Genomic DNA, 70818 nt, shown 5'->3' on the forward strand with positions numbered 1-70818 from the left:
CAGAACAAGAAAGAGGTTGATAACTGGGAGCAAATTTGGACAAGGGCCTTACAATAGTTGGGGACCTGGAGCACTTGCTCTGTGAAGAAGCATTGGAATTTGTTGCCCAGAGAGGCTGTGCAGTGTCCTCCCTTGAAGGATTCCAAGAACAGATTGGATGAAGCTCAGAGCAACCTGCTCTGACCCCAGAGCTGACCCTGCTGGGAGCAAGCAGATTGGCCTAGAGACCTCCTGAGGTCCCTTCCACCCTGAAGGAGTCCGTGATTCTTCCCACTCTCAATCTTCTCTTGTTGATGTCAGGGAAAGCAGGCAGGTGTCCTGTGACAGTGAAAGCAGGCCAGCTTTCTTGTCCTCCTCCAGCCAGAATTATTCACATGCAGGGCTTCTTGGCAGGAAACCCCAAAACAGCCCTGATCAATCCTTTCCTTCACTTCTAATCCCCCCCCTTTTTTTTTCTTTGCCTTCCCCCCTTTTAAGTCTGTCTCTTTTAACATTCTGATCCCTTCCAATACCATCAGCCCACACCTGCTTACCCTTAACCCATTGGTGCCATTTTTCTTTTCTTTTCTTTTTGTTTTGTTTTGACACAGAGGAGCTTTGGTCCCGAAGGATCTTGAGAAACTCAGGTGATTCACACAACAGATGCCTATGAAGAGAAGTGTCAAGTCCTGTGCCTAGGTGGGAATAACCCCATCCACGAGGAGAGGTTCAGGGACATGGGCTTCTTTTTCCTGCTGAAGTGGAGGTGAAGGACAGTAAAGTAGGAGCCTGTGACTGCTTGAAGGGGGGTTTCAGAGATGATGGAGCTTCTCTTGGTAGTGGGAAAAAACATGAGAAGGAGAAAAAGCCACCAAGAGCAGCTTGTGGGGTTTAGCTGTGACATTAGGAAAAGCAAACGTCACTCGAAGGGTAGTGCTGTGGTGCTAGAGGTCACCCAGAGGGAGTCTGTGATCAGCCCCGGCTTGGTGTTTCAAGGAGAAGCAAGTGAGGACAGGAAGATATCAGGAGAGGTGGGGAGATCGTGGGGTGAGAGCAAGGTGGGGAAGCAGCTTGGGTGTGTACAGTCTGCAGGGAAACAGGCACAGGCGTGGGAAAGGACAGAACACCTGTGGTGGAGATGCCGAGGGTGCTGCCAAGGCTGAAAGCTCCCAACACAGCTAGGTCTTTGTCTTTTTGGCTATGACTGGTGCCTCTGCCACCAAGGCCTATGAGAAGACGTTGTGTCCATAAAGCACTGTGGCCTTGCTACCTCCTTGTCCCTTGGGAGCCCAAGAGGTGCCATATAATGGTCCTCCACTCGGCATTGTGCACCCCCACCCACACACTGCCCGCAGGAAGAGCCCTGAGCAACATGTGAGGGAAAGGATCACCCTTCCCAGGAGCTGGCTGTCAGTGCCTGGTCACTCTGCTTGATAGCACACATCAAGGTTGACTTGGCATCACAGCCACCTGCACATTGCCTTTGCCTACCTGCAATCAGGGCCTCCAACTTTCTGCTCTAATCAGCCACCAGGGAGCCTTTGTTGATAATGGTCCTCAGTGGGACCTGTTAACTCTCCAGGAACCTTGGGATTTTCTTCTAACTTTAACTTATTGAGAGGTTTGTTCAGTTCCTTCTCAGCATCTGAGGTTCATGGGTCAGCAGCAAAGACACCCAAGGGGTCATTAAGATGCAAAAGCCCCTAAGGAGTCATGCCTCTTCCTATAATTTTCTTCAGTTTGTCAATTCTTGTATGGCTAATTGCAAAGTTTGCAGGAGAGTATTGACATTAGGCAGATTTCAATGAACACCTGAAAAGAAAGATGTCTGCTTCTTAAGCTTTCTTGATTCTTCAGTTTTCAGAATAAGTGATACCCACTTTCTCCAATTCATACTGACCCACAGTGTCTCCTAATGAAGTCTGGACATGTCGGAAAAGCAGTATTTTTGATAGGAGACATGTATGGAGAACCTTCCTCCCCACCTCCACAGCCCTGACAGTTCCCTCATCAGCCACTGGGGACTTCGATCACTCTTGTTCAAATCAAACCTTTTTCCACTCAAGGCTGCAGCTGAATGTTGCAGCTCATGTGCACCAATTCCCACCTGCTTTCTTCTGAGAACTACCTGCAAAAAGGCACAGAAGATCTTGTCTTAATTGCAAACAATCAACAATAAAATTTGGAACAGCTGAATAAAAGATACAAGACACTCCTCAACTGTATGTCAAGTCCCAGGTGCCTCCAGTGAGGTCCACTGCCCACAAGACATAACCTTCCTTGAAATGTTTTCACAGATAGATAGGAAAGGATAGACAAGAAACAGAACAAAGGAGCTGGCTAAAGAGACAAGGAGACTGCTGGAAGACGAGGCAAGCTTCAGACTGCCAGCAGCTCAGAGCAGCAGCTGGAGAGCTGAGATGTACCTGAATGATAAAGAGTAAGGGGAGGAGGAAAACTGGGAAGCTATGGAAAGAGCAAAGGCCCATAGAGTCTGATGCAAAGATGACTTTAGAAATGATTAATTTAATCAGGACATGTGGAAATGCTTGAAAGGTTACTGAGATTGCATCCACAGCCTAATAGACAGAGCAGTGGAAACACAAGGTCAAGGGCAGATCGATATTTCTTCTCCTGAGATTAATACCCTTCCTGAAGGTGTCCACTCTTTCATCACAGCAAAACATTGACATAAAAATTATGCAGTCATTGGAGCTGATGAAAGTGTGCTCATATTTTTGAAATGTGGAAAACAGTTCTTCACCTTTCCAGGCAGAGCTCAGGTGTCCAACCACAAGCACCCAGAGGCACTTGGAGAGGTCCTGGTGCCTCTGAGGCACCTGCCTGGGCCTGGCAGCTCTCACAGGGGACCTGCGGGAGACCAGAGCCCCTCAGAGCTGCAAAGGGAGGCTGGGCAGAGGGGACCACAGCACCTGCAATGGCACCAGCCGTCCACGACCCTGTGACTTCATCCCACCGCAGTTCTGAAAATCTCTTTCCTTTTCACACAAAGATCCTCCCTCTTGCCCTTCTGGAAAATGGGTGCAATGTCTGCCTTTTCCCAGTCATCAGGAACCTCCCTGATTACCCTGACCTTTAAAAGACGATCAACCGCAGCGCTGCAATGACTCTGGCCACCTCTCCCTGCACCCTGGGGTGCTTCCCAACTGGTCCCATGGACTTGTGTATGCCCACTGGGCAAAAGTCCTCCCCGGCTGCATCTTCCTCTGCCATGGGTGAGGCTTTGCTAACACAGAAGCTGCCAAAGGTCTTGTGGGCCAGGGAGGCCTGGCAGTAGACACTACTAGTAAAAGACAAGGTAAAAGAGGCAATGAGCTCCTCAGCCTTTCCCCTGTCTTTGTCACTACGTCCGCTGCCCCACCGTGCAGGGAGACTACGCTTTCCTTGGCTGCCTGCCTTGTGCTGCCCATGTACTTACAGAAGCCCTTCTGGTTGCCCTCCCCATCCCTTCCTAACTCTAGCTCCAGCTCCAGCTCCAGCTGAGCTTTGGCTTGCCTAACTCCATCCCTTCCACCACAGGCAATGGCTGTGTCTTCTTCCTGCATGGCCCATTGCCCTTCAAACCCTCTGTGCACTTCCTTCTGCCTTTTCAAGTTCTAAATCACAAAGTCCCTGCTCATCCGTGTCAGCCCCAGGCCAGGCCTTGATGTACTTTCCTGCATACTAGCGTGTTCCTGTGCTTTGAGGACTTTGTCCCTGACAATCCAAGAGCATTCCATGGCTCCTCTGCCCTCCAGGGCAGTCACCTGTGGGATCCTGACAAGCAGATCCTGAACAAGATGAAATCCTCTCTGCTGCAGTCCAGGGTGTTGATTCTGTTATTCCTCCTACCTCTCCACCATCTCACGGTCACTGCAGTGACAGCCAACCTCCACATTCACATCCCCATCCAGCCTGAGCTTCAGGCAGGAAAGAAAGGGCAGCATGGCACCATCTACCTAGAGGTGCAACTACAGAGGTAGAGAACTCACCCTGCAGAAAAGCCTGCATTTCTCCCCTCTCCACTGAGGGGATCCAGGCAATGGACTTCTCTGTGGTTAAAGGTGGATGCAAAGAACTTCAGGGGTAATGTAGCTATGCCTGAGGCAGTGCCTCCCAGGCTGCCTTACAGTCAACAAGGAAGGTGGGGGAGGTGTTCATCTGCCTTCTTTTAGATGGTCACATGAAGCACAAATTGCTCCTGTCCCAGAAACATTTGCTTTGTGCTTGAAATGGGGCCTGAGGTTATGGACTTTTAGGAGAATTCAGGATGAAGGGACCACAGGAGGCCTGTAGTGCAACCTGCTGCCCAAAGCAGGGTCATATATAGGGTCAGAAAACAAATAATGCCCCTGCCAAAGGACTTCTAGGATGATAGAGCAGGAGAAGGTAGCATCAGGTTGACAATGTAGTATAAGTCCCATGGACAAAAGGCTTTCCTTTTCCCCATCTCCAGAGAATTAAAGCCTCGGCTCTCCAGAGGGAACAAGCTAGGACACTAACTTTGCCACTAACATGGAGGCGGAGAAGCTCCTGAGTCCCTTACAGACAGAGGCTGGTCCAAAGGCCACCACCCCAATGGCACCAGACCCCCCCAAGCATGCCTGCCTTGTTGGGCACCCTCCAGCCCCATGCAGGAGGTGTGCAGGGAACAGAGCAGGGTCTGCAGCCTGCAGGCCTGGCCACCCAGCAGGTGTGGTGGGACCCTGCTCCTCTAGATGAGACTGGGCTCTCCTGCATTTCCCCAGTGGGAAGCCTGCATCTCCTCTGGCTGGGAATACAGCACGGCAGGGAGGGCCAACATGGGAAACAGGATCTCTGTTCTGGGGTGTGAAGAGAGAGGGGAGGGCAGAGGGGGATCTGCTCATGCCCTGGGCACTGATTCCCTCCCTGCAGCCGCTACAGCCCTGCTGGTGCCCTGTGCCCCATGAACCCAGGAGATGGGACTCCAGTCTGCTCTGGCTCCAAAGATTTCTCAGTCCTTAAGACCCAGGATGCAAAGCACCAGTCGGGGGACACCTCAGCAGTCGAAGGGGCTGAATGCCTGGTGTGTTCCTGAGAACTTTTCTGCAGTCTCCCTGCACTGCTTTGACTCCTGTTGCCCATGGAGCAGAGATTCCTTTGGAGGATGAACTCACTCACTGTGTAACTCTGGAGGACAGGATTGACAGGTTTGACCAGGCAGTACAAATGCCAGCAAGGCCTCAACCCCACAACAGTGTCCCCTGCCCAGGACTCCACTTTCCAGCCCCTTCCTCCTAGAGGATTTGTGTTGGGAGGGACTACCAGAGGTCTCCAGGACCACGATCTGCTCTGAGAAGGGCTAACTCTACAGTTAGATCAGGTTGGTAAGTGCTTTCTCCAGGAAAGTTTTTAAAATCTCCTGGCCCCTGCCCCAGTGCTGCTCAGCTATCATGATTACTATTTTTTTTTTCTTAAACTCATTTGAAATTTCCCTTACTGCATCTTCTTCTTGTTGTCTCTTGTGCTTTCCTCCCCTTGGCCCCCACCCACACCATCCCATCTATGTTGACCGAGGACAATCACAGCCTCACCTCCAAGCACAGCCTTGCTGCGATCTCCTGGGACCATGCAGGTGGGCCGTGGTGGCCAGCTCTAAGCAGACATACACGCTAGAGGTCCCTACATGGTCTCAGAGGAGAGCGTATGGAGACATAGCATGACCCATGGCAGAGCCTGTGGGCTGACACCAAGGCAGAGCTGGAGTCAGCAGGGCTGAGAAGAGAAGCTCCAGCAGCTCCTTTCCACACCCAGGCAGGGAGTGACGCACCCAGCAGTGCTCCTGAGAGATGATGGTAACACAGGAGAGGTGGCACCACGAACTGTAATGCTGGGCACCAACCGACTGTCCTGGGTGTGCAGTTCTGGCAAGCAGTGCCAATGGCTGCAGCCCCTGAGAGACCCCCGACCCTGCTAGGAACAGTGAGGCCCCTCCATGACCGTCGAGAGCTTCCTGGACTGTCATGACTCCCATCTGTGCCCCATCTCTGCACTGGCCAAGCCCTGCTGCCCTGCACGTGGCCCCACGGCCCCACTGCCCCACTGTACAGACACTGCACAGGACAGGGTTTGTTCTGCGGTGGGGAAACCTTTCCCCAGCATGGTCCCCATGACAGACCTCAGTGCCTTGTCCTGCAAGGCCCTCCCGCCCAGCAGCCTACCACCAGTCCCCAGCCCCTGCCCAGCCCTGGTCCTGTCCCCCTGAGGTTAGCAGAAGGCCATGCTCTGGGGTCTGCTGGTGCCTGGGCCCCAGGAGAGAGGCCAGGCCAGATGGCCATCCTCCCATACAGGTGCTGAGCCCAGCAGGCAGATGGAGCTGGTCACATTCCAAGATCACCCCTCACCAGCACCATGGGGAATGGCCAGTGCTGGAAATGGCTGGTACGAGGGGCTGTGTCTGGGAGGAGTTTCCTGGGGCAGTTTCTCCTCTCTGTTCATGCAACAAGCTGGGCTGGATCTTTGTTCTGACAGACCATGTTTGAGGTCCCCCATGGGAAGAGGATGGTCCACAGGCCCAGTAGACAGCCCCAGGACCTCCTCTGCATGCTCCCTGCCTGCCCTGCACAGGACCCAGGAGAGGGCTTGTCCTGCCAGGGCTAACAGCTGGATGCCCAGTCCTCCAGCTGGGCCTGGAGCCTTGTCTGGGGGTGACTTCTGGGGTATGGACCAGCACACAGGGTGTCTGAAGACACACATTGTCTGAAGGAGAAGTGCTGGGGACAGGACCTGAGGGACAGCAGCAAACTCATATGGCTCCTGGGTGCTGCTTCCTTCAACACAAGCTCCCACAAGGGCTCCCAGCCTTCTTTTTGGTGCCACCCGTCAGGAGGGATGATGGCACAAGGAGCTGGGAGGGTGAGGAGCATTAATCCTTCTTCAGGCACTTCCCAGGCCATGTGAAGGGCCAGCAGAGCAAGGACTTCTGGCTCTGTACTGGGAGCTCACTTCAGTGTGCCCACACTCGGAACATTGCCTTGCATTAAACGTCAGCAATTTCAAGCCCAGTTCCACTTCCTTCTCATCTCTCCCAATCCCTCCTCTGATCTCATTGACCATTCCCACACCCCCTCCCCTGTTCTGCCACAGGGCCCCAAGCTGATGTGGCTGCTCTGCAGAGTGAGTGGGCTGTGAGGCCGCAGGGCCACCGGTGTCTCTGCACTGGCCATGCTGGTGCTAGTAAGAAGCAGACCCAACAAAATGGGAATCAGGGCCTCTAATCCCTCCAGGGGTCTGCAGATGTGGCAAGTGCTTGGAGGGACCATGGAGCATTTCCAAGGGTACTTGTTGTGACCAGGTGTGCATCTAGATCCTGACCCTGGTATTTCACAGAGGGTGACATAAATCGCTCTCCAGTCTCCCTTCCCCATGACAGATGGGTCCCTGCTGCCTCTGCTGGGATGGCAGAGTCCTGCTTTGCCCATGGATACCTGGGTTTAGCACTTTACCTTTAGGTGACTCCACCTTGGAGGACCTCTCCCTTTGTGAGGCTCCACTCATTGCCCACCCCAGGCACACACTGTCCCAGGAGATTCCTGGAGCTCTCCTGGCACCTCCGGCTTCCCCTCCAGAAGGACAGGCATCTGACACTGTGCTTTAACATGTGGAATGGCCCTGGGTGTGTACATCATCATTGACAATTCGTCATCTCCACCGCTACTGGACAGCGATGGGCAAGTCCTAAATATAGCCCTTGGTCTCTAAGATCATTACATGATTCTGAGCTTTTTGCTTCTAAACCCATGGACAACTCTGCCCAGCAGGCCCTTTTGACATGCAATTCCTTAGGCCTATTCTTGACACCCACTTGGGAAGAAAAGCCCAGCCTTCAGGCACTGCACTGGGTAGAACTTACTTTATTACAGAGATACTGAGAGGGAGTCAGCTCTGATGCAGCATTAGACACAATTTTCTTTGGGTACCAGGTGAGACAGAGCAGGATCAGGAAAAGTGGAATGAATCCAAGCATTTGCATAGCAACATGATAACAAATACTACAAATAATAGTAATAATAAAAATAAAGTGAACAAAGAAAGCTCAGTCCTGGTATGGGACACAAGGGGAATCACTTGTGGAGAGAAATGGCAATGTTACCACTGCTGAAAAATGTCCATGAAATCACTTTCCTCAGGGCATCTTTGAGCTCCTTGTTCCTCATGCTGTAGATGAGGGGGTTCACTGTTGGAGGCACCACCGCGTACAGAACAGTCACCACCAGATCCAGAGATGGGATGGAGAGGGAGGGGGGCTTCAGGTAGGCAAACAGGCCAGTGCTGATAAACAGGGAGACCACGGCCAGGTGAGGCAGGCACATGGAAAAGGCTTTGTGTCGTCCCTGCTCAGAGGGGATCCTCAGCACAGCACTGAAGATCTGCACATAGGACAGCACAATGAAAACGAAACACCCAAAGAATAAACAGGCAATAACTGCAATAAGCCCAACTTCCCTGAGGTAGGAGTCAGAGCAGGAGAGCTTGAGGATCTTGGGAACTTCACAGAAGAACTGGTCCACCACATTGCCTTGGCAGAGTGGTATTGAAAATGTGTTAGCAGTGTTCAGCATAGCACTGACAAAACCACTGGCCCAGGCAGCTGCTGCCATTCTGACACAAGCTCTACTGTCCATGATGGTCTCATAGTGCAGGGGTTTGCAGATGGCAACATAGCGGTCGTAGGCCATGACAGTGAGAAGAGAATACTCTCCTCCAAAGAAGAAGAAAGCCAGGAAGACCTGGGTAGCACATCCTGAATAGGAAATGGCCCTGGTGTCCCACAGGGAATTGGCCATGGATTTGGGGACCGTGGTAGAGATGGTGCCAAGGTCGAGGAGGAAGAGGTTGAGGAGGAAGAAGTACATGGGGGTGTGGAGGCGGTGGTCGCAGGCTACGGCTGTGATGATGAGGCCGTTGCCCAGGAGGGCAGCCAGGTAGATGCCCAGAAAGAGCGCAAAGTGCAAGAGCTGCAGCTCCCGTGTGTCTGCAAATGGCAGGAGGAGGAACTCATTGAGGGAGCTGCCATTGGACATCATGCTCCCCCTGGGCTTTGGGGACTGTCGAAAGGAGAAAAGAGATTGAGAAGTTAGGAGAGACTTTTCAAGCAATGAATCCCCCCCCTCCAAATGTTGCAGTTCTCATGGAACCCCCCACTTTGCCTCTCTCTTTATTGAGAGGATCTTTGTTCAGCTCCCTTGGTTGAGCTCCACTTTGTGCTCACTGAGTGTGCTGAGGGGCAGGGATATCTGCCCATGGGCTCCAGTGGAGTCTGTTCTGCTGTAGAGTAGTGGGCATGGGGCAACGGGGGTGACTAGCTCTGACATTCACAGTTTCTGTCAGGTGAAATCCACCTGTCATGTAGAAGGGCTTTTCAGTGACTTCACACCAAATTGTAAAGAATGAGGGTTGAGAAACAGTGTTTAGGCATTTTAAAATACTTTTTATTTTCTTTCATGTGTCCTTGTCACCCCTGGGGAGTATTCCTTGAAGGCAGAAATCCTTGGCAGGAAAAATGGATTCACTGTCCATTGGCGCAGAGTGAGGACAGCTAGTTTGTCTATTATTCTTGTTCCCAGCTGTCCTGTGCTTGCAACTCTTTGAGCTGGAGGACGATCACACTCATATGCAGCCTTAAAGAGAAACCAGCCCCTGCTGAGAGCAGACAAGTCCAGTTTCAAAGTACAGATCTCCAACCTTCTCTGCCTTTCCCAGGGCACCAGAGGGAAATCTTCACACTCCCCTTCTAGGCAAGGACACACAGGGCTCTTTTCAGATGCCCATTTACAGCCTCCCACCACCAGCTCCATACTCTCAGCATCTCTGAACCTTCTTCATTTGTCTCTCAGATATCACAGAGGTGCTATGAGACAACTGTGCCTTTCTAGAGGGCAGGTTGCAGCCCAGCAGGACACCACAGGGAAACAGTCAAAGGACCGTTAGGACTGAAGACAGTGTCTCCTTAAGGGAGAGTCAGCTCACTTCCCAACCCCAGAGCTCCATAGATCAGAAGGGCCTGGGGCAACCTCATTCCTATGTAGACCCCTCTGTTGTGCAATTTGCAGCATCAATGTCTGAAGCCCACCCCAGGGAGCCTGAGAGCAAGAACAGGAGCAGCGTGGACAGGAAGAGAAACAAGGAGCAACCCCATGATCCTGCTGCCAAGAGAGACAAGGAAAAGAGACACAGATGGGAACTCAGGAAAGCCTTACCCAGCTGGGCATGCCACCTCGCAGACGGTGACATCGCAGGGCAGTCACTCTCAGTTCCTTTGTCAGGCAGCATGAAATGGAACCGTGGCAAGAGAGAGGCCCCTCTCCTCTGCTGGAGGTCTGGCTGCAGAGGAGAGGGCTCATGCCCTGGACTCCATAACTTTCAGGGCAGAGGCTCTGCTGGGTGGGAGAGGAGACACAGGGGGCTTGCTCAGAGGAAGATGTTGGCATCAAAAGTACTGACCATGACTTGCCTAAATCCATTCTCCCATGATGTTTCTGTTCGCAGTTCCCTCTCATTCCCTGCCCATCCCTGCTGCCTGGAGCTGTCCCTGCTGGCAGCTCTTTCTTTGTCCAAACATCTTTTCCTGGTCAGTGCTCCCAGAATCCTTCTCACCCTCTGTGTGCTCAGTTCTACCCTGAGGAAACCTCCCAGGACAGGGCACTTGCCAGGGGCATCTCTGGGCATGCAAGTCCTAAGGAGCAGGTCACATAAACTCCTATGAGGCCAAAAAGGTGATGCTAATGCTGTCTGTAGGCTAAGGTGAGGATAAAGTGGCTTGATGAGGGTTCTCACAGACCTATTAATCTTTGAGAGTGAAGGTTTAGGAGTCCCACTTCCTTGCCAAAACAGAAAAGTGTTACTTTTTTTTCTCCCTGCCAAAATTAGGGAGAAAACTGAAAGCACAGACACCCAAAGTAAAGCTGCTTCCCTTTGAAGTAGCCCTTCTCTTGATATTCCTCATGGAAAGACTCCTCAGACATCTCCTGTGCATGAGCTAGAGCATCCATGACCTGGATGAAGGCACAGAGTGCACCCTCAGCAAGTTTGCTGACGATACAAAACTGGGAGGAGTGGCCGATACACCAGAGGGCTGTGCTGCCATTCAAAGAGACTTGGACAGGCTGGAGAGGTGGGCAGAGAGGAACGTCATGAAATTCAACAAAGGGAAGTGCAGGGTCCTGCACCTGGGGAGGAATAACCCCATGCAGCAGTACAGGTTGGGGGTTGACCTGCTGGAAAGCAGCTCTGCTGAGAAGGACCTGGGAGTGCTGGTGGACACCAAGTTAAGCATGAGGCAGCAATGTGCCCTTGTGGCCAAGAAGGCCAATGGTATCCTGGGGTGCATCAGAAAGAGTGTTGCCAGCAGGTCGAGGGAGGTGATTCTCCCCCTCTACTCAGCCCTGGTGAGGCCACATCTGGAGTACTGCGTCCAGTTCTGGGCTCCCCAGTACAAGAGGGATGTGGCACTACTGGAGCAAGTCCAGCGAAGGGCCACAAAGATGATTAGGGGACTGGAGCATCTCTCTTATGAGGAAAGGCTGAGAGAGCTGGGCCTGTTTAGCTTGGAGAAGAGAAGGCTGAGAGGAGATCTTATCAATGTGTACAAGTATCTGAAGGGAGGGTGTCGAGAGGATGGGGCCAGACTCTTTTCAGTGGTGACGAGCGACAGGACGCGAGGCAATGGGCACAAACTGAAACACAGACACTTCCATCTTAACATGAGGAAAAACTTTTTCACTGTGAGGGTGACAGAGCACTGGAACAGGTTGCCCCGAGAGGTGGTGGAGTCTCCTTCTCTGGAGATATTCAAAATGCGCCTGGATGCAATCCTGTGCAATGTGCTCTAGGTGACCCTGCTTGAGCAGGGGGGTTGGACTAGATGATCTCCAGAGGTCCCTTCCAACCTCAGTGATTCTGTGATTCTGTGATTCTGTGATTCTGTGATTCTGTGAGCAGCCCTGATCCATGCAGCACCGTCTCAATGGGAGAATGAACCTGCCTTGCTGGGGGTCGCTCCTCTCACCCTGAGCTTTGTCCTGCAGCACCGTAGGCAGTTCCCAAGGCAGGCTGTGTGCTGACCCTCACAGGTGGCAGAGTCATTGCTCTGAACTTCTCTGAATTGCAGCCCTGCACAGACCTGAGTGCACACCGAGGCTTCACCCCCGTGCAGCTGCCCCTGGGAGAAGGTAGCAGCATGCCCTGTCCCTGTGATGGTGTGATAGAGCAGGGAATCCCTGCCCTAAAGCATCTCCTCCTCCTATGCACTAGAAGAACGGGGAGAGCAATTCTTAAAAAGCGTATCAGTCATGGGATGGGCTGGGCTCAGAAGTCCCCTCCAGGCATCTTTGTAGCATTACCCTACAGCCAGAGACTTACTGTGTCAAGGGCTGTGAAGACTTCTCCCACAAGGAGCTCTCCTCTGTCATCCCACTCCACACTGCCTTTCACTTCTCTCTGTCTTGTCTCATCTCATGTCAGCAGCAGCAGGCAGTGCCCAGAGCCCTGCTGCTCTTTGCAGAAGAGCTGCTCCTGCACATAGTCTGTGGGCAGTGCTGCCAGGCGGTTGCCATGAGCTCCCTCTGCCCCAGGAGCCTGGACCCTCTCAGGAGCAGGGGCCCAGCTGAAGTCCTGACTTTCTCTGTGCCTTGAGCTCCCTCCTCCTGGGAAATGTCCCCTGAAGTAGACTGAAATAACCAGCTATTGTCCTTTTCTAAAGAGTGCAGAGAGACTGATTCCAACATTGCAGTTTATTTCATCAGAGGATGACTATCTATGAAAGGTGGAAATGTGCCACTCTGGAAGCCCCGATTCCCCCCTCTTGACTAGGTAGGACACCTAGGCAGGGACAAGAAGGGAGCTCATGGACACATGGTTCAGGTGTTGATTCAGATGAGTCAATCTGGGCATCTCATGCCCATTTAGAAGCCCCTGGCATGCAGTGGGATTCAGATCCCTTCCATGAACTCCACAAACACACAGGAGGCGGGATTCTCCTTCCCAAAACTGAAGTGAGCACAACATAGAGGTCTGCCTGTGAGCTCCTTTCCTGAGCTCCCATTGTAATCACTGGAGATGGAGGGTGTGAGTCAGTTGCTCACACACAAACACCTGGGGACAGTTGAATCACAGAATCACAGAATCACAGAATCACTGAGGTTGGAAGGGACCTCTGGAGATCATCTAGTCCAACCCCCCTGCTCAAGCAGAGACAGAGAAGAGACAGAGGTGGTCCCAGGCATGTGCCAGTGTCTGCTTGCTCTGATGGAGTGACTGTGAGACCTGCATCCTCCTAGAGCATGACATGGGGGCCAGGTGGGGAATTTCCTTGGCCATCTGAAAAGACACTAGATGCCCACTACAACTAGACGAAGCCCCTCACTCACTATGAAGCTGGGACAGCTGAAGATCCCGATGTTACAAACAGCTATAGCAATTCAGTGCAGACACTTGATTCAGTGACATAGAAATAGGCTGGCAGGACCATTTCAGGTGCCTGGGGTGTCCAGCACAACCACGTCTCTAGCAGATACAGCATGCCACCTACAGGAAAACCATGCCCCTTTGGAGTGGTTGCTGGGTAGATGCCCCAGGACATCTTGGGTTTCCTGCATGTGCCCAGACAAATGACAAACTGCCTTTAGGGAAAGTCCACCCCATCTACATCCATGTGTGCTGCATAAATGGGAGGCACATCACAAAAACAGCTCTGCTCTAGTCCCTGCACTCTCAAACCCTTCTCACTCTTCTCCTCCCGAACCTCTTCTCATCCCGCCAGATGATATGAACAGGGACCAGGCTAATGATGACATCAGGGTGGCTGGATCACAGGCTGCCCAGGCCAAGGGACTTCTTCACTGGCACCTTGTCCTGCCTGGAGATTGGTTCAAGAAATCTGTCACAGGCCCAATGGTGCTGCTGAGTTAACTCCGGCAGCCAACCCCTCTCCTGCCATTCCTGCTCAGCCCAGCTCTGTTTCTCCTTGGCCTTGGGCACTGCAGGCTTTGCTCTCTTAGTGGGAAACTCCCTTCATCATTACACGGCCACCTGCTATCCATGACAGACTGTCACCACTTGCAATCAAGGCCTTTGCAAACATAAGGTCCTTGGTAACAGGTTTTCCTGTGACAAATCTTTGGTTGATGCTACAGCTGAGGTGCTGAATCAAAAATGTATGCAAACATATGAAGCCTGGAGTGCAAGCAGGAGCAAATGAAGATGCACAAGTTGTCACAGGAGTGCCACATGGTTGGAATAACTGAGATGTGGTGGGACCACTCACATGACTGGGGTCCTTCAATGGCAGGGTGCAAGTTCTTCAGGAGAGACCATCAGGCAAGATGAGGAGGGGGATGCCCTATGTGTGAAGGGGTAGCTTGCATGTATGGAGCTCTTCCATGGCATGGACCAAGGGAGGCAGCTCTGAAGGGCAGAGGAGCTCAGGAAAGCCAGCAGGCCTTTAAGGACAGCACCCACCAAGCACAAGAATGCTCCATAATGAACAGTTTGTAAAATTAGTAGACATCTCTGGAGCCCAGCTTGGCTAAACAGGGAACTCCCATGTGAGCTCCGGGGCAATCAGGCAGCATACGGAAAGGGGAAGAAGGCAGAGGCTGCAAAGGAGGAATTTAGAAAATTGTCCAGCAAAGTCGGGATGGTGTTAAGGAAGCCAAAGCTCCCCTGGGCCAGAGACACTTGCAGGGGATGTGAAGGACAGGAAGAAGAGCTGCTACTGCTTCAGCGGCAGTAAAAGAATAAACAAGGAAATGTGGGCTCACTGCTGAATGGGGCAGGGATTCTAGCAAAAGTGGATGTAGCTAGGTCTGGGGAAGTCAAGTCCTTCCTGGCTTCCGTCTTCACCCACAAGGTCTCCTCAGCTGTTGTGCCTAGAGTCAGGACTCCTGAGGAGAAAACCAACCTGCAGTGCCCATGTCTCTAGAACTCAACCCATAGAAGTCTATGGGATTGGACTGCTGGCATCAGAGCTGGCTGCTCTGACAGCAAGGCTGCTGTTTGTCACCTTTGAAAGGTTGTGGAGATTAGGAGAGGTCCCAATGAGCAGAAGAAGGAATATGTTGTGCTAATCTTCAAAAAAGGCCACAAGGACAAACCAGGGAGCTGCAGGCTGTTCAGCCTCATGTTGCTGAGGAGTGTGTCATGAAGCCAGTCCTCTCAGATCACCTTTCTGGGCACATCCTGAAGCATGTGCCTGGGAACAGTCAGCATGGATTTACTGAAGATGAAGCATTCCTGACCCACCTGATTGCCTTCTGTGATAAAAGGCCTGCACTTGTGGAGGAGAGGAGAGTAGTGGATGTCCAGTAGACATCCAGATGGGCAAAAAGCTGGCTAGATGATTGAGCTGAGAGGGGTTTCATGAATGGGTCATGCTTTACCGAGAAGCCAGAGAAAGGTGGGGTATGCAGGGGTCTACCCCACATCCTGTCCTCTTTGAAAAGCTCTTCAACAGGGCAGAACAACACGTGCATCAGGACAGGCAGAGACCTGACTGGCAGAGGAGTGACACCGAGGAGAAGGCCCTTCCACTCAGCACTGGTGTGGCCACATGTCTGGAACAGTGTGTCCCAGTGTGGGCTGTCCAGTGCTGGAGGAATGGGGAGCAACTGGAGAGGGTCCAGAGGAGGTCTGCCAAAATGGCATTGGGGGCCTGAAGCACATGGCCTGTATGGAGAGGCTGAGGGACCTGGGCTGCTTTAGCCTGCTGAAGTGGAGGCTAAGGCCAATACAGTAGTCACCTGTGACTGCCTGTGAGAGGGTGGTTTCAGAGATGATGGAGCTTTTCTTGGTAGTGGAAAGCAGCATGAGAAGGGAAACAACCACAAAGTGCATCTTGAGAGGTTCAGACTGCACTTCAGGTAACAAGAATGTCACTCGTAGGGTAGTGCTGTGGTGCAACAGGACACCCAGAGGGACTCCGTGAATATCCCCTTGCCTTTTGTTTCAAGAAGCAGCCAGAAAGGACAGTGGGATGTCAGTAAAGGTGGGGAGATCCTTCAGTGAGAGCAAGGTGGGGAAGCAGGTTGGGTGTCTACAGGCTGCAGGGAAACAGGTGCAGCTTTGGGACAACTCCGGACAGCCTGTGGTGGAGATGACAGAGGGCAATGCCAAGGCTGAAAGCCTCCAAAAGAACTGAGGTCTTTGTCCTCTTGGCTATGGCTGGTGTCTCTGCTATCAAGGCGTATGAGAAGATGACGTTTCCTTTACAGCACTGTGGCCTTGCTGCCTCCTTGTACCCTGGGAGCCCAGGAGGTGCTGTATTATCCTGCACTAGGCATTGCACACAACCCCACCCTGACACTGCCCCCAGGAAGAGATCTGAGTAAAGTGTGAGGAGAGGATCTCCCAATGCAGGGACTGGCTGTGGGGCTTGGCCATTCTGCTTGATAACACACATCAAGGTTGACTTGGCATCACAGCCACCCTCACATTGCCTTTGCCTACCTGCAATCAGGGCCTCCAACTTTCTGCTCTAATCAGCCACTGGGGAGCCTTTCTGTGTAATGGCCCTCAGTGGGACCCATTAATGCTCCAAGAAACTTGGGGATTTGCTTCTGATGTAAACTTCTTGAGAGGTTTCTTCAGTCTCCTCTCAGCTTCAGAGGTTCAAGGGCTCAGCACCAAATACACCCGAGGGGTCATTAAAGTACAAAAACCCCTAAGGAGCCATGCCTGTTTCCATAATTTTCTTCAGCTCTTCAATTCTTGTGCTGTGGCTAATTGGAGAGGTTTCAGCAGTGTATTTACAAGAGGAAGATTTCAATGAGCATCAAAAAAAAAAAAAAAAGGATTTCTGCCTCCAAATTTTTCCTTATTTTTCCGCTTACAAACTAGAGTGATATCCACCTTCTCCAACTGATATTGATCCAGAGTGTCTCCTAATGAAGTCTGGACATGTAGGAAAAGCACCATCCTGGAGGTCAGACATCCATGCAAAATATTCCTCCCCAGTTCCCCAGCCCTGCCACTTCTCTCATCAGCCACTGGGGACTTCGATCACTCTTGTTCAAATCGAACCTTTTGCCACTCAAGGCTGCAGCTGAATGTTACAGCTCATGGGCACCAATTCCCACCTACTTTCCTTAGACAACTAGCTGCAAACAGGCACAGAAGGATTTGTCCTAATTGCCATCAAACACAAATAAACTTGATCCAGTGTCCTAAGAAATAAAAGACACTTCTCAACTGTATGTCAAGTCCAAGTTGCCTCCAGTGAGGTCCACGGTCTACACAAATAGATAGGAAAGGCTGGATAGACACATAGTGAAGGAGTTGGCTGAAGAGACAATTAGACTACTGAAAGACGAGGCAAGCTTCAGACTCCCTGAAGCTCAAAGTAGCAACTAGAGAGCTGAGAAATATCTAAATTGTAAAGGGTAAGGGGGACGAGGAGGACTGGAAAACTACGGAAAGTGCATATGTCCAGATTGTCTGATGCAAAATTCACTTTAGAAATGATCAGTTTAATCAGGGCATGTGGAAATATGTGAAAGATTAGTGAGGTTAAATCCACAGCATAAGAGACAGAGCAGTGGTAATGCAAGTTAAGGGCAGATCAACATTTCTTCTCCTGAGATTCATGCCCTTCCTCAAAATTTCCATTATGTCACCATGGGAAAACACTGACTATTTATTAACATTATTCAGTCATTTCAGCTGATGAAAGTGGGCTCATATATTTCTTTTTTTAACGTTGAAAACAGTTCTTCATCTTTCCAGGCAGAGCTCACGTGTCCAACCACAAGCACCCAGGGGCACTTGGAGAGGTCCCAGTGTCTCTGAGGCACCTGCCTGGGCCTGGCAGCTCGCACAGGGGACCTGCGGGAGACTGGAGCCCCTTTGAGCTGCAGAAGGAGGCTGGGCAGAGGGGACCAGGGCACCTGCAATGCCACCAGCCACCCATGACCTTGTGACTGCATCCCACCCCAGTTCTGAAAATCACTTTCCTTTTCTGATTAAAAGATAATGCAGAATCGCCCCAGAAGACTAGTGTACTGAAACAGAACAAATCAAGAAAGACACTAAAAACACACAAAAAAGCTGGAAAGCATAAGAAAACATTTCTTTGCTTTAAATATTTTTCTCAATTTCTGTTAGAGAATATCAGACTGAAGCTGTCTAGAATTAATCGCTTAGCATAACTTGCTTAGCATTAGTAGCTAAATTTGCTGAAACCTTAGGCCTCAAGCTGTGAATTTTTACTTAGATAAGTAAAATGGGGCGCCAGAGCCTGTTCAAGCTGAAGGGATAAAGAAGTTACACTGACAGCAGCCTGCCTAAAGACAATGAAGGGGCCCAGTGAAGAAGGGGAAGAACACAGACTTAACTATTACTATTGGTCCAAACTATCGCTTAAGGGGTGGGGAATTTAGATTGTAAGGGTATAATTGCCCAGGGATTTCTTTGTTCGGGGTCCCTCTTCAGAGGCACCCAGCTCGAGCTGTAATTACCGCACGTGTATCATTAAATTTTATTTTTCCTCAATCTGACCTCAAATTTCTGCCTCAGCAGGAAACTAGGGTCGGACCCTAATATGGAGGCCGGCGAGCCAGATTTTCCATAACACTGAGCCACCACTGACCTCACAACCACAAACAGCACCCAGGCACCTAGCACTGGCCTGGCAGGCACTGAGCCACAAGTGACCTCACAACCACAAACAGCAGCCATGGGCCTAGCACTGGCCTAGCAGGCACTGAGACACAAGTGACCTCACAACCACAAACAGCACCCAGGCACCTAGCACTGGCCTATCAGGCACTGAGGCACCACTGACCTCACAACCACAAACAGCAGCCACGCACCTAGCACTGGCCTAGCAGGCACTGAGCCACAACTGACCTCACAACCACAAACAGCACCCAGGCACCTAGCACTGGCCTAGCAGGCACTGAGACACAAGTGACCTCAGAATCGCAAACAGTGATATCGTGTTTCCTTTTTGCCTGTCATTTATATATTCAGAACTGGCCTAACAGTGTGTGTCAAAGGAAGTTGACTGCTGCTTTCCTATCCCATTCCGAGGATGTAGTCCCTTCACAGGCTTCAGCAAAGCCACATGCCGTCTGCTGGCCTATTATATAGGAAGGCAAGAATGATCTCACATGCGAAAACAGCAGCCAGGTTTCCACCACTCGCCTCTCAATACTGAAAAAAAAGTGACCTCACAGTCTGCATTGAAGCCATGTGCATGCTCCTCGCCTAGCACGGACTGAGGCACACCATCCCCAGAAGCACAAACAACACTAATCTCCATACTGCTGCTCTACCAGGTGCTCCTGCACCTGTACAAAAAGAAGCAGTGTGCCTGCTGGTGGCCTAGCAGATCCTGAGCCCGAATGACTTCACAAACACAAACATCAGCAATATGCATCGAGCTGGTCTGTCAGGTGCTGAGGCTGAAGTGAGAGGAGAGGAGAAGCTCACCTGGGCCACTTGCATGTCCCTTGATTACGCTGTTAACACTCCCTACAGAGCAGTCTTCTGCAAACACCTTTCATCTCCTGGCAAGACTCTCTCCAGGTCATGGCACAGCTCCACTCTGTCACCCTGCGCACAAATCACAAAAGGGAACGATTGGTCTTGCTTTTCCTTTAGTACCATCAAGTCCCAGCTGGGAGCCTTTGCACTGCAGCACCTACACAATGACAGCAGGATGCCACTTCCATTTCTAGTGCATTTCTAGGGACAGAGACCAGCTGAGGGAGCAGCTGCACTGCAAAGGGTTGCTGACACTGTCACATCAACTCAGCACTGCACCAGGCATCAACCTGACGCCAGACCTCTGCTCTGCCACCTAGTCTACAAACACACTGTCTCTGCCCCACAGAGCTGCCTCTTCTGCTCGATACAGCCAGGTGCCACCAAGAAGACATGGATGCAGGACACTCGCCACTTGCACACTCCCCAGCCACTGCTCTGCTCACTGCCTTCCCTTGGCTCCTCAACCCAGACACACAGCAAAGCTCTTGCAGTGACACCAGAAGCTGGCCAAGGCACTCTAGGCTCACAAGGCCTGTGCAAATGAGCAGCACAAGATCAGGCAGGGACAGAGCTTCCTCCTTGGGCGATGCTGCTCTTTTCAGAGGGAAGGATCTTGCTTTCTTTGGGCACAGCAGGCTGCTGCTTCCCACCCCCATCCCCTCAGGAACCTCCAGCTCGGGATGGGGGGGATGGGGATTCTGTTTAGTAAAACAAAGGTTACAGATACAATGGAGAAACACTTGAGAGTCCAGAAGGCCTCCTGAGCCCAAAGTAACCTTGGTTCCTTTCCTTTAGTTACTTAGTCAAGGAGTCCTGGGGAAGGGCAAAAGGGTGCAGAGGCTTTGACATGAGATGCAAATAATGAGACCTGAGGGCTGGGTGCCATGGGCACCTGGCCCTGGGCACCTTGTCACCCCTCACAGAGCCAGAAACCCAAGAGCTGTCAGACTTCCTCAGGTCAAGCTACAGAGGCTTTGCGGCACTCACACAAAGGCACTCAGGACATGCGGGCATTTATTATAAGGGTCTTGCACTCGTCCTATATGGCACCACAACCTTCTAGGAAAAGGAGGGGACACAACAGCATTTGCTGAGCGGGCTGGCAGTAACAGCAGTTGTGGGAGGAGGAATTTGCAGCACAGCAGAGGTACCAGGAGGTGAACCCACACCCCAAGTCACCCAGGGAAGCCAGGCGCATTTATGGAAGCCTTCGCATCCATACGTAGCCTCTTATTCACTTGCAGCTGCTTTCACAGAGGGCTCACGATGTTGGCAAAGATGTTGGCAGGCACAGGGACACACCCTGGCATCCTGCCTCCACCCTCAGGGGCTCTTGGTCTGCACTGGGAACCTCCATGAGTGGAGCAACCGAGAAAGCAAGAAAGAATCGGAGTGTTACTGTCAGTTCTGCTGGCCTTACAGAGTCGCAACAGGCAGGGGCAAATGTCTCCCCTCCATGCTGAGATGTATTGGTGAGAGCCTGATCAAGACTTCACTGGAAAAGGCCCCAAGATACCTCCTCTACTGGGACCTGCCTTGAGCAAAGCACTGGATCCCTACCTCCACATGCCTCCCTCATTGCAGCCTCAAGTAATCTGCTATTCTGAGACTCTTCCCAAAGGCACCAGCGGCTTTGGAGATGCCACCTCCAACGCTCACCAAGGACAGCTGTCTCAGAGCCACCCATCAGCCTGAGAGGCCTGACTTCTCAGGAGGTGGCATCTCCCCTGTCTGCAAGGGTCTGCGTAGACACAAAGTGGAGGAATGGCTCTGACTGCTTGGATTAACTACCCATCTCGCTGAGGGATCGGAATGGATTAGGGTCTGGGATGGGAAGATGCAACGAGGGTCCAGATGCAACAGAGAGCCTTTAAGGAGGGAGAAGATGACTTTCTCCAGCAGAGTCAGTAAAATCCCAAAGACTCATGGAAGCATCAAGACCTTCAGGAACTGCAAGCCTGAACCTCAGCTGACAGAAGCCACCAAACTGCGAGCAGCCCTGGCTCGCACCAGGATGCTCCAAGGAAGGAACACGGTCAGCAACAGTCCTCACCCAGCTCTCCCAAAAGGACACCGTGATGGCAGGCTGTGCTTGGGGACCAGAGCACTGCTCTCTCCAGACACCTCCTCCCACGCTGAGCAGCAAACGCTGGGGCCACCACCCGGCTCCACCACAGGGCACCCCGCACCGTGACACGCTGCTACCCCCACACCTCACAGAGGGTTGGCAGCCAACACGCACCTCTGCATCAGCGACAGGCCACAGCACCACACATGGCAGCACACAGGGCACCCCCAAGCGCCACACAACACACAAAGCCCAACTCTCCAGACCTTCCATTCCTTTCTAGGCCTCCAAGGCCTTGCAACAGCCACTGCCTCTGAACATCCACTCACAGCCTGGGACTAGCTCACTTCCCACCTCCAGGATGTAGAGAGCAAGTGCTCTCACAGGGGCTGGTCAGGCCAGCTCCTGCCTCTCTGTTGTGCCTCAACTTCTCTGAACAAGAAATCTCTTTGACAATGTGGCAGATACCTTTCTGGGGTGACATTCCTTCTGTCTCCTCCAACAGCCTTTGCACCCATTCTCCAATGACTGCATACGTGGACAGAAAATCAGAGACCTCTAACGTGTTACAGTTCCAAATGTGTCGTAAAAGCAGGTGGACACCTCAAAGACAGAGACAGCATTCAGACCTGGCAGGAAAATCTCACAAGCTCCCTGCTCTTTTGGCAGGGGCAATTTCTAAAGCACACACACCCTGGCAATAAGAGATTACTAACACCACTGCTCACACCACCACTAGATTCATTTAGCAGCCTCAAAAGTCTAGCTGGACTCCCTAGCTGACCGGCAGGAGGCTGCAAGCTTCTACTTAGCAACAAGTGGAAAGGCAAACTCCAGGTCCATGTTCACCACAGAACATCATCCACATTTGAAATGTGGCACTACTGACTCATGATGATGAGTGGAATAAAATGTGTGTCAGATGATGGGGAACATCTACTTCTGCTTGATTAATGAGTTGCGTTTCTGCATTGCTGTGGAGCTCTGCAGGGGTCAATCCCTCCTCTGAGCACATGCAACAAACCCAGAAGTGACCTCACCACCACCATCCAAGCCATGGGTCTTCTCCTGACCTGTCAGCTGCTCACACAGAGGTGACCTCACAAGTGCATACCCCCACCACATGCCTGCTGCTGGCCTATGGGCTTCAGAGACAGAAGTTTCCTCCAAATACCTTCCCCAGCCACAAACTACTGCTGGCCTAGCAGGTACTCTGACAAAAGAGACCTCACAAGCAACGTCCACGCCTAGCTGCCTGCTGCTGGCCTAGCAGGGACTCAGAAAGACATGACCTCACAGTCACCTTCACGGCCATGTCTCTGACACTGGCCTATAAACCTCGGAGACAGAAGTTATCTCACTAGAACTTCCCCTGCCATGCGCCAAATGCTGACCTATCAGCTGCTCAGGCAGAAGTGATCGCAAAAGCTCATATCCCAACCACGTACCTGCTGCTGCCCTACCAACTGCTCAGGTAGAAATGACCTCACAAGCACCTTTCCAGCCACATCTCTGCTGCTATCCAATCAGTTCAGCACTCAGAAGTGACCTCACAATCAACAGACAAGCCTTCTTCCTCCAGCTGGCCTAGCAGGTGCTCAGGCAGAAGTGACCTCAGAACCAACAGCCGAGCCATGTGCCTCCTGCTGGCCTGTCAGCTACTGACAAAGAATTGCTTTGACACTGGTGATTTTCTGGCATAGCTCTCTTAGTCACTAGTGACCTCACTACCCACACCCTGACCATGCGGCTGTGGCCACCTGCAGCTTCCCCTGCCTCCCCCAAGGCTCAGCCAGCTCCTGAACAGCCTCCCTGATTCACCTTGTGGCTTCACAATGCTCAGAGTGCAGCAAAACTTCCATTACGGACCAGTTACTACCCCAAAGGAAGATTAGCTTTTGCCCAGGTAGTCTGTAAACATAGACCATAAAACAATGTTGAACAAACCCAGCAAATCCTCTACACATCCAGGACAACCAGCATTCTCCTGTTTTATGCCCTGACAATTGGACACACGCGGAAGGACTCAGGCCAGGGCATCTCAGCTGGTGAAACCAGAAGAGCCACAAGTCAGCAACTCTTCACCCTGACCTAGGAGCATGGAAAGAACAACAGCAAGTGGGAGCACTGGCCGTTCAGCCACTTTCAAGGCCCTTGACAAGCAAAACAGCTCCCTCTTACAGAGCTGCTCTGGAAACACACCCCAGGCTGCTGCCAGGGTCACAGGTCTCGGGGCAAAGCAAGAGGCCTGCAGCAAAAACAACAGCTAAGGCACGGCATGACATGCGGGGACAGCCTCTCTCAGAGCCACTCGGAAATGCCATTTTCAGAACAAAAGAGACCACTGGGAAGGGCACCTCGTGAGGACACCAGCAGCCTGCTCACACTTTGCCCAGCAGCTCCCAAACGCAGCTCAGAGCAGCACCTGGGGGCTGCGGTGGCAGCAGCAGCTCAGGGAAACGCTTCCAAATGGGTCTCCGACCCCTGGCAAGGGCAAAGCTTCCTGCCCCCCAACCCCAGCAGCCGCCCCGGCCCAGCTGCTCGCGGCAGGCCGCCACGTCTGGCTGCAGGGCAGCTGCCCGCTCTGTCCCCAGTCGCTCTGTGCCGTGCTCACGGCCCCACCAGCCCCTGCTGCAGCTCCTGCAGGAAAGCAGCCCCGAGGCCAGCACTGCTGCCCCCCCCCCCCCGGGAGGGCACCCGCCGGCAGCTGAAGGCGCCCGCAGCCCCGCCAGCCCCGCCAACCCCGCTCACGCCCTCTCTCGCCTACTCCCTCATGCCAGCTTTGCTCCTGCTCCACTTTCCTCTTCTTTCCCCCCTACGGTATACTCCGATTGGCTGATAGAGCTGTCATTCAAACACATCCCTGCTCTCCTCTTCCCAGCCAATAGGAAGGCAGCACTGGGGTGTTGTCCTGGAAACGTTGTGGCCTCCTGCCCTGGCGGCCATCCCGGCCCCTCCCCCTCCCCCCGTGGTTGGGCGCCATGTTGTGTCCGGGCAGTGCGGTCTGGGCAGGTCTGGGCCTGCCGGTGCTGGGCAGCAGAGGTGTGGGGCCAGGAGGGGGCTGTGGGAGATGGCCCTGCTGGAGTCCCCCCAGCACTGCCCCCCACGGCTCAGAAAAAAATGCTTGGGGTCAGCAGGGACTTGTGGGGTGGCCGTGGCACCCCCACCTGTTCCCAAGCTGCTCTCCCCAACAGCCTGTCTTTTGGGTGCAGAGATTTGACCCCCATTTGCAGGAGGACAGGGTCTGTGGCCATCTGAGGACAAGATCTCTGAGCCCAAAACATGCTGTGCCAAGTTGGAAGCATAAAAGGATCCAGGGAGAAGGCACAGAGGTTCTCCCAAAGAAGCAGACACCTTGGGGTTATTACAAGGTGAAGGTTTCATTTCCCATATGGACATTTCCAGCAGGCTCTTCAGAGCCCCACGGGAGCTGCAGGACACCCCAGCTGCAGGATGCAGGATCCCTTTCGTGCCAGAGCCAGATGCCAAAGGGGGACCCACTCTCAGGGAAACCTGGCCATGGATTGCACCCCACTCCCCACAAAGGAATGGAGCCGTCCCCACAGGATCGTTGGGGCTCAGGGCAGCGCCAGCCCGAAGACCCAGGAGTCCTGGCTGACACCTTGTCCCCTGAGCCAGATGGGACCCTGAGGCAGGGCTCTAGTGGCAGCCCCCAGCACTGTCCAGCCACCCCACAGCTGGGATCCACAGCCATGTTTGCAGTTAACTGTCTCTGTGCAACACCTCAGGAAGGAGCTCCTAAAGCCTTTACCCTTGGTGCAGAGCTGCAGGAGTGTTGGGAACAAGGAACTGTGGTGCAGGCTGATGGTCTTGGTCCGGCAAGTCTCCATCTCACGTGCCCCTTTGCCCTCGGATTGCCTCTCCAGCTGAGAAGGAGGGATGGTCTTCCCATCTCGTCACCCAAAACTCCTCTCCAGTGTGTCCCTTCTCCTTTGCCTATCAGTGAGGGGCCCCATCAGGGCCCTGCTGCCTCCTGTCCCCCATCCTTGCCATGGAGTGGCTCTGAAGAGCAGCAGTGGGGAGCTCGTGAACAGTGCTCAGCAGCTCCCGGGCCTCTCAGGGAAGTGAGGGCACCGCCGCAGCACTGGGGAGACCTCCCTGTGATGTGGCACATCCCACTGTGACCTCAGCTGGTGTCATCTGAGGGCCCAGTAGGTCACTGCCATGGAGATGGAGCAGCTAGGGAGAGAGCTGAGAGATTTCCCCTCATGTTCTGGAAAGCAGTCACCTCCCCTCACCCCAGTTATTTTCCAAAACTTGCTGACAAATCCTTCAGGAACATCTCCAGATGGATCACAGGCTGTGAAATATCTAAAAGGGGACCCTGGAATGGTCACTTCTGTGTCCCTGCACTGTCAGGTCTCTGCACTGGGCAGACCTGTGTGGGAATCTAGGCCTTTCGGATTGGTTTGGGATTTGGCATTTTTTAAAGACAGGATCAAAGTCATGTGGGATGAAACAGCACAAAGTGTGGCCACAAGCTGAGATCCTTTGGTGAGCCTCCAAACTGATTTCTCCTGTGGGTCGCTCTTTTTGTAGAAGCGGGATGTAGGACAATCTGGGACAGGACGCAGCCTTCCTCCTTGAGGCACCAAAGCAGGCACTTTGATTTTAGAAGTCCTCAGCAAGGTTTCTTGGTCTGTGGTGCTTAAGATAGAGATGATATGTCAGAAAAGAGCAAAGGTTCCCTTAACACACATCATCTGGAGAGCTTTACCTGGGACCCTGGTCCCTGCCATGCTTCATAGCCATGGTTACTGTAGTGCATGAACATGGGGCTGCCAATTATTAAGAATGAAAACGTACTTGGCAAAGGTAAAAACTGTGTGAAGTTTTGGAAAGGAGGATTTTTGTCAATTATTGCATTGAGTTATTTTTTGAGAAGATTTCGACTTATGACTAGAATCTCCTTTTGGGGCTTGATTCATTTGACCACATAGAGAGGCTATTGCTGCCTGAGATGCCCTGAGATAGCTTTGTTCCCATGTGGTGCTGGTAATTTTGGAGGTGGCTCCTACGGGACTTTAGCTTGTCATTAGGAAATGTATCTGAAAACAACTCAGTTGAGACAACTTCTTTCCCTGCATTGACTAGAAAGGGAAGCCCAGACAGCTGGGTTAGACAGAGACATCTGCACTGATGGGGTCTGGCATGGGGTGAGATCAGCTTCCTCCCTGTTGTCCCCAAAAATGCAGCGGCACTTCATTGACTGTGCAGGGAATGAAAAGGGAGTGTAGCTACGTGTTTTAGGGACTCCTTTAAAATGTCATGGTAAAATAGGTGTGTTGAGATTTGTGCAGATTTGGCCATCCAAAGATAGATGAAGCTGGTTACCCTGCTTTCCTCACCAGTCAAGAGAGCCCAACACCTCAGAGTGTGATGTGCTCTGTGCAAAGAGTGAGGAGTGGCACGGACAGCCGTGGGCAGGGGGTGGTTTTCTGAGCACTGGGCTCTGTGTGAGACACAAAAATATCTTTTTTAACGGTGCAGGCCTGATTATAACAGAAATATTTAGAAGTGACTTTAAGACTGAAACTAGAAGGGAATTAAGAAAAAAGATTTAAAGCAAAGAAATGTTTTCTTATACTTTCCAGCTCTTATTTTGTGTTCTTAGTGTCTTTCGTGATTTGTTCTGTTTCAGTATACTAGGCTTCCAGAGCAATTACACATTATCTTTCTGTCTGAAAAGGAAAGAGATTTTCAGAACTTGGGTGGGATGCAGTCACAGGGTCATGGGTGGCTAGTGCCATTGCAGATGCCCTGGTCCCCTCTGCCCAGCCTCCATCTGCAGCTCCAAGGGGCTCCGGTCTCCCGCAGGTCCCCTGTGAGAGCTGCCAGGCCCAGGCAGGTGCCTCAGAGACACCGGGGCCTCTCCAAGTGCCACTGCGTGCTTGTGGTTGGACACATGAGCTCTGCCTGGAAAGCTGAAGAGCTGTTCCCAACATTAAAAAATAAATAAATGAGAACATTTTCATCAGCTGAAATGACTGAATAATTTTTTTAAAAAGTCAGTGTTTTCTCATGATGACATAATGAAAATTTGGAGGAAGGGCATGAATCTCAGGAGAAGAACTGTTGATCTGCCCTTTAACTTCTGTTACCACTGCTCTGTCTGTTATGCTGTGGATTTAGTATCAGTGATCTCTCACATATTTCCACATCCCTGATTAAACTGATCATTTCTAAAGTCAACTGTTTGTCAGACTATCTGGGCATATGCACTTTCCATAGTTTTCCAGTTTTCCTCCTCCCCTTACTCTTTATCAGTCAGATATTTCTCAACTCTCCAGTTGCTGCTTTAAGCTTCAGAGAGCCTGAAGCTTGCCTTGTCTTTCAGCAGTCTAATTGTCTCTTCAATCAACTCCTTCATTGTGTGTCTATTCAGCATTTCCTATCTATTTGTGAAGAACAGTTCAAGGAAGGCTATTCCTTGTAGACCATGGACATCACTGGAGGCAACTTGGACTTGACATACAGTTGAGGAGTGTATTTTACTTCTTATGACACTGCATCAAGTTTATTTGTGTTTGATCGCAATGAAGACAAATCCTTCTGTGTCTGTTTGCAGCTAGTTGTCTAAGGAAAGCAGGTGGGAATTGGTGCACATGAGCTGTAACATTGAGCTGCAGCCTTGAGTGGCAAAAGGTTCGATTTGAACAAGAGTGATCGAAGTCCCCAGTGGCTGATGGGAGAAGTGGCAGGGCTGGGGAGGTGGGGAGGAATATTTTGCATGGATGTCTGACCTCCAGGATGGTGATTTCCCTACATGTCCAGACTTCCTTAGGAGACACTCTGGATCAGTATCAGTTGGAGAAGGTGGATATCACTCTAGGTTGTAAGAGGAAAAATAAGGAAACCTTTAAAAACAGAATTTTTTTTTTTTTTTTTTTGTGATGCTCATTGAAATCTTCCTCTTGTAAATACACTGCTGAAACCTCTCCAGTTAGCCACAGCACAAGAATTGAAGAAAAATTATGGGGAGAGGCATGGCTCCTTAGGGGTTTTTGCATTTTCATGACCCCTCGGGTGTCTTTGGTGCTGAGCCCATGAACCTCCGATGCTGAGAGGAGACTGAAGAAGTCTCTCAAGAAGTTTACATCAGAAGCAAATCCCAAGTTTCTTGGAGCGTTAATGGGTCCCAATGAGGGCCGTTATCAACAAAAGCTCCCTGGTGGCTGATTAGAGCAGAAAGTTGCAGGCCCTGATTGCAGGTAGGCAAAGGCAATGTGAGGGTGGCTCTGATGCTAAGTCAACCTTGCTGTATGTTATCAAGCAGAATGGCCAAGACCCACAGCCAGCCCCTGGGTAGGGTGATCCTTTCCCTCACATGTTGCTCAGGGCTCTTCCTGGGGGCAGTGTCAGGGTGGGGGGGGAGCGCAATTCCAAGTGCAGGACAACAATACGGCACCTCCTGGGCTCCATGGAGGTGAGGAAGAAGCAAGGCCCCAGTGCTGTAAGGAAATGTCATCTTCTCATAGGCCTCGGTGGCAGAGACGCCAGCCATAGCCAAGAGGACAGAGACCTCAGTTTTGTTGGAGGCTTTCAGCTGTGGCATTGCCCTCTGTCATCTCCACCACAGGCTGTCCTATGCTCTCCCAAAGCTGCACCTGTTTCCCCGCAGCCTGCAGAGAACCAACCAGCGCAGTTAACAGAGGCAGCGAACAGACGCAGCAGTTTGCGCAGCAGTGGTTGGGCTCTGACTAGAACTTGAGGATCTTGTGGAAGTTGTGGGCTTTCTGAGGACCCCCGAGGAACTAGCAGGTGATCGCTGTGAACAGGAAAGGGGAAGCTAGGCAAGGACAACTGCAGGAGGCCTTGACTTCTCCTGGGAAAAGCTCGTGGGAAAAGCTCCAGCTAGGAGTGGCTGCTGCTAACGAGCTCTCTGGGTTGCCCCTGACCAGAGGGGGTTGGGGCCTTTGATCCCAGTGGCCCTTGATTGGGCGGTCAAGCACCCTGTGAGTCAGTGCTAGGGAGAGGCCTATATAAGAGCCAGGCCTAGAGCGCAGCAAACAGAGGCAGCAGTTTGCGTGAAGGGACCTTCATTTCTGTTCCCTGTGGTGTACACTTCCTCAGGTATGGTCGTGACACGCCGCACAGCGCGTTCCCCAGCGGCTGCTGGAGTTGCTGTGTCAGAGGCTTGGACCCAGACTGGCCCTCTGACAGTAGATGCAGCTCTACAGGTCTCAGGCTGCAGGGAGTGCTTGGGGCCTCTCCGGGAGGCCTGGGCTGGCAGCCAGCTCTCCTGCAGGAGGTGTGCTGCTGTTGACGAGTTGTGTCGTCAGGTAAGGGAGTTACGGGAGGAGGTCAGTAGGCTGCGCAGCATCCGAGAAGCAGAGCAAGAGATAGACAGGGTATTCTCGGAGACTGTACAGCTCCAGGAGTCCCAACCCCCTGCAGCAGTGGAGTTGCCAGAGGGCTCTGTGCCGTGTGAAATGGTACATCATAACATCATAGAAGAAGGCTGGAAACTGGTCACTGCTCGTGGGAGGAGAAAGGCTCCTACTCCTCCTGAAGACCTGAAGCTGAAGAACAGGTTTAGTGCCCTCCAGGATGAGGAGGAGATGGGCATGGCTGCCAGGGAAGTAACCAGGACAACAGACCCTGTGCCCTACCGGAACACCCGGAAAAAGCGGCGGGTGATTGTTGTGGGGGACTCCCTGCTACAGGGGACTGAGGCATCTATCTGCCGACCTGACCTCTTGTCTAGAGAGGTTTGTGGCCTGCCGGGGGCTCGTGTGAGAGATGTCATGCAAAGACTGCCAAGGCTCGTCCATTCTTCGGACTATTACCCACTGCTGCTCTTCCATGTGGGCACCAATGACACCAAGGGCAAACTGCAGACCATCAAGCAGGATTTCAGAGCTCTGGGGATGGTGGTCAAGGGTCTGGGAGCCCAGGTCATCTTCTCCTCAATCCTGCCAGTGAGGGGGATGGATGAGAGGAGGAGGAGACGGACTTTCCAGGTTAACGACTGGCTGCGCCGCTGGTGTTGGCAACAGGGTTTTGGTTTCTACGACCATGGGACCCTGTTTGAAGATCGACAACTGATGGCGAGAGATGGGATCCACCTCACGAGGCGGGGCACGCGGGTCTTTGCCAACAGGTTGGCCAACCTGGTAAGGAGGGCTTTAAACAAGGAAAGATGGGGGAAGGGGAGAGTTTTAGTGACAGGGTAGTTGGCAAAAGACTGCTCAAGTCAGGATGCCTCCAGCAGGTGAATGCAGCCAGGGAAGTGCGCATGGGATGTGGCTATGGAGGACCCTCTTGTATCCCTCCTGGGAAACCTGCATGCTCGATCACCTCCCTGAAATGCCTGTACACCAATGCACGCAGCTTGGGGAACAAACAGGAAGAACTAGAGATGTGTGTGCGGTTGCAGGGCCATGATCTCATTGCCATTACAGAGACATGGTGGGATAGCTCGCATGACTGGAGTGCTGTCATGGATGGCTACGTGCTTTTTAGGAAAGACAGGCCAGGAAAGCGAGGTGGTGGAGTTGCTCTTTATGTGAGAGAGCAACTGGAATGTATTGAGCTGTGCCTAGGGGTGGATAAAGAGCGAGTCGAGAGCTTATGGGTAAGGATCAAAGGGCAGGCTAATAGAGGTGACACTGTTGTGGGTGTTTACTACAGGCCACCTGATCAGGATGAGGAAGTTGATGAGGCCTTCTACAGACAGCTGGAAGTAGCCTCACAATCCCAGGCCCTGGTTCTCATGGGGGACTTCAACCACCCCGATATCTGCTGGAAAGACAACACAGCTAGGCACAAACAGTCCTGGAGATTCCTGCAGAGCATTGGTGACAACTTCTTGACCCAGGTGGTGGAGGAGCCAACAAGGAGAGGTGTGCTGCTGGACCTCGTACTAACAAACAAAGAAGGACTGGTGGAAGATGTGAAGGTTGGGGGCTGCCTTGGCTGCAGTGACCATGAGATGGTGGAGTTCAGGATCCTGCGAGGAGGCAGCAGGGCACCAAGTAGGATTGCAACCCTGGACTTCAGGAGAGCAAACTTTGTCCTCTTCAGGGACCTACTTGGAGGAATCCCATGGGTGAGGGCCCTGGAAGGAAGGAGTGTTCAAGAGAGTTGGTTAATATTCAAACATCACTTCCTCCAGGCTCAAGAGCGGTGCATCCCTATGAGTAGGAAGTCAAGCAAAGGAGGTAGGAGACCTGCATGGATGAGCAAGGAGCTCCTGGCAAAAGTCAACCAGAAGAAGGAAGTATACAGAAAGTGGAAAGGGGGACAGGCCACTTGGGAGGAATATAGGAATGTTGTCAGAGTATGCAGGGATGCGACGAGGAAGGCTAAGGCCCGTTTGGAATTAAATCTGGCTAGAGATGTCAAGGACAACAAGAAGGGCTTCTTCAAATACATCAGCAGCAAGAGGAAGACTAGGGAAAATGTGGGCCCACTGCTGAATGGAGTGGGTGCCCTGGTGACGAAGGATGCAGAGAAGGCAGAGTTACTGAATGCCTTCTTTGCTTCAGTCTTTACTGGTCAGGCCAGCCCTCAGGAGCCCCAGAGCCTGGAGGCAAGAGAGAAAGTCTGGAGAGAGGAAGACTTTCCCTTGGTGGAGGAGGAGTGGGTTAGAGACCATTTAAGCAAACTTGACACCCACAAATCCATGGGCCCTGATGGGATGCACCCACGAGTGCTGAGGGAGCTGGTGGATGTCATTGCACAGCCACTCTCCATCATCTTTGAAAGGTCATGGAGAACAGGAGAGGTGCCCGAGGACTGGAAGAAAGCCAATGTCACCCCAGTCTTCAAAAAGGGCAAGAAGGAGGACCCAGGGAACTACAGGCCAGTCAGCCTCACCTCCATCCCTGGAAAGGTGATGGAGCAGCTCATCCTGGAAGCCATCTCCACGCATGTGGAGGACAAGAAGGTGATCAGGAGTAGTCAGCATGGCTTCACCAAGGGGAAATCATGCCTAACCAATCTGATAGCCTTCTATGATGGAATGCCTGGCTGGGTAGATGAGGGGAGAGCAGTGAATGTTGTCTACCTAGACTTCAGCAAGGCTTTTGACACTGTCTCCCATAGCATCCTCATAGACAAGCTCAGGAAGTGTGGGTTAGATGAGTGGACAGTGAGGTGGATTGAGAACTGGCTGAATGGCAGAGCTCAGAGAGTTGTGATCAGTGGCACAGAGTCTAGTTGGAGGCCTGTAGCTAGCGGTGTCCCCCAGGGGTCAGTAGTGGGTCCAGTCTTGTTCAACTTCTTCATCAATGACCTGGATGAAGGCACAGAGTGCACACTCAGCAAGTTTGCTGATGATACAAAACTGGGAGGAGTGGCTGATACGCCAGAGGGCTGTGCTGCCATTCAAAGAGACTTGGACAGGCTGGAGAGGTGGGCAGAGAGGAACCTCATGAAATTCAACAAAGGGAAGTGCAGGGTCCTGCACCTGGGGAGGAATAACCCCATGCAGCAGTACAGGTTGGGGGTTGACCTGCTGGAAAGCAGCTCTGCTGAGAAGGACCTGGGAGTGCTGGTGGACACCAAGTTAAGCATGAGGCAGCAATGTGCCCTTGTGGCCAAGAAGGCCAATGGTATCCTGGGCTGCATCAGGAAGAGTGTTGCCAGCAGGTCGAGGGAGGTGATTCTCCCCCTCTCCTCAGCCCTGGTGAGGCCACATCTGGAGGACTGCATCCAGTTCTGGGCTCCCCAGGACAAGAGGGATGTGGCACTACTGGAGCAAGTCCAGCAAAGGGCTACAAAGATGATTAGGGGACTGGAGCATCTCTCTTATGAGGAAAGGCTGAGAGAGCTGGGCCTGTTTAGCTTGGAGAAGAGAAGGCTGAGAGGAGATCTTATCAATGTGTACAAGTGTCTGAAGGGAGGGTGTCAAGAGGATGGGGCCAGACTCTTTTCAGTGGTGCCCAGCGACAGGACGTGAGGCAATGGGCACAAACTGAAACACAGACACTTCCATCTTAACATGAGGAAAAACTTTTTCACTGTGAGGGTGACAGAGCACTGGAACAGGTTGCCCCGAGAGGTGGTGGAGTCTCCTTCTCTGGAGATATTCAAAAGCCGCCTGGATGCAATCCTGTGCAATGTGCTCTAGGTGACCCTGCTTGAGCAGGGGGGTTGGACTAGATGATCTCCAGAGGTCCCTTCCAACCTCAGTGATTCTGTGATTCTGTGATGTCTACTGGACATCCACTACTCTCTTCTCCACAAGTGGAGGCCTTTTATCACAGAAGGCAATCAGGTGGGTCAGGAATGCTTCATCTTCAGTAAATCCATGCTGACTGTTCCCAGGCACCTTCTTCATGTGCCCAGAAAGGTGATCTGAGCGGACTGGCTTCATGATACTCTTCTCACCAACGTGAGGCTGAAAGGCCTGCAGCTCCCTGCTTTGTCCTTGTGGCCTTTTTTGAAGATTAGCACAACATATTCCTTCTTCTGGTCTTTGGGACCTCCCCTAATCTCCACAACCTTTCAAAGGTGACAAACAACAGCCTTGCTGTCACAGCAACCAGCTCTGATGGCAGCAGTCCAATCCCATAGATTTCTATGGGTTGAGTTCTAGAGACTTGGGCACTGCAGGTTGGTTTTCTCCTCAGGAGTCCTGACTCTAGGCACAACAGCTGAGGAGACCTTGTGGGTGAAGACGGAAGCCAGGAAGGACTTGACTTCCCCAGACCTAGCTACATCCAGTTTTGCTAGAATCCCTGCCCCATTCAGCAGTGAGCCCACATTTCCTTTTTTATTCTTTTACTGTTACTGAAGCAGTAGCAGCTCTTCTTCCTGTCCTTCACATTCCCTTCAAGTGTCTCTGTCCCTGGGCAGCTTTGGCTTCCTTAACACCATCCCCACTTTGATGGACAATATTTCTAAATTCCTCCTTTGCAGCCTCGCCCTTCTTCCTCTTTCTGTATGCTGCATGATTGCCCTGGAGCTCACATGGGAGTTCCCTGTTTAGCCCACCTGGTGTCCAGAGATGTCTACTGACTTTACAAACTGTTTGTTATGGAGCATTCTTGTGCTTGATGGGTGCTGTCCTTAAAGGCCTGTGGGCTTTCCTGAGCTCCTCTGCCCTTCAGAGCTGCCTGCCTTGGTCCATGCCATGGAAGAGCTCCATACATGCAAGCTACCCCTTCACACATAGGGCATCCCCCTCCTCATCTTGCCTGATGGTCTCTCCTGAAGAACTTGCACCCTGCCATTGAAGGACCCCAGTCATGTGAGTGGTCCCACCACATCTCAGTTATTCCAACCATGTGGCACTCCTGTGACAGCTTGTGCATCTCCATTGGCTCCTGCCTGCACCCCAGGCTGCATATGTTTGCATACATTTTGATATCAGCACTTCAGCTGTGGCCTCAACCGAAGTTTTGTCACAGGAAAACCTGTTACCAAGGATCTTACATATGAAAAGGCCCTGATTGCAAGTGGTGACATGCTGTCATGGATAGCAGGTGGCAATGTAATGGTGAAAGGAGGTTCCCACTAAGAGAGCAAAGCCTGCAGTGCCCAAGGCCAGGGAGAAACAGAGCTGGGCCGTACAGGAATGCCAGGAGAGGGATTGGAGGCCCGAGCTTACACTTCAGCACCGTTGGGTCTGTGACAGACTCCTTGAACCAATCTCCAGGAAGGACAAGGCACCACTGAAGAAGTCCCTGGCCGTGAGCAGCCTGTGATCCAGCCACCCTGAGGTCATCTTTAGGCCAGTCCCTGTTCATATCATCTGGCAGGGTGAGAAGAGGTTCAGGAGGAGGAGAGCTAGAAAGGTTTGAGAGCACTGAGACTGGAACAGAGACCTTGGTGTGATGTGCCTCCCATTTATGCAGCACACATGGATGTAGAGGGGATGGACTTTCTCTAAAGGAAGTGATTAATTTGTCTGGGCACAGGTAGGAACCCCGAGATGCCTGGGGGTACTTGCCCAGCAATCACTCTAAAGGGGAATGGTGTTCCTGTAGGTCCCATGCTGTACCTGCTAGGGACATGTGGTTGTGCTGCACACCCCAGGCATCTGAAATGGCCCTGCCAGCCTATTTCTGTGTCATGAAATCAAGTGTCTGCACTGAATTACTACAGCTGTTTGTAACATTGGGATCTTCATATGTCTCAGCTTCCTAGTGAGTGGGGCTCTAGTTGTAGTAGGCATCTAGTGTCATTTCAGATGGCCAAGAAAATTCCCCACCTGGCCCCCAACTGATGCTCCAGAAGGATGTGGATCTCATAGTCCCTCCATCAGAGCAAGCAGACACTGGCACATGCCTGGGACCACCTCTGTCTCTTCAACTGTCCCCAGGTGTTTGTGTGTGAGGAACTGACTCCCACCCTCCATCTCCAGGGATTACAATGGGAGCTTAGACAAGGAGCTCCCATGCAGACACCTCTGTTGTGCTCAGTTTGGCTTGGTAAGGAGAATCCCACCTCCTGTGTGTTTGTGGGGTTCACAGGAGGGATCTGAATCCCACTGCATGCCAGGGGCTTCTAAACTGGCATGCGATGCCCAGATTGACTCATCTGAATCAACACCTGAACCATGTGGCCATGAGCTCCCCTCTTTTCCCTGTCTAGGTGTCCTGCCTAGTCAAGAGGGGGGAATCGGGGCTTCCAGAGTGGGACATTTCCACCTTTCACAGATAGCCATCTTCTGATGAAATAAACTGCAATGTTGGAGTCAGTCTGTCTGCACTCTTTAGAAAAGGACAATAGCTGGTTGTTTTAGTCTACTTCAGTGAGCATTTCCCAGGAGGAGGGAGCACAAGGGACAGAGAAATTCATGCCTTCAGCTGGGCCTCTGCTCCTGAGTGGGGCCAGGCTTTGGGGACAGAGGGAGCTGATGGCAACCTGACAGCACTGTTGAGAGACAGCTGTGTGCAGGAGCAGCTCCTCTGCAAAGAGCAGCAGGGCTGCGGGCACTGAATGCTGCTGCTGCCATGAGATGAGAGAAGACAGGAAGAATTGCAAGGCAGTGTGGAGTGGGAGGAAAGAGGAGAGCTCCTTGTGGGAGAAATCTTTACAGCCCTTTACACAGTAAGTCTCTGGCTGTAGAGCAAGACTACTGAGCTTCCTGGAAAGGTCTTCTGAATCCAGCTATCCCGTGAGTGGTAGGGTTTTAAAGGATCATTCTGCTGGCTTCTCCAGTGTGGAGGAGGAGGAGATGCTTCAGAGCAGGGATTCCCTGCTGCGCCATCACAGGGACAGGGCATGCTGCTACCTTATCCCGAGGATGGCTTCTGGGGTTGTGAAGCCAGGGAGTGCACCCAGGTCTGACCAGTGCTGTGATTAAGATCAGTGTCCCTGCACCCCATGGTGCTGTGTGCCTGGAGCAGTGACTCTGCCGCCTGCGAGGGTCAGCACTCAGCCTGCCTGGGGAGCTCCCCACAGCACTGTGGGGAGAAGCTCTGGGTGAGGAGGGGCGACCCCCAGCAGGGCAGGTTCATTCTCCTGCTGAGACGGTGCTTCGTGGGTCAGGGCTGCTCACAGCTCCAGCTCACCATAAGGACATTTTGAAAGTGGAGTCCTCAAGAGGACTTGTCTCTGCCTGGTGGGAATGGAAATGCAGCAGTGAGGTTTAAACAAGGGGCTAAGATCTTCACCATCACACTGAAGGATGAATAGGTTTGCAAGTGCCTTCACCACTCCTCAGCCTACAGGCAGCACCAACATCACCTTGCCAGTCTCATCAGGGATTTTCTGGTCTGCTCTTTAACACCTGCAAACAGAGAGATGCTGCTGGGCAGTTTCCTGCTGCTTGGAGGTTTCTGTAGGGCAGAGCTGAGATGACAGTGGGTGGGATGGGACCTGTGTGGGGACAAAGGAAGAGCTCCCAACAAGGACATTTTCAAGCAGCAGAGAGATGGTCAGGGAGTGAGAGGAAACTGCTACCAGACACCTCATGTGAGGTCGGGGTGCAGTCGGTTCTCTGCCAGCCCCTGCAGTGCAGGTGCTTTCCCCTGAGCAAGCCCCCTTCATCTTTCCTCTGCCACCCAGCAGAGCCCTCTGCCCTCAAGGCCATGGGATATCGGACAGGAATTGTGTTTTTGGCAGCCAGAGCCCCAGAAGAGCAGAGGAGCAGCTCTCCTGCCACCTGCCCATTTCCTAAAACATGACAAAGGGGCTGAGAGCGATCTCCCTGCGATGCCTCCATCTGGGAGGTGGTGTGCACAGGTGGGTTAGGGGAAGACCTTCCTCAGTGTCCCTCTCTCTTTCTGTCTTTGCCACCCTAGGCAAGCACCAAGGTGTTGTGCTTTGTTTCTCCCCGTGTCTGGGCTGCTCTAGTTCTTGCTCTTGGGCTTTCTGGGGATGAAATTTGCTGCCACAGAGTCTGACCCAGACCCTGTGGTTCCTGCCACAGAGTTGTCTGCAATGGAGTGAGAGGATGAGGACCCCTTCTTGCCTTTGGGGCTCAAAGCAGCACAGTGTGTGGGGCTGGGGAATGAGTGTCCTTCAGGAGCCCCCACCTTTCAGACACTTCACCCTCCCTGGGGTGTGCTGCTGAGCTGTGTGCTGCCCTCGAGGAGGGCACAGCTCTTCTACTGGACATTCATGACAGCTGAATGCCCCATGCAGAAGGCACAGAGGTGCTAAGGAAATGGAAATGCTGCTGGCGGTGGCTCTATGTGGGCAGCTGAAATAAGCACCGTGTGTTTTTGCCTAGAAACTGGGTGTCAAAAGCTCCCTCAGTATCAGCACCACGTCACAGAGTCCTTCTTCTGATCATCGGAGCTATATGCTGTGTCCCACCCTCTCCATCACTCTTGGGACATCTGAACTGAGAGAGAGGTGAGTTCGCAGATCTGCACTTTGCAAGTGGCCACCACTGTCAGCAGAGGCCAGTTTCCTTTAAGGGTAACTTGTGGTTGAGACTGTCCCCTAGCTGAGAAAGGTGCATGCCCAAGGCATCTGGGAATGGGACTGATGTGCAGACCAGTGTGCCGGCTCTGTCCTAGGGCACAGGGAGAGCTTTTGCCTCTCAGGACTCACTAGTCTTCACACGGAGAACAATGGAAAGGTTGCATATTCCTACCCTGCAAAGCAGACAAACAAACGAAAAAGCCCCCAAAAGTGAAGCTGTTGCTTTTGCGGTCAAAATGCCTCAGAACTGGAGGTGAAGATGTTAAACCACCCTTGTGCACTATAGCAGGGCTGACCCCTCTGGAGTCTGTGGGCAGAGGTCCATGCTCCTCATGGCACACTCAGCCAGCACAAATTGGAAGTCCAGACATGAGTGAAGCAGTGTGTGTGTGTGTGTGTGTGTGCATGTGTGTGTGTGTGTGTGTGTGTGTGTGTGAGAGAGAGAGAGAGAGAGAGAGAGAGAGAGAGAGAGGGCAAGAGCTTTGAACAGAGAATTCCCTGATGACTTGTCACTGTCTTTTCCTCCTTGGACAGTCCCCCATATCCAGAGAGAGCAAAATGTCCAATGGCAGCTCCTACAACGAGTTCCTTCTCCTGGCATTTGCAGACAAGCGGGAGCTGCAGCTCTTGCACTTCTCGCTCTTCCTGGGCATCTACCTGGCTGCCCTCCTGGGCAATGGCCTCATCATCACAGCTGTAGCCTGCGACCATCGCCTCCACACCCCCATGTACTTCTTCCTCCTCAACCTCTCCCTCCTTGACCTCAGCTTCATCTCCACCACCGTCCCGAAATCCATGGCCAATTCCCTGTGGAACACCAGGGCCATTTCCTACTCAGGATGTACTGCACAAGTCTTTCTATTTGTCTTCTTGTTAGGAGGAGAATTTTCTCTTCTCACTGTCATGGCCTATGACCGCTATGTTGCCATCTGTAGACCGCTGCACTATGGGACAATCATGGGCAGCAGAGCTTGTGTCAAAATGGTAGCAGCTGCCTGGGCCGGTGGTTTTCTCAATGCTCTCATACACACTGCTCACACATTTTCAATGCCACTCTGCCAAGGGAACACAGTGGACCAGTTCTTCTGTGAAATCCCCCAGATCCTCAAGCTCTCCTGCTCAGACTCCTACCTCAGGGAAGTTGGGCTTATTGTGGTTACTGCCTGTTTAGACTTTGGGTGTTTCATTTTCATTGTGCTGTCCTACGTGCAGATCTTCACTGTTGTGCTGAGGATCCCCTCTGAGCAGGGACGACACAAAGCCTTTTCCATGTGCCTCCCTCACCTGGCCGTGGTATCCCTGTGTGTCAGCACTGCTGTGTTTGCCTACCTGAAGCCCCCCTCCATCTCCTCCCCAGCTCTGGATCTGGTGGTAACTGTTCTGTACTCAGTGGTGCCTCCAACAGTGAACCCCCTCATCTACAGTATGAGGAACAAGGAGCTCAAGGATGCCCTGAGGAAAGTGATTTCATGGACAGTTTTCTGCAGTGGTAACATTGCCTTTGCTCTCCACAAATGACTCCCCTTGAGTCCCATACCAGGACTGAGCTTTGTTTGTTCATTTTCTTTTTATTATGACTATTATTACTACTAGTAGTAGTATTTGTTATCATGTTGCTGCACAAATGCTTGGATTCCTTCCACTTTTCCTGAGACTGCTCTGTCCTACCTGTTACCCACATAAAATTGTGTCCAACACTGGGTCAGAGCTGACTCCCTCACAGTATCTCTGTAATAAAGTCGGTTCTTCCTGGTGCAGTGCCTGAAGGCTGAGCTTCCTCCTAAGCTGCTGTCAAGAATACCCCAAGGAATTACATCCCAGAAGGGCCTCTTGCACAGGGTTCTCCATGGGTTCAGGAGCTAAAAGCTCGTAGTAGTGTCATGATATCTTAGAGACCAAAGGCTGGATTTAGGATTCATCCATCAGTGTCCAGTGACAGTGGAGGGGATGAATGGTCACAGATTTACATACCCACAGCTGTCCAACATGTTAAGGCCCAGTGTCAGATGTCCATCCTTCTGGAGGGGAATATGGAGGTGCCAGGAGAGCACAGGGCATCTCCTGGGGCGGCATGTGCCTGGTTTGGGAAGTGAGTGGAGCCTCACAAAGTGAGAAATCCTTCAAAGTGTAGTCACTTAAAGTTAAAGCACTAAACTCAGGGGTCTGCAGGCAAAAGAGTGCTCCACAATCCCAGGAGAGGCAGTGGGGACCCATCTGGCATGGGGATGGGAGACAGGAGAGTGATTCATGTCATCATCAATGAAATACCAGGGGCAGGATCTAGAGATGCACCTGGACACAACTAGTACCCTTGGAAATGCTCCATAGTCCCTCCAAGCACTTACCACATCCGCAGTCCCTGGAAGGATTATAGGCCATGATCCCCATTTGGTTGGGTCTGCTTCCCACCCTGACCAGCATGGCCAGTGCAGAGTGACCCTGTGGCCGTGTGGCCCCACAGCCTGCTCACTCTGCAGAGCAGCACCACCAGCTCGGGGCCCTGCAGCAGAAGAGGGGAGGGGGTGTGGGAATGGCCAGCGAGATCAGAGGAGGGATTGGGAGAGATGAGAAGGAAGTGGAACTGGGCTTGAAAGTATCTTGAAGAGAAAAATGCCAGCTTTTAATCCAAGACAATGTTCAGTGTGGGTACACTAAAGCGAGCTCATGGTGCTGAGCCAGAAGTCCTTGCTGTCCTAGCTCTCCACATGGTCTGGGAAGTGTCTGAAGAAGGATTAATGCTCCCCACCCTCCCAGCTCATAGTGTCATTTTCCCTCCTGACGGGTGGCACCAAAAAGAAGGCTGGGAGCCCTTGTGGGAGCTTGCATTGAAGGAAGCAGCACCCAGGAATCATGTCAGTTTGCTGCTGTCCCTCAGGCCCTGTCCCCAGCACATCTCCTTCAGACAACCTCCCCCAGCCTGCATGCTGGCCTTTACCCCAAAAGTCACCCCTAGACAAGGCTCCATGCCCAGCTGTGGACTGGGCATCCAGCTGTGAGCCCTGGGACGACGAGTCCTCTCCTGGGTCCTCTGCAGGGCTGGCAGGGAGCATGCAGAGGAGGTCCTGGGATCATCTACTGCACCTGTAGACCATCCTACTCTCATGGGGGGCCTCATACAGGGTCTGTCAGAACAAAGATGCAGCCCAGCTTGTTGTTGCATGAGCAGAGAGGAGAAACTGCCCCAGGAAACTCCTCCCAGACACAGCCCCTCGTACCAGCCATTTCCAGCACTGGCCATTCCCCATGGTGCTGGTGAGGGGTGATCTTGGAATGTGACCAGCTCCATCTGCCTGCTGGGCTCAGCTCCTGTATGGGGGGGGGGGGGTAATGTCCATCCTGCCTGGCCTCTCTCCCTGGGCCAGGAACTAGGCAGACCCCAGCACATGGTCTTCTGCTAACCCCAAGGGGACAGGGCTGGGCCTGGGCAGGGGCTGGGTTGCGGTGGGAAGCTGCCAGGCAGGGGGGCCATGGGGGATAGGGCACTGAGGACTGTCATGGTGACCATGCTGGGGAGGGGGGGTATTTCCCCATCCCAGAATGCACCCTGTCCTGTGCAGTGCCTGCACAGTGGGGCCATGGGGCCACATGCAGGGCAGCAGGGCTGGCTCAGCACAGGGATGGGGCGCAGACGGGAGTGTCGGCACTCCAGAAGCTCCTTATGGTCATGGAGGGGAATCACTGCTGCTAGTGGGGTCAAGGGTCTCTCGGGGCTGCAGCCACTGGCACCACCTGCCAGGACCCCCAGACCCAGCACAGATGGTTGGTGTCAAGCACCACAGCCCACGGTGCTCACCGTCCTGTGTCACCATCCTCTCTCAGGAGCACCGCTTCCTGCTCGGGTGTGGAGAGGAGCTGCTGGAGCTTAGCTGCTCATACCTGCTGTCCCCAGCTCTGCCCACAGGCTCTTCCCTGGGTCATGTTATGTCTCCATATGCTCTCCTCTGAGACCATGTAGGGACCTGCAGGACATAGCTCTGCTTGGAGCTGGCCACCACAGCTTGCCTGCACGGTCCCAGGAGATCCCAGCAAGGTTGTGCTTGGAGGTGAGGCTGTGATTGTCCTCAGTCAAAGTAGATGGGATGGTGTGGCTGGGGGCCAAGGGGAGGAAAGGCCAAGAGACAACAAGGAGAAGATGCAGTAAGGGAAATTTCAAAGGAGTTTAACAAAAAAATAAAGAAATAACCATGACGGTTGAGCAGCCCTAGGGCAGGGGCCAGGAGACTTTCAAAAACTCTCCTGGAGAAGGCACTCACCAACCTGATCTAACTGTAAAGTTAGCCCTGCCCAGAGCTGATCGTGGTCCTGCAGATCTCTGGTGGTCCCTCCCAAGCCAAATTCTCAGGGAGGAAGGGGCTGGAAAGTGGAGTCCTGGGCAGGGGACACTGTTGTGGGGTTGAGGCCTTGCTGCCATTTGTACTGCCTGGACAAGCCTGTCCTCAGAGTTACACAGTGAGTGAGTTCATCCTCCAAAGGAGTCTCTGCTCCATGGGCAACAGGAGTCAAACCAGTGCTGGGAGACTGCAGAAAAGTTCTCAGGAACATGCCAGGCATTCAGCCCCTTTGACTGCTGAGGTGTCCCCAGACCGGTGCTTTGCCTCCTGGGTCTGAAGGGCTGAGAAATCTTTAGAGCCAGAGGAGGCTGGAGTCCCACCTCCTGGGCTCACAGGTTACAGGGCATCAGCAGGGCTGTACCGGCTGCAGGGAGGGAATCACTGGCCAGGACATGAGCAGATCCCCCTCTGCCCTCCCCTCTCTCTTCACACCCCAGAACAGAGATCGTGTCTCCCGTGTTGGCCCTCCCTGCCGGGCTGCATTCCCAGCCAGAAGGGTTGTAGACTTCACCATGGGGAAATGTAGGAGAGCCCAGACTCACCTAGAGGACCGGGGTCCCACCACAGCTGCTGGGTGGCCAGGGCTGCAGGCTGCAGACACCACTCTGTTCCCCGCACACCTCCTGTGTGGGGCTGGAGGGTGCCCAGGAAGAAGGCAGGCATGCCTGGGGTCTGGTGCCATTGGGGTGGTGGCCTTTGGACAAGCGTCTGTGTGTAAGGGACACAGGAATTTGTCCACCTCCATGTAAGTGGCAAAGTTAGTGTCCCAGGTTCTACTCTCTGCAGAGCTGAGGATTTCATTCTCTGGAGAAAGGGAAAAAGGAAACTCTGTTGTCCATGGGACTTATACCACCCTGTCAACCCTCTACGGCCTTATCCTGCTGTATCACCCCAGAAATCCTTTGGCAGGGACATTTTTTGGTTTCTGACCCTGCTTTGAGCAGCAGGTTGGGCTACAGGCCTCCTGTGGTCCCTTCAACCTGAATTATCCTAAAAGCCTATGACCTCAGACCCCATTTCAAGCACAGAGGAAATGTCTCTGGGACAGGAGTCATTTGTGTTTTATGTGACCATTCAAAAGAAGGCGGGTGAACACCTCCTCCTTCTTCCTTGTTGACTGGAAGGGCAGCCTGGGAGGCACTGCCTCAGGCATAGCTACATTACCCCTGAAGTTCTTTGCGTCCACCTTTAACCACATACAAGTCCATTGCCTGGATCCCCTCAGTGGAGAGGGGAGAAATGCAGGCTTTTCTGCAGGGTGAGTTCTCTACCTCTGTAGTTTGCGTCTCTAGATAGATAGTGCCATCCTGCCCTTTCTTTCTTGCCTGAAGCTCAGGCTGGATGGGGATGTGAATGTGGAGGTTGGCTGTCACTGCAGTGACCGTGAGATGGTGGAGAGGTAGGAGGAATAACAGAATCACTGCCCTGGGCTGCAGCAGAGAGGATTTCATCTTGTTCAGGATCTGCTTGTCACATTCCCACAGGTGACTGCCCTGGAGGGCAGAGGAGCCATGCAGCCCTCTTGGATCGTCAGGGACAAAGTCCTTAAAGCACAGGAACAGTCTAGTCTGCAGGGAAGTCCATCAGGTCCTGGCCTGAGGCTGGCGCGGATGAGCAGGGACTTTGTGATTTAGGACTTGAAAAGGCAGAAGGAAGTGCAGAGTGGGCTGGAAGGGGAATGGGCTACCCAGGAAGAAGACACAGCCATTGCATGTGGTGGAAGGGATGGAGTTAGACAAGCCAAAGCTCAGCTGGAGCTGGAGCTAGCAAGAGATAGGAAGGGCAACCGGAAGGGCTTCTGTAAGTACATGGGCAGCACAAGGCAGGCAGGCAGGCAGCCAAGGAAAATGTGGTCTCCCTGCTCAGTGGGGCAGGGGACATAGTGACAAAGACAGGGGAAAGGCTGAGGAGCTCATTGCCTCTTTCACCTTGTCTTTTCCTGGTATTGCCTACTGCCAGGCCTCCCTGGCCTCCGAGTCCTTCAGCACCTTCTGTATTAGCAAAGCCTCACCATGGCAGAGGAAGATGCAGCTGGGGAGGACTTTTGCCCAGTGGGCACACACAAGTCCATGGGACCAGACGGGAAGCACCCCAGGGTGCAGGGAGAGGTGGCTGGAGTCACTGCAATGCTGCTGTTGATCGTCTTTTAAAGGTCAGGGTAATCAGGGAGGTTCCTGATGACTGGGAAAAGGCAGACATTGCACCCATTTTCCAGAAGAGCAAGAGGGAGGATGTGGGCAACGACAGGCTGGTCCTCTTCACCTCAGGCCCTGGGAAGGTGATGGAGCAAATCCTCCTGGAAACCATCTCCAAGCATAGGAAGGACAAGGCCTGGAAGAGGTAGCATGCGTTGACCAAGGGGAAATGGAAACCATGCCTGACCAACCTGATTGCCTTCTGCCATAACGTGAATGGCTTTGTGCACAATGGGAAAGCAGGGGATTTTGTGAACCTTCCCTTTAGCAAGGCCTTTCACACAGTCTCCCAGAGTCTCCTTAGAGGCAAATTGTTGAGCTCTGCCCTGGATCAATGGACCATAAGACAGGTGGAAGACTGGAGGGACCATCAGGCTGAAACGCTGTGATCAGTGGTACAAGTTCCAAGTGGCAGCTGGTTACTAGTGGCATCCCTCGGTGATCAACATTTGGGGCAGGACTGTTTAACATCTTGATGAATGGCCTGCACAGTGGATGGAGCGCACTCTCAGCACCTTTGTGGCCAATGCATGACTGGGGGGAGCCCCTGGGCAACCTCATCTAGTTCCCTCTGCATTGACAAGGGGGGATGGGATTAGATGACATCCAGAGGTCTCCCCCACCCTAAGTGCTGTGATTCAGTGCACCGTTCCCTGGAGAGCTCTGTAAAGAGAGAAGAGGCAGAGGAAGAAGAAAGGTCCGAGAGGCAGAAGAAGAGATCTGAAACATGTCCATTTAAGTGAAGTAGTTCCTCAGAACAAAGTTTCTCCATACCTCCACTGCTACTTCAGAGTATTGCCAGCAAATGTATTTTGATGAATAATGTATAGATGTATGTACGCTTGCATAGACAGACTAATTACTGTAGTACATGAACATGGTGCTGTCAATGCATAAGAAAGAAAAAATATTTGGCAATGGTAAAAACTGTATGAAGTTTTGGAAAGGAGGATTTTTTTCTGTCAATTATTGCATTGAGTTATTTTTTGAGAAGATTTCAACTTAGGACTAGAATCTCCTGTTGGGGCTTGATTCATTGGACCACTTAGAGAGGCTGTCGCTGCCTGAGATGCCCTGGGGTAGCTGTGTTCCCATGCGGTGCTGGAAATTTTGGAGGTGGCTCCTACGGGACCTTAGCTTGTCATTAGGGAATGTATCTCAGAACAACTCAGTTGAGACAACTTATTTCCCTCCATTGACCAGAAAGGGAAGTGCAGACAACTGGGTCTGGCATGGGGTGAGATCTGCCTCCTCCCTGTTTTCCCCCAAAACGAAGTTGCACTTCATTGACTGTGGAGGGAATGAAAAGGGAGTGCTGTTAGATGTTTTAGGGACTCCTTTAAAATATCATGGTAACATAGACGTGTTGAGATTTGTGCAAATTTGGCCACCCAAATATAGACAAAGCTGGTCACGCTGCTTTCCTCACCAGTCGAGAGAGCCCGACACCTCAGAGTGCAACGTGCTCTGTGCAAAGAGTGAGGAGTGTCATGGACAGCCGTGGACAGGGGGTGGTTTTCTGAGCACTGGGCTCTGTGTGAGACACAAAAATATCCTGTTTAGTGGTGTAGGCCTGATTATAACAGAAAAGTTTAGAAAAGGACATTAAAAATGAAACAAGAAAGAAATTAAGACAAAGATTTAAAGCAAAGAAATGCTGTGTTATACTTTCCATCTTTTTTGTGTGTGTTCTTAGTGTCTTTCTTGATTTGTTCTGTTTCAGTCTACTAGTCTTCCATGGCAATTCTGCATTATCTTTTCATGTGAAAAGGAAAGTGATTTTCAGAGCTGGGGTGGGATGCAGTCACAGGGTCATGGAGGGCTGGTGCCATTGTAGGTGCCCTGGTCCCCTCTGCCCAGCCTCCCTCTGCAGCTCCAAGGGGCTCTGGTCTCCTGCAGGTCCCCCGTGAGAGCTGCCAAGCCCAGGCAGGTGCCTCAGAGACACCAGGGCCTCTCCAAGTGCCACTGGGTGCTTGTGGTTGGACCCCTGAGCTCTGCCTGGAAAGGTGAAGAACTGTTTCCAACCTTAAAAAAAAAGAAATATATGAGCCCACTTTCATCAGCTGAAATGACTGAATAATTCTAGTAAAATGTCATATTTTCCCATGATGACGTAATGGAAATTTTGAGGAAAGGCATGGGTCTCAGGAGAAGCAATGTTGATCTGCCCCTTAACTTGCGTTACCACTGCTCTGTCTGTTATGCTGTAATTTTAACCTCACTAATCTTTCTCATGGTTCATATGCCCTGATTAAACAGATCATTTCTAAAATCAACTTTGTGTTAGACAAGCTGGACAAACACACTTTCCATAGTTTTCCAGTCCTCCTCCTCCCCTTACTCTTTACAGTTTAGATACCTCTCAACTCTCCAGTTGCTGCTTTAAGCTTCAGGGAGTCTAAAGCTTGCCTCATCTTTGAGCAGTCTGACTGTCTCTTCAACCAACTTCTTCATTGTGTGTTTATCCAGCCTTTCCTATCTATTTCTGAAGAATATTTCAAGAAAGGTTATTTCTTGTAGACTGTGGACCTCACTGGAGGCACCTTGGACTTGATATACAGTTGAGGAATGTATTTTACTTCTTATGACACTGGATCAAGTTTATTTGTGTTTGATCGCAATTAAGATAAATCCTTCTGTGCCTGTTTGCAGCTAGTTCTCTGAGGAAAGCAGGTGGGAATTGGTGCACATGAGCTGTAACATTCAGCTGCAGCCTTGAGTGGCAAAAGGTTCGATTTGAACAAGAGTGATCGAAGTCCCCAGTGACTGATGAGAGAAGTGGCAGGGCTGGGGAGGTGGGGAGGAATATTTTGCATGGATGTCTGACCTGCAGGATGGCGCTTTTCCCACATGTCCAGACTTCATTAGGAGACACTCTGGATCAATATCAGTTGGAGAAGGTGGATAGCACTCTAGTTTGCAAGCTGAAAAATAAGGAAACCTTTAAAAGCAGAAATCCTTTTTTTTTTTTTCTTCAGGTGCTCACTGAAATCTTCCTCTTGTAAATACACTGCTGAAACCTCTCCAGTTAGCCACAGCACAAGAATTGAGGAGCTGAAGAAAATTATGGGGAGAGGCATGGCTCCTTAGGGGGTTTTGCATTTTAATGACCCCTCAGGTGTCTTTGGTGCTGAGTCCATGAACCTCCCATGCTGAGAAGAGACTGAAGCAACCTCTCAAGAAGTTTACGTCAGAAGCAAATCCCCAAGTTTCCTAGAGCGTTAATGGGTCCCACTGAGGGCCATTATCAACAAAGTCTCCCCAGGGGCTGATTAGAGCAGAAAGCTGGAGGCCCTGATTGCAGGTAGGCAAAGGCAATGTGAGGGTGGCTGTGATGCCAAGTCAACCTTGATGTGTGTTATCAAGCAGAGTGACCAGGCACTGACAGCCTGCCCCTGGGTAGGGTGATCCTTCTCCTCACACTTTGCTCAGGGCTCTTCTTGGGGGCAGTGTGTGGGTGGGGGTGCCCAAGGCCGAGTGCAGAACCATGATATGGCACCTCCTGGGCTCCCAAGGGACAAGGAGGCAGCAAGGCCACAGTGCTTTATGGAAACAACATCTTCTTGTGGGCCTTGGTGGCAGTGAAAGACACCAGCGATAGCCAAGAGGACAAAGATCTATCTGTGTTGGGAGCTTTCAGCCTTGGCCGTGCCCTTGGCTATCTCCACCACAGATGTCCTATGCTTTCCCATTCCTGTTCCTGTTTCCCTGCAGACTGTGCACACCCAAGCTGCTTCCTCATGTTGCTCTCACCCTGCGATCTCCCCACCTCTCCTGATGTCTTCCTGTCCTCACCTGTTTTTCCTTGAAACACCAAGTCAGGGGCTGAACACAGACTCCTTCTGGGTGACCTCTAGCACCACAGCACTACCCTTCGAGTGACATTTTCTTTTCCTAATGTCACAGCTAAACCCCGCAAGCTGCTCTTGGTGGCTTTTTCTCCTTCTCATGCTGGTTCCCACTACCAAGAGAAGCTCCATCATCTCTGAAACCACCCTTCAAGCACTCACAGGCCCTTTCCCTCCACGTCAGCAGCATAAAGAAGCCCAGGTCCCTCAACCTCTCCTTATGGACAGGATTATTCCTGCCTAGGCACAAGACTTGACACTTCTTTTGTGAATCTTCATAAGGTTCTGTTGTGTGAATCACCCGAGTTTCTCAAGATCCTTCGGGACTGAAGCTCCTCTGTGTCAAAACAAAACAAGACAAAAACAAACCAACAAACAAAAACAGCGCCAATGGGTTAAGGGTAAGCAGCGATAGGCTGTAGGAGAAGGGATCAGGATGGTAAAAGAGACAGACTTAAAAGGGGGGAAAGAAAAAAGAAAAAAGCAATTAAAACTGAAGAAAAGGATTGATCATGGCTATTTGGGGGATTCCGGCCAAGAAACCCTGCATCTGAACAATTCTGGCTGGAGGAGGACAAGAAAGCTAACCTGCTTCCACTGTCACAGGGAACTTGCATGCTTTCCCTGACATCAACGAAAGAAGATCGAGAGTGGGAAGAATCATGGACTCCTTCAGGGTGGAAGGGACCTCAGGGGGTCTCTAGGCCAATCTGCTTGCTCACAGCAGGCTCAGCTCTGGGGTCAGAGCAGGTTGCTCTGGGCTTCATCCTGTCTAGTCCTGGAAAACACCAAGGGAGGTGACTGCACAGCCTCTCTGAGCAAGCAGTTCCAGTGCTTGACCATCCTTTTAGTGGAAAAGCTTTTCCTTATGTCTCCAGCATGAACATCTCTTCTTTCAACTTATGCCCATTGTCTCTTGTCCTTCCATCATGCACCCTGGCTCCATCTTCTTGATGACCTCCTTGTAGCCATTGGAAGGCTGCTATGAGATCCCTCCAAAGCCATCTCTTCTGCAAGTTGAACTAGCCCCATTTCCTCACAAAGCAAGTGCTCCAACTCCCGAACTATTGTGAGGGCCCTCGGCCAAATTTGCTCCCAGTTATCAACCTCTTTCTTTTCCTGAGAATCCCAAACTGGATGCAGTGTTCTAGATGTGGTCTAATAAATACTGAGTAGAAGGCGATCGTCATTTCCCTCAACCCCCTGGCTGTGCTCCTGCTCATACAGCCCACGATGCTTCTGGCCTTCTTTGCTGCCAGGGAATGCTGCTGGCTCATGTTTTGCCTCCTGTCCCCCAGCACCCTCATGTCTTTTTCCACACAGCCGCTCCCCAGGCACTTAGGCCCCAGCTTGTAACACAGTGGGGTGTTGGTTTATCCCAAGTGCAAGCCCTGGCATTTGTCCTTGTTGAATTTCATGCGTTTCCTGACAGCCCTTTCCTCCTGCCTGTCTAGGTCCCTCTCAATGGCAGCCCTCAAGCATAGGACTGGGACCCCCCCTGCCTCCAGTTTGGGGTTCTCAATAAGCATCTTGAGTATTGCCTCTTCCATGTCACTGATTAAGTTGTTGGACAGGACAAGTTCCTGGAGAGATCAGTGGTGCTCCACTTCTTCCTCGCCTCCAGGAAGAGTACTATGCACTCACCACTGCCCTCTGAACCTGATCATCCAACAAGTTCTTTAGCCATCTGGTTGTCCACCCATCCAGGCGGTACATTTCTAAATTGTATTCCACAAGAATATTGTGGCAGACAGTGTCAAACACCTTGCTCAAATCAAGTTGAAGACATTTTCTGCTCTCCAACCACAAATAGAGCTATTTAATCCTAGAAGGCAATGAGGTTGGTGAGCCACAATTTACCCTGGGTAAATCCATGCTGCCTCTTCCCTATCACCTTCTTCTCCCTCACGTGCCCAGAAGTGAGTGGACTCACTCCATGACACACTCTTCAACCAATTGAGGCTGAATGGCCTGTAGTTCCCTGGGGTGCCCTCTGGGCCTTTTTTGAAGATGGATGTAACGTTTGCCTTTCTGCAGTTATTGGAACATCACTCCATCTCCACGACCTTTCAAAGATGACAGAGGGCAGCCTTGCTCTGACAGCAGCCAGCTCTTTCAGTGTCCTTGGATGCAGCTGTTGCAATCCCACTGACTCGTAGGGGTTGAGTTCTTGCAAGTCATCCCTCACTCAACCCTCATCCCCTACTGGCTCTTTTTCTCCTCTGGAGCCCTGACTCGAGGCACAACAGCCCAGGAGATCGTGTTGGTGAAGAATGAAGCCAAGAAGAAGGCCCTTAGCTCCTCAGACCTATCTGCATCTGCTATTACGAGACCCCCTGCCCCCTTCAGCAGTGAGCCCAGGTGTTCCTTGCTTATTCTTTCTCTGTTAGCAGAGTAGTAGCAGCTCTTCTTCGTGCCCTTGACATCCCCTGAAAGTGTCTACCCTCTGGGAGCTTTGGTTTCACCATCCCTACTTTGGTGGACAAGAGTGTCCTGTTTAGCCAAGCCCGTCTCCCCGAATGTCTCCTAGTTTTAATGAGTATCAGTATGGACCATCCTTGTGCTTGGTGGCTGCTGCCCTTAAAGACCTGCTGGCTTTCCTAAGCTCCATCGCCCTTCAGAGCTGCCTCCAATGGGATCCCCCACCAGTCCCCTGAGGAGGACAAAGTTTCCTCCTTTGAAGGCTGGAGTCTGTACACTACCGCTGTCCTTCCTCACTGCCCTCACGATCTGGGACTCCACTGTTCCATAGTCACTGCAGCCAAGGTTTCCACAGATTATTACAGCCCTGATCAGTTCTTCCTTATGTGTGAGTACCAGATCTGGGTGAGTGTCACCCTTACTGGACCTTCAGGGAGCTGTGCTTAGAAGCTGTCCCTGACAGCCTCCAGAGATCTCCCGGACTGCTTGCACCCTGCTCTTTGCCCTTCCAATGAGTATCGGGGAGATTAATGTCCCTCCATCAGAACGTGGCCCTGTGACCCACTGACTTCCTCAGGTTGCTTGAAGGAGACTGCATCCACCTCCTCACCCTCATCGGGTGCTTTGTAACTCCTATCACAGCGTCATCTTTACTCTGATGCTCACACACAAGCTCTCACCCAAACCCGTGTCCATCCCATTGAAGAGCTCCATACATCTGAGCTGTCCCTTCACACAAAGGGCATCCCCCCTGCTCATCTTCCCTAACGGTCTTGCCTGCAGAGCTTGTATCCTGCCATCACAGCCCTCCAGTCATGCTAGCGGTCCCTCCACATCTCAGTTATTCCAACCATCTTTCAGGCCTGTGACGGCTTGTGCATCTCCATCTGCTCCTCTCTGTGCCCAGGGTGCAGACACTTGTGTATATTGGGGTTGCAGAGCCTCAGCTGTGGCACAGAGAACAGATTTGTAATGGTGAAACCTGTTACCAAAGGCCAAGGACACTGTGTGTGTGAGGGCCCCACTTCAGAGCAGAGCCATGCTGGCATAGATAGCAGGTGGCAATGTAATGGTGAAAGGAGGTTCCCACTCAGAGAGCAAAGCCTGCAGTGCCCAAGGCCAGGGAGAAACAGAGCTGGGCTGCGCCGAAATGGCAGGAGAGGGATTAGCTGCCTGAGATGACTCTGCAGCACCTTGGGGCCTGAGACAGAGGTGAATCGATCTCCAGGCAGGACAAGTGCCACTGAAGAAGTCCCTGGCCCTCACTAGCCTGTGATTTGGCAGCCTGAGGTCATCATTAGCCCAGTCCCTGTTCATATCATCTGGGGGTGAGAGGAGGTCCAGGAGGAGGAAAGCTAGAAGGTTTTAAGGGTGCAGAGACTAGAGCAGAGACCTTGGTGTGATGTGCCTCCCATTTGTGAAGCACGCTTGGCTGTAGATCAGAAGGACTTGGACTAAAGGCAGTGGTGGGATCCAGTTGTTTGGGCACTGGTAGGAAACCTGAGTTGCCATTGGGCACTTGCCCAGCAACCACTTCAAAGGGGCATGGTTTTCCTAGAGGTCCCATGGTGTATCTGCTAGAGACATGTGCTTGTGATGGACCCCTGAGGCATCCGACATGGCCCTGCAGGCCTATTTCTGTGTCACTGAATCAAGTGCCTGCACTGGATGACATCAACTGTTTGCAATGTTGGGATCTGCATGTGTCTCAGCTTCTTGGTAAGTGGAGCTCTGGCAGCAGTGGGCATCTAGTATCCTTTCAGGTGGCCAAGGCAATTCCTCCACTGGCCCCCACCTCGTGCTCTAGAAGGATGTAGGTCTCACACTTGCTCCATCAGAACAAGCAGACACTGGCACATGTTTTTGACCACCTCTGTCTCTTCCAATGTCTCCAGGTGTTTGTGTGTGAGCAACTGACTCCCACCCTCCATCTCCAGTGATTATAATGGCAACATAGACCTAGATCTTGCAAGCAGACATCTGTGCTGTGCTCACTTCTGCCTGGGCAAGGAGAATCCCACCTCCTGTGCATTTTTTGTGGAGCTCACGGGAAGGATCTCAATCCCACTGCATCCCAGGGCCTTGTAAAGCAGCCTGAGAAGCCCAAACTGACTCATCTGAAGCAATTCCTGAACAATGGGAAAACAAACTCTATTCTTGTCCCTGTCTAGGTGCCCAGCCTAGTTAAGAGATGGAAATAGGGGCTTCCTGAGTGGGATGTTTCCACCTTTCATAGATAGCCATCCTCTGATGAAATAAAATGCAATGCTGGAATCAATCTCTCTCTACTCTTTAGAAAAGCAAAATAGCTGGTTATTTTAGTCTACTTCAGGGAACATTTCCCAGGAGGATGCAGCACACGGGACAGAAAAATTCATGCCTTCAGCTGGACCTCTGCTCCTGAGCAGGGCCAGGCCTCGGGGACAGAGGGAGCTCACGGCAACCTGGCAGCACTGCGCAAAGACAGCTGTGTCCAGGAGCAGCTCCTCTGCAAAGAGTAGCAGGGCTCTGGGCACTGCCTGCAATTCCTGACAGGAGATGAGACAGAGATATATGAAAGGCAGTGTGGAGTGGGAGGACAGGGGAGAGCTCATTGTGGGAGAAATCTTCACAGCCTTTTGCACGGTAAGTCTCTGGCTGCAGGGTGATGCTACTGTGGTTCCTAGAGGCATCTTCTAAGCCCATCCATACCATGTCCATTTTTTTGAAAGATTGCTCTCCCGACTTCTCCAGTGCGGAGGATGAGGAGATGCTTCAGAGCAGGGATTCCCTGCCACACCATCACAGGGACAGGACATCCTGCTCCTTTCTTCCAGGGAGGGCTGCAGGGGTGTGAAGCCTGGCTGTGCACACGTCTGCACGGACTGTACCTCAGAGCACTGTCCCTGTGCCCCAGGGTGCTGTGAGCCCAGGGCAGTGACTCTGCTGCCTGTGAGGGTCAGCACTCAGCCTACCCAAGGAGCTCCCCACAACGTTCAGGGGAGAAGCTCTGGGTGGGAGGAGAGACCCCCATCCGGGCAGGTACTTTCTCCCATTGAGAGACTGCTGTGTGGGTCAAGCCTGGGGGACATATCCGGAGGAGACTTTCAAACAGGAATGCCAAGGCAGGGGAGGGGATACCTGGAAGAGAAGGAGCTGTCATGAGTCTGTGCTTTCAGTTATTTTCTGTTTGGGTGGAGTGAAATGGGATTGGATCTGTCAGGTTTAGACAGGGAACGGAGGCTCCAAAACAGTGACACTGAGAGAGGATCAGTTCTGGGAGGGACTCAGCAAATGCCTTCATCCACCCCTCAGCCTAAGGACAGAGCCAGCATCACCTTTCCAGCCTCAGCAAGGTTTCTCTCACCTGCTCCATAGCACCTGCAAACACGCAGGTGCCCCTGGGTAGAGCCCTGTGCCTGGGAGTTTTCTGCAGGGCAGAGCTGAGCACCCAGCGGGTGGGATGGGGTCTGTGAGCACTGAGAGGGGAGAGACGTGGGGAGAGAGAAACAGCTCCCCGCAGGGACAGCTCCAGGCAGCAGAGTCATGGTCAGAGTGTGAGAGGAAACCATCAACTGCAAATGCCTCCTCTCCTCTCCCAGCCAGCACAGCCCTCTGCTCTCAAGGCTGTGGGGTGCAGGGCAGGAGTCGTTTCCTCAGCAGCCGGACATCCAGGAGAGGAGACGCTCCTGAGTGCCCCTCTGTTCCTCCCTGTTCCTGCCTCTCTTGGCACAAATGTCATGGTATTGCTCCATGTTTCCCACCTGTCCATGCTGCCCTTGTGCTTCCCCTTGGATTCTCTGGGCAGGGGGCTTTCTGATGCAGTTCAGACATTGATCTTGGGGATCCTGCCATGCAAACGTGTCCTTGACAGGGAGGTGCCCAAGTGCCCCTCTCGCTTGTGGGTCTCTGGGCAATGCAGTGTGGGGGTCTGGGAATGAGCCAACTCTCCTGTCAGGACTCCCCATCCTTAGGACATTCCGCCATTTCCCTGGGGTGTTTGGCTGGGCTGCAAGCTGCCCTCCACAAGGACACAGCTCTCCCATTGCAGCTGCGTGTTATCTAGGTGGCCCATGGGGAAGCCAGCTAGATACTGAGGCCACGCTGGGAAATGCTGCTTGGAGGCTGGATGTGGGCAGCTGGAAGGAGCCTGATGTGTTGCTGTCTAGAAGGGGAGGGCTGAGACCTCCCTCACATTCCCTCAGAAAGAGTGCTGATGGGCAAGTGCATTCCTCTGCTCTCTGCAGTGTCGTTTCTTTTTTGGGTAACACGAGTGCAACTGTCCTCCACCTCCAAGGTGTGAGCACAGGGCAGCTGTGAACAAGGCAGCTGGACAGGCCAGCTCTGCTCCCTCTGCACTAAAGCCAGAGTGAATCCTTTTGCCTCTCCAGAATCACAGCTGCTCACTCTGAGTGCAGCAGCAATGCTGAGGATTTCTGCCTCCAAGAATCCTCCTCAGATGTGACTGGGTCAGCTAAAGGAAACCAAAGAAGCCTTAAAACTGTTCATGAATCCACATTATGTGGAATTGGGAATACAGATGCTGAAAAATGCCTTCAACATTATGAGTGGATGGAATCTGACTGGAACTGGGAATATAACAGTTCAGTCACCCCTGTTCCCATGTCGGCAGTGCTGTAGGTCAGGGCTGTCTCCTCTGGAGTCCACAGGCAGAGGCCCCTGCTCCTCATGTCAAATACAGCCAGCACAAACCAGAGGTCAAGTGATGGAGCTCAGTAATGGTGCTGCTGAGATGGGGAGAAGTAATGTGTGTTTGTTCTGGGTTTTTTATGAGAAATTTTTGATCAGACAAGTTTCTCCTAACTTCTCAATATCTCTTCTTCATCAGACAGTCCCCCCTGTGCCTTAAAGGAGCAAATGCCCAACAGCAGCTCCTTCAATGAGTTCCTCCTCCTGGCATTAGCGGACACATGGGAGCTGCAGCTCTTGCACTTCTCGCTCTTCCTGGGCATCTACCTGGCTGCCCTCCTAGGCAATGGCCTCATCATCGCTGTTGTAGCTTGCGACCACCGCCTCCACACCCCCATGTACTTCTTCCTCCTCAACCTCTCTGTTTTGGACCTCGGCTCTATCTCCATCATTGTCCCCAAATCCATGGCCAATTCCGTGTGGGACACCAGGGCCATATCCTACTTTGGATGTGCTGCACAGGTCTTCCTGCTTGTGTTCTTGTCTGCAGCAGAGTATTTTCTTCTCACAGTCATGGCCTATGACCGCTACGTTGCCATCTGCAAACCCCTGCACTATGGGACCATCATGGGCAGCAGAGCTTGTGTCAGAATGGCAGCAGCTGCCTGGGCCAGTGGTTTCCTCAATGCTGTGCTGCACACTGCTAACACATTTTCAATACCACTCTGCAAAGGCAATATTGTTAACCAGTTCTTCTGTGAAATCCCCCAGATCCTCAAGCTCTCCTGCTCGGACTCCTACCTCAGGGAAATTGGGCTTCTTGTCATTAGTCTTTGTTTAGTCTTTGGGTGTTTTGTTTTCATTGTGCTGTCCTACGTGCAGATCTTCAGTGCTGTGCTGAGGATCCCCTCTGAGCAGGGACAACACAAAGCCTTTTCCATGTGCCTGCCTCATCTGGCTGTGGTCTCCCTGTTTGTCAGCACTCTCACGTTTGCCTACCTGAAGCCCCCCTCCCTCTCCTCCCCAGCTCTGGATCTGGTGTTGACTCTTCTGTACGCAGTGGTGCCTCCAGCAGTGAACCCCCTCATCTACAGCATGAGGAACAAGGAGCTCAAGGATGCCCTGAGGAAACTGATTCAGCTGGTAGAATGTCAGCGCCAATAACCATCCCATGTGCATCATCTCATCATCCCCAGGGTATTTTCGGTCAAAGCTATGAATTGCTCATTTCTTTTTTTTTTTACTTTTCTATATTATATTCATTTTGAAAGGAAAACAATTGGGTTCTTCCTGCTTCTCCTCAGGAATCCCTCTCCCGAATCTGACCCAGAGACTGTGTTGAAGCAGGTAGCCAGGCTTCCCCCTTCATCAGCAGAGATGGGAGAACCTCCGAGCCCCCTACTCTGAACTCCCTAGGATGCCCCCAGAGCAATGAGGAGAGTTTCCCTTTGCAGTGTCTCTTTTGGCCCTGTCTCTTTTGACGCCAAGGGGGCTTAGGGGCACAGAGCCAGGCTCAGACAAGTACAGGAGTTGTGAGTCCATGGGTCCCATGTGCATTAGAGGAACTCAGCTTCCCTGGCCACAGTCAGGGCGTGATTTCACACCCCTCTTCTGCAAGGGTGGCAGCCGGCTGTCACCATGGGCTAGTCCCTTCCCTCTACAGAGCTCCAACACTCAAAGTGGAGTGGGAGTGGAGGGGAGGAGATTCTGGACAAAGCCTGTGGGAACAGACCCTCTGCTCCCCAGGACCATTGCCCCACTGCCACAACAGGGATTTCCTTGCTGCAGCCTTTGTGTGGGGCCTGCAGCTTTCTTGGAGACATGTCCACCAACAGCAGCAGGACTTTCTCTTTTCAAGGCCTTTCCAAGTCTGGCCTTTTTTCAGAAGATGGAGTCAAAAATACACCCAAAGATATTGCACCATAGAAGGGCCTGCTGCTCTGCTTGTGACCTCCATGGGATGCAGGGGACAAGCTCAGAGTGTACATGTGATCTGTTTGGCACTGAGGGCTGGATCCTGGGTTCATCTGTTGGTGACCAGTGCCAGTGGAGATGGGGAATGGTCTTTGAATTTCCTGCCTGAGGCTGTCCCGCAGGTGACAGTGCTGATGAGAGATGCCCATCCTTCTGGAGGGGAATCGGAGCCCCCAGGAGATCTCAGGGGATCTCCAGGGACAGTGTGTGCCTGGTGTGGGCAGTGAGTGGAGCCTCACAAAGTGAGAGATGGTCCACGGTGGAGTGACCAGAAGGTGACGCACTAAATCCAGATATTCATGGGGAAAAGAGGGCTCTGCAATCCCCAGAGAGGCAGTGGGGAGCCAGGAGGCACAGGGAAGGGGCACTGGAGAGTGATTTCTGCACCCTCAGTGAAACACCACAGGCTGGAGCTAGTCCCAACTTACGACACCCTCCCAAACACATCTCCTGCCATTTCAAACACCCTGGGGTCACTCTGAGCATCATCCACAAGCACAGACATGTGTCAGCAGTATCAGTGGTGGTGATCCCTGTCCAGCTGGGTCTTCTTCCCACCCCAACCAGCATGGCCTGGGCTGAGTCAGGAGTCACCCCACGGCCTCATGACCCCACAGCTGCTTGCTCTGCAGAGCAGCACCGCCAGCCCGGGGCCCTGTGGGGAGCATAAGGCAGGGGGTGCAGGAACGGCCAGGCCAGCATGGACACACTGACCTGGGGAAAGGCTCTCTGGGGAGCAGGGATGTCCCAGGAGAGAAGCAAGGCAGCATTCAGAGATAGGGAATGAGAAGGAGAACCAAGTTTCCCTGTGCACCAGCTGAGGGCAGGCAGCTCTGTCCCCAAGGCAGCAGGAGCTGCAGGAGGGGCTGCAGGGCCAGGGTTCTTGTGCTGTGCTGAGCAGCGAGGTGGGCATGGAGGGGCTGCAGGCAGACAGGGAGGGGGATGTGCTGGGCACAAGAGCAGGGGAAAAGAGAATGATTGGTGCCATTGCAGGGCCTCATCCCCTTTGCCAGGGAACTGCTGCCCTTGTCCTTGGGTCGTGCCTGAGTTACACTGTGGACATGCCTGTGCCTGGCCATGCACCTCTCAGGTCCTGACCTGACCCTGTCCCCTTCCTGCTGACCTGACTCCCCGTCTCCGCCTCGGACCTGCCTCCGCACTACAGTCAAGAAAGCCTTGTCAAGGGAAGCTGGGACTGAGCAGAACCCAGAGAAGCTTGTAGGTACCAACGGTAGCCCTTTATCCACAGCAACACCCCTTGCCTGACAGGCAATTTAAAGGTGTAAGGAGTGCCATAGATTTGGACCTTCTACCCAGGTAACACTGCACGTGGAGTCCTAGCTGGATGAAAAAGCAAGGGCAGCCACTTGGGGTCTGATTTTACAATGTGTGGTATAAGAGCAGTTTTCCTGTGCCACAGCCTGACTGTTTATGCACCATTTGTGACTGGGTTCCTGCTACAAAGAGGATGTTGTCGGGAGCAGCAAGAGTGGGGCTGCTCCGTATGGGAAGGGGAGCCGCGAGACGAGAGTGATAGCAAGGCAGGCAGAGCAGGGACCCACAAACGAGAGGTGCCGTCCTGCAGTGCCTGGACAAGAGGAGCAGAGCAGGTTTGGGGATGGTAACTGGGGTCAGGCACCATCCAGCGATAACCAGACAAGACTGGAGGGCTCCAAGCAGCCCGGCTTTGTGCAGGAGGTTGGACTGGAGACCTCCAGAGGTCCCTTCCCACCGAACATCCTCTGCGACTCCCTGAATTTAAAGACCCTGGGCACAGGGACAGGCTCTGCCTTTCCCATGGGCTGCACTGCTGGCAGGTGAGGGGCAGAGCCCTTGGCCAGCCCCACGCTCCCTTGTCCTCCTCTGCCCCTGAGCGGGACAGGGCCTGCGTCCAGGATAGAGCACCATCATGGCCCCACTGCAGGCTGCTCCCTGCAAAGGCTGAAACCCTGATGTTCCCAGCACAGAGCTGACGTTGAAGCAGCATCTGGAGCCTGGCCAACCTCAGCAGCCTCGGGCTTCCTTGGTCCAGCCACAGGGCCCTGAGCAGGGCTGCTCACCCTGCCCCACTGTCCCCCAAGCTCCCCGACCCCCCCGTGCCTTTCTTACCCCAGCCTTTGCAGTTGCATGTGCCTGGGTCTGCCCTCTTGCCTTCACCACAGTCATGGCTGCATTGAAGCCCATGAAAATCCCTGTGCTCCTACCATCGAGCGGGCATCCACCCCAAACCTGGAGCCTGGCCGGCCACACAGGCATTGCCCATCCAGTGCCCTGGCTGTGCAGCTGAGGGCAGGGGTCTTCGCCCCAATTTCCCAGCTCCTCCCCCTGCTCCAGGCACCGCTGCTGCTGCCAAACCCTCCTGCTACCAGATTGCCCTGGGGCCTGAGGCAGCTCCAGCTCCCTTGAGGGCTGCGCTGGAGCCTTTTCAGAAGCGGGCTGAGGTGGGGCTGGCACTGCCAGGGTGGGTGGGAAGAGGGCAGCTCCCCTCTGCCATGCTGGGTCTGGGGCTGAGGCTGGGTCTGGGCACAGCTTTTCCCTGTGGACCTCCCTGAGGAACCACTCCGGGGGATCCTCCACCTCTGCCCTGGCAGGAGCACCAGTGCTCAGGGTGCTGGGGCAGGAAGTGCACAAGGGTGTTACAGGGACGGACTGCACAGGGGGAGCACAGAGACCTTGTCTGTGCATGCAGGGATGGAGTGAGGAAAGGCAGAGCTCAGCTGGAGCTGGCACCAGAGACCTTGGACATGGAAAGGGCCGGGGCATTAAATGTCTTTTTTGCCTCAGCTTTCCAGGGGAAGCTCTGCCTGAGGCCTCCCAGTTACGGGGGTGTGAGCAGACAGCTGTGCTGTGGGATGTGCTGGGGTGTGGTGCAGAAGAGAGGCCGTGCAAGGCTGGCCTTTTCTCCTGTTTCTGGATACGGAGACCTGCAGGAGGATGGAGCTGGCCATGGAGCACCCCACAGCTGGGGTGAGCAGCCAGTGCTGGAAAGGGGTGATGTGAGGGGCTGGTGTGGGACGATGGCCCTGGGGCAGCTTCCCCAGTGTGTCCATGCAACACAGGGAACAACCTGGGCTCTTCTCTCCTGCACCCGCCATGTCCTGTTGCCTTTCCCAGGAGACCTGCATTTGCCCTGCAAGCACACGGCTATGTGCTCCCACACTGCCGTTCACCCTGAGTAGCTGCCTGCTGGCATTTTTCCTCTCCCAGGCCCTTTCCAGCCCAGCCCAGCCCCTCCCCGACTCTCCTCACCTCCCCTGCCCTCTCCCCACACCACCCAGCAGAGCAGCCCACGCTGGAGGTGGCCCCACAGCAGTGCCTGCCACAGGGGGCTGCAGAGCTCTGGGCACTCACCCCACAGCCCCAGCCCCTCTGAAGGGCACAGCAGGTCCTGGGGGGCAGAGAGGGGTGTCAGCCTCCCCATCAGCCCCCGGGCTAGGAGCCAGCAATGGCTCAAGGAAATGGAGGCCACTCATTCCATGTCTCCACTGCTCTCATGACCAGCAGATCCTTAACCCTGGCTGCCTGCAGCCCCTCTGGGCAGCCCCTCTGCCCAGCACAGCACAAGACTCCTGGCCCCGGGGCTCCTCAGGCAGCTCCAGTGACAGAGCAGCCTGCCCTGAGCTGACACACACAGAAACAGGTTTTCGTTTATTCCTCCCCACAAGAACACAGTTGCGCCTTTGCTCTTCTCCGGAGACTTCCCTGCTCCCCAGAGGGCCTTTCCCCAGATCAGTGTGTCCATGTTGGCCTTGATGGCCATTCCTGCACCCCTCACCTGTGCTCTCCACAGGGTCCCGGGCTGGCAGTGCTGCTCGGCATGGAGAGCGGGCTTTGGGGTGACTCTGCACTGGCCATGCTGGTCAGGGCAGGCCCAGCTGGACCAGCATCACTGCACCTGACAACGCCCTCCCCAGGGTCTGTGGCTGTGGAGGATGCTTGGAGCAATCACAGGGCATTTCCAAGGGCTCAGGGGTGGTATAGACCCAGCCCACTGCCTCTCCTGAGACGTCAGAGCCGTGGATTGGTGCATTCTTTGGTTTAGCCCTTTGCTTTGGGTGATTCCACTTGGTTTTGGGAGACTTCACTCAGTGCCCGTCCCAGGAATGTGCTGTCCCTGGAGATCCCCTGTGCTCTTCTGGTGGCTCAGTACTCCCTTCCAGAAGGATGGGCATCCATCACCAGCCCTCTAATAGGTGCGACAGTCCCTGGCACTGACCTCTTGACCACTCACCCTCTGCAGGGGCACTGGGCACCCACAAGTGACAGCTGAATCCAGCCCTCATTCCCTCACACGTCACCCAAAACAGCTGATGCCCCTTAGCCCATGGAAAAAACAGGCACGGCAACAGGGCCTTTTCGGGGACAATTCCCTGAGCGCATTCTTGGCTCCAGCTTGGGAAGAAGAGCCCAACCTTCAGGCACAGTACGAAGGAGATCCCCTTTTATTACAGTGGTGCTGCTTGGGAGGCCAGCTCTGACACAGTGATCAGCAGCTTTGCAGAAGGCCTCTGGGTCAGACAGATGGGCTTTGCGCCTCTGGAGAAGTGGGATGAATTCAGACATTTGTGTACAAACATGACTATTACAGACAGAACACACAAAGTACAAGATTTGCCTGAGATAAACTGGTAATTCCTAGTGAGGAGAGATGGGCAGCTCATTGCTGCTGAACTAGTACCAGCTGAAACAGTTTCTTCAGTGCGTCCTTGAGCTCTTTGTTCCTCATGCTGTAGATGAGGGGTTTCACTGCTGGAGGAACCAAGGCATACAGAACAGTCACCACCAGATCCAGAGCTGGGGAGGAGAGGGAGGGGGGCTTCAGGTAGGCAAAGATGACAGTGCTGACAAACAGGGAGACCACAGCCAGGTGAGGCAGGCACATGGAAAAGGCTTTGTGCCGGCCCTGCTCAGAGGGGATCCTCAGCACAGCCGTGAAGATCTGCATGTAGGACAGCACTATGAAAATGAAACACCCAAAGACTAAACAGGCACCAACCACAGTAACCCCAACTTCCCTGAGGTAGGAGTCTGAGCAGGAGAGCTTGAGGATCTGGGGAATCTCACAAAAGAACTGGTCCAGGACATTGCCTTGGCAGAGTGGTATGGAAAATGTGTTAGCAGTGTGCAGCACAGCATAGAGAAAACCGCTCCCCCAGGCAGCTGCTGCCATTCTGACACAAGCTCTGCTGCCCATGATGGTCCCGTAGTGCAGGGGTTTGCAGATGGCAACGTAGCGGTCATAGGCCATGACTGTGAGAAGACAATACTCTGCTGACATAAAGAAGACCAAGAAAAAGACCTGGGCAGCACATCCTGAGTAGGAAATGGCCCTAGTGTTCCTCAGGGAATTGGCCATGGATTTGGGGACAGTGGTGGAGATGGTGCCAAGGTCCAGAAAAGAGAGATTGAGGAGGAAGAAGTACATGGGGGTGTGGAGGCGATGGTCGCAGGCTACAGCTGTGATGATGAGGCCGTTGCCCAGGAGGGCAGCCAGGTAGATGCCCAGGAAGAGCGAGAAGTGCAAGAGCTGCAGCTCCCGTGTGTCTGCAAATGGCAGGAGGAGGAACTCGTTGAGGGAGCTGCTGTTGGGCATTCACTCCCTCTGGGCGCAGGTGGACTGTCCAAGGAGAAAAAGACAGTGACAAGTTAGGAGAGACTTCTCTGAGAAAAACTTCCAATTTTTCAAAGAAATCCCTCCCAAATACAAATGCATTTCCTTTCTCCTTCTCAGGAGGACCTTTGTTCAGCTCCCCAGCTTCAGCTCCAGCTGAGTGTGCTGGGAGGAGCAGAGGCTTGTCCTGCTTTAACACCAGTGGGTACATGGGAATTAGTTTGTGACGTCTACATCTCTGACGTCAGAGGACATCCACCTTTAATGGAAAAGGTCTGCTAATATAAGCACACATAATTCTAAAGAGTGTGGCCTCCAGCAGAGAGGTTTAGCAATTTGGGGGGGTTGTTTTTTTGAGATTTTTAAGATCTGCCATCACATCTGGTGAGTGTATTGCTGCAAGAACGAACCTTATAAAGACCAGAGAGGCCAACGGCTTCTCAGTGGCTTGGTGCAGAATCAGGAGTGCTGCTGGGTCCATCCATCTTGTTTCCAGCTGCCATGCGCTTGCGCTTTTGTTACCCAGTGGATGATTTCACCCACAAGTTATTCTAAAAAAGACACTGGACTCTGATGAGATCAGGGGAGGCTGGTTTCAAAGCACAGATCTAACTCTGCTCTCTTTCTCAGCTCCGTGTGGAGATGTGATGGAGAGAACAGGACTTTCCTCCTGACATACATGATCACACCGAGGACTCTGTGAGGTGAGAGCTGATAGCTAAGGAAATTCCCACACTCCCATTCTGGCTGAAGAAATACCAGGTTCACTTCAGCTGCACATGTACAAAACCACTCAGGAGCATTTTGTGGCATGAGCATCTTCTGAGCTTCTTGAAATGGCTCTCCAATGCTGCTCAGATCCAATGGGAGAGCTGTGCCCTTCTGGAGGGCAGCTCACAAACGCAGCAGGACACCGGAAGGAGACAGTCATGTGTCCTGAAAACAAGGTCTCCTAAAGGGAGAGTCAACTCCTTCCCCAGCCCCTCCGGCTGCATTGCTCAGCACCCTAGGGTTCAAACAGGGCTTGGGCACCTAACCTCTCTGCAGACACCTCCACGGCAAGACCTCAGGGTGGGTGTCTGAATATGTAGCTGACCTCCCAGCTGAGAGCAAATATAAGAACAGTAAGGAGAGGTAGGGAAACAGGGAGAAACGCTGTGACCCTGCCTCCAAGGGAGGAGAGAAAGAGACAGAGGGGCACCTTCCCTAGATTGCACCTCCTAGACAGTTTGTCCTCCCAGGGCAGTCATTCTTAGCCCCTTTGCCTTTCGGGGGAAATGGGCACGTGGCAGGAGAGAGGAGAAAAGGGTGGCTTGCTCGGAGGAAGACACCTCCAAGGAAGGACCACAAGAGAGTTGCCTGAATCCAGCCTACCACGGTGTTTGTGTGGGCACTTTCCAGCATTCCCTGAGCATCTCTTGGCTGCCTGGAGCTGTCCCCAGTGGGAGCTCTTTCTCCGTCCCCATGTCTCTCCCCTGTCAGTGCTCACAGACCCCATCCCACCCACTGGGCGTTTGGCTCTGCCCTACGGAAACCTTCCAGTAAAAGGGCACTGCCCAGGGTCATCTCTGTGTTTGCAGGACCTAAGGAGCAGGTGAGACTAAGCATGATGAGACTGATGAGAGCTGCAAAGGTGCTATTGCTGCTGCCGGCAGGTAAAAGGATGGCTGAGGGGACTTTCTGGGATCCTTGCAGACCTATTGATCCCTCCCAGTAACACTGCAGAACTCTCCTTCAGTTACCTAAACCTAAACCATCCTTTTTGATTTGTGCCCTGTCAAAGATATAAAACAAAATCAGAGCCTCAGGAGAGTGCGTTCCCTTTCAGGTAAGCCTGCCATGAGTGTCCCCTTGAAAAGTCCCCTCCAGACATGTCCTGGGGGTGAGCTAGAGCTGTGAGAAGCCCTGACCCATGCAGCACCCTCTCGACGAGGGAATGTACCTGCCCTGCCGGAAGTCACTCCTCCCACTCAGAGCTTCACCCCACAGCACTGTGGGGAGCTCCTTGGGCAGGCTGAGTGCTGACCCTCACAGGCACAGAGTCACTGCTTCGGGCACAGAGCACCCTGGAGTGCAGGGACACCACTCTGAACAACAGCCCTGCAGAGACCTATGTGCACAACCTGGCTTCACTCCCCTGCACCAGTCCTAGAAGGAAATAGCCATGATGCCCTGTCCCTGTGACAGTGTGGCTGGGAATCCCTGCTCTGAAGCATCTCCCCCTCCTCGGCAAAAGACAAGCTGGGAGAATGATCCTTAAAAAAAAAGTCATGGGGTGGAATGGGTTCAGAAGAGCCCTCCAGGAACCTCGGTAGCATTGCCCTGCAGCCAAAGACTTCACGTGTCAAGGGCTGTGAAGATTTCTCTCACAAGGAGCTCTCCTCTCTCCTCCCACTCCACACTGTCTTGCACTTCTCTCTGCCTTGTCACCTCTCATGTCAGCAGCAGGAGGCAGTGCCCGGAGCCCTGCTACTCTTTGCAGAGGAGCTGCTCCTGTACAAAGCTGTTCCTGGGCAGTGCTGCCCGGTTGCCATGAGCTCCCTCCATCCCCGGAGCCTGGCCCCACTCAGGAGCAGAGGCCCAGCTGAGCTCATGAATTTCTCTGTCCCTTGTGCTCCCGCCTTCTGGGAAATGTTCACTGAAGTAGACTAAAATAATCAGCTATTGTCCTTTCCTAAAGAGTGGAGAGAGACGGATTGCAATATTGCAATTAATTTCATCAGAGAATGGCTATCTAGGAAAGGTGGAACTGTCCTACTCTGGAAACCCCTATTTCCATCTCTTAACTAGGCAGGACACCTAGATGGGGACAAGAAGGGAGCTCATGGACACATGGTTCAGGTTTTCATTCAGATGAGTCAGTCTGGACATTGCATGCTGCTTTAGAAGCCCCTGGGCTGGAGTGGGATTCAGCAAACTCCCATGAACTCCACAAACACAAAGGAGGGGGGATTCCCCTTCCCAAGCTGAAGTGAGCATAACCTAGATGTCTGCATGTGAGCTCCTTGTCTACGCTCCCATTGTAATCACTGGAGATGGAAGGTGGGAGTCAGTTGCTCAAAAACAAACACTTGGTGACATTAGCCAGGACCAGCTCCAGCTCCAGCTGAGCTTTGGCTTGCCTAACTCCATCCCAAACAAGATGAAATCCTCTCTGCTGCAGTCCAGGGTGGTGACTCTGTTATTCCTCTTACTTATCCACCATCTCACAGGCACTGCAGTGACAGACAACCTCCACATTCACATCCCCATCCAACCTCAGCTTCAGGCAGGAAACCAAGGGGAGGATGGCACCATCTACTTAGAGGCACAAACTACAGAGCTGCAGAAACCACACTGCAGAAAAGTTTGCTCTTCTCCCCTCACCACTGAGGGGATCCAGGCAATGGCCTTTCAGGTGGTTCAAGGTGGATGCAAAGAACTTCAGGGGTAATGTAGCTATGCCTGAAGCAGTGCCTCCCAGGCTGCCCTTACGGTCAACAGGGAGGAGGTGGTGCTCACCTGCCTTCTTTTAGATGGTCACATAAAGCACAAAGGACTCCTGTCCCAGAGACATTTACTCTGTGCTTGAAATGGGGCCTGAGGTCATAGGCGTTCAGGATAATGCAGGTTGAAGGGACCACAGGAGGCCTGTAGTGCAACGTGCTGCTCAAAGCAGGGTCAGATAGAGGGCCAGAAACCAAAAAAATGTCCCTGCCAAGGGATTTCTGGGGTGATACAGCTGGAGAAGACAGTAGAGGGTTGATGGGTTGATCGCTTGGAGAAAATGGTTTCTTTTTTCCCCTTCTCCCAAGAATTAAATTCTCAGCTCTCCAGAGAGAACAACCTGGGACACAAACTTTGCCACCAACATGGAGGTGGAGAAGCTCCCAAGTCCCTTACAGACAGAGGCTGGTCCAAAGACCACCACACCAATGCCACGAGAACCCCAGGCATGCCTGCCTTGCTGCTGGGCACCCTCCAGCCCCAGACAGGAGGTGTGCGGGGAAGAGAGTGGGGTCTGCATGGTACAGCCCTGGCCACCCAGCAGGTGTGGTGGGACCCTGCTCCTCTAGATGAGGCTGGGCTCTCCTGCATTTCCCCAGTGGGAAGCCTGCATCCCCTCTGGCTGGGAATGCAGCCCGGCAGGGAGGGACAACATGGGAAACAGGATCTCTGTTCCAGGGGATGAAGAGAGAGGGGAGGGCAGAGGGGGATCTGATCATGCCCCAGTCAGTGATTCCTTCCCTGCAGCTGGTACAGCCCTGCTGATGCCCTGTAACCCATGAGCCCAGGAGATGGGACTGCAATCTCCCCTGGCTCTAAAGATTTCTCAGCCCTTCAGACCCAGAAGGCAAAGTACCGGTCTGGGGACACCTCAGCAGTCGAAGGGGCTGAATGCCTGGCATGTTCCTGAGAACTTTTCTGCAGTCTCCCAGCACTGGTTTGACTCCTGTTCCCATGGAGCAGAGACTCCTTTTGAGGATGAACTCGCTCACTGTGTGACTCTGAGGACAGCCTTGACCAGGCAGTACAAATGGCAGCAAGGCCTCAACCCCACAGCAGTTTCCCCTGCCCAGGACACCACTTTCCAGCCCCTTCCTCCTAGAGGATTTGTGTTGGGAGATCTCCAGAACTACAGTCTGCTCTGAGCTGGGCTGAGTTTACAGTTAGATCAGGTTGGTAAGTGCCTTCTCCAGGAGAGTGTTTAGAAATCCCCTGGCCCCTGCCCCAGTGCTGCTCAGCTGTCGTGGTCATTTCTTTATTTTTTCATTAGACTCATTTGAAATTTGTTTTGCTGCACCTTCTCCTCGTTGTCTCTTGTGCTTTCCTCCCCTTGGCCCCCAGTCAGACCATCCCATCTACTTTGACCAAGCACAACGAAAGCATCACCTCCAAGCATAGCCTTGCTGGGATCTCCTGGGACCATGCAGGCAAGCCATGGTGGCCAGCTCAAAGCAGAGCTATGTGCTTCACACCCCTACGTGGCCTCAAGGGAGACTGTATGGCAACATAACATGACCCAGGGCGAAGCCTCTGGGCTGACACCAGGGCAGAGCTGGGACCCGCAGCTGTGAGAAGAGAAGACCTCCAGCAGCTCCTCTCCACACTTGGGCAGGGAGTGACACACTTGGCAGTGCTCCTGAGGGAGAATCATGACACAGGAGAGGGGCACTGTGAGCTGCAGTGCTTGGCACCAACAATCTGTCTTGCGTCTGGGAGTCCTGGCAGGCGGTGCTGGTGACTGCAGCCCCTGAGAGTCTCCCATTCCTGTTAGCAGCAATGAGTCCCCTCCATGACCTTTGGGAGCTTCCCAGAGTGTTGTGGCTCCCATCTGTGCCTCATCTCTTAATCAGCCCAGCCCTGCATGTGGCCCCACAGCCCCACTGTGCACGCACCATAACGGACAGGGTGCATTCTGGGGTGGGTAAACATCCCCTCAGCACGGTCCCCATGACAGCCCTCCTGCTCCTGCCTGGTCCACCCACCACGGCCCTCCTGTCTGGCAGCTTCCCACTAGTCCCCAGCCCTGCCCAGCCCTCATCCTGTCCCCCACCAGGGTTAGCAGGACTCTATGTTCTGGGGTCTGCTGGGGCCTGGGCCCAGGGACAGAGGCCAGGCAGGATGGCCATTCTCCCCATACAGGTGCTGAGCCCAGCAGGCAGATGGAGCTGGTCACATTCCAAGATCACCTCTCACAAGCACCGTGGGAATGGCCAGTGCTGGAAATGGCTGGTATAAGGGGCTGGGTCTAGGAGGAGCTTCCTAGGACAACTTCTCTCTGTTCACGCAAAAACAAGCTGGGCTGGATCTTTTTACTGAGGCACCCTGTTTGAGGGCCCCCATGGGAAGAGGATGGTCTACAGGCCCAGCAGATGGCCTCACACCTCCTCTGCATGCTCCCTGCCAGCCCTGCAGAGCACCCAGCAGAGGGCTTGTCCTCCCTGGACTCACAGCTGGATGCACAGTCCTCTACCTGGGCATGGAGCCTTGTCTGGGGGTGACTTTTGGGGTAAGGACCAGCACACAGGGTGTCTGAAGACACACAGATTGTCTGAAGGAGATGTGCTGGAGACAGGGCCTGAGGGACAGCAGCAAACTCATATGGCTCCTGGGTGCTGCTTCCTTCAACACAAGCTCCCACAAGGGCTCCCAGCCTTCCTTTTGGTGCCACCCTTCAGGAGGGACAATGGCACTATGAGCTGGGAAGGTGGGGAGCATTAATCCTTCTTCAGGCACTTCCCAGGCCATGTGGAGAGCTAGGACAGCAAGGACGTCTGGCTCTGCACTGTGAGCTCGCTTTAGTGTACTCACACTCTGAACATTGTCTTGGATTAAATGTCAACATTTTTCTCTCCAAGACACTTGCAAGCCCAGTTCCCCTTCCTTCTCATCTCTCCCAATCTCTCCTCTGATCTCGTTTCCATTCCCCAACCCCCTCCCCTGTTCCCTGCAGAGCTGGTGGTGTTGCTCTGCAGAGCGAGCGGGCTGTGTGGCCACAGGGCCAGAGGGTCACTCTGCACTGGCCATGCTGGTCAGGGTGGGAAGCAGACCCAACCAAATGGGGATCAGGGCCTCTAATCCCTCCAGGGACTGTGCATGTGGCAGGTGCTTGGAGGGACTATGGAGCATTTCCAAGGGTACTAGTTGTCTCCAGGTGCGCCTCTACATCTTGCCCCTGGTGTCACACTGATGACATGAATCACTCTCCAGTCTCCCTTCCCCATGCCAGGTGGGTCCCCACTGCCTCTGCTGGGATGGCAGAGTCCTCCTTTGCCCATGGATACCTGGGTTTAGTGTTTTACCTTTAGGGAACTCCACCTTGGAGGACCTCTCCCTTTGTGAGGCTCCACTCACTGCCCACCCCAGGCACACACTGGCCCAGGAGATTCCCAGAGCTCTCCTGGCACCTCCAGATTCCCCTCCAGGAGTACAGGCATCTGACAGGTTTTTAAAGTGTGGAATGGCCCTGGGTGTGTACATCATCATTGACAATTCATCATCTCCGCTGCTACTGTACAGCGATGGGTGAGTCCTAAATCCAGACCTTGGTCTCTAAGAGATCATTACATGATTATGAGCTTTTTGCTTCTAAACCCATGGACAACGCTGCCCAGCAGGCCCTTTTGACATGCAATTCCTTAGGCCTATTCCTGACACCAGCTTTGGAAGAAAAGCCCAGCCTTCAGCCACTGCACTGCGTAGAAGCTACTTTATTACAGAGATTGTGCTGGAGTCAGTTCTGATGCAGCATTAGACACAGTTTGATGTGGGTACCAGGTGGGACAGAGCAGGATCAGGAAAAGTGGAATGAATCCAAGCATTTGTGCAGCAACATGATAAAAAATAATATAATAATAGTAGTAATAATAAAAATAAAGGGAACAAACAAAGCTCAGGGCTGTTTGGGATACCCTAGGATTCAATTGTG

At 52.8% G+C, this 70818-nt stretch overlaps 1 protein-coding gene across 1 annotated transcript; it reads left to right on the top strand.

Moving 5' to 3' along the window:
* Positions 1-38956: 38956 nt before the first annotated feature.
* Positions 38957-39862, top strand: LOC136996131 (olfactory receptor 14J1-like; the record flags this gene model as incomplete). The annotated part of the gene is made up of 1 exon (XM_067317122.1): positions 38957-39862. A coding segment is annotated over exon 1 (906 nt), but the record flags the coding sequence as incomplete, so codon positions are not given.
* Between the last annotated feature and the right edge of the window lie 30956 nt (positions 39863-70818).

The sequence above is a fragment of the Apteryx mantelli genome, unplaced genomic scaffold (genome assembly GCF_036417845.1).
Source record: "Apteryx mantelli isolate bAptMan1 unplaced genomic scaffold, bAptMan1.hap1 HAP1_SCAFFOLD_20, whole genome shotgun sequence".
NCBI lineage: Eukaryota > Metazoa > Chordata > Aves > Apterygiformes > Apterygidae > Apteryx > Apteryx mantelli.